Source organism: Corythoichthys intestinalis, chromosome 13 (assembly GCF_030265065.1).
Source record: "Corythoichthys intestinalis isolate RoL2023-P3 chromosome 13, ASM3026506v1, whole genome shotgun sequence".
In the NCBI taxonomy this organism is placed as follows: domain Eukaryota; kingdom Metazoa; phylum Chordata; class Actinopteri; order Syngnathiformes; family Syngnathidae; genus Corythoichthys; species Corythoichthys intestinalis.
In genome coordinates, this window is record NC_080407.1 from 25839298 (window position 1) to 25911386 (window position 72089).

The 72089-nt window shown below is 40.2% G+C and overlaps 2 protein-coding genes across 7 annotated transcripts; both read right to left on the bottom strand.

Annotated features, from left to right (window-relative positions):
* Positions 1–1320: 1320 nt before the first annotated feature.
* Positions 1321–32712, bottom strand: LOC130928540 (gastrula zinc finger protein XlCGF57.1-like). 3 transcript variants are annotated; one of them, XR_009066698.1, is made up of 5 exons: positions 32307–32712; positions 28008–28076; positions 21364–21474; positions 3504–17184; positions 1321–3182 (listed from the first exon to the last, which is right to left on the bottom strand). XR_009066698.1 is itself a non-coding variant. In XM_057855230.1 (4 exons), the coding sequence occupies exons 1-4, from the start codon at positions 32440–32442 to the stop codon at positions 15779–15781; spliced, it is 1722 nt and encodes a 573-aa protein (XP_057711213.1). In that variant the 5' UTR covers positions 32443–32712; the 3' UTR covers positions 1321–15778. The 3 variants fall into 3 exon arrangements, 2 of the variants coding, with proteins under 2 accessions (XP_057711213.1, XP_057711214.1); XM_057855230.1 differs by having other exon boundaries at positions 1321–17184; XM_057855231.1 differs by lacking the exon at positions 28008–28076 and having other exon boundaries at positions 1321–17184.
* A 21542-nt stretch (positions 32713–54254) lies between these two features.
* LOC130928553 (gastrula zinc finger protein XlCGF57.1-like) lies at positions 54255–66785 on the bottom strand. Of its 4 annotated transcripts, XM_057855251.1 has the most exons (4): positions 66398–66785; positions 58569–58691; positions 56652–56753; positions 54255–56143 (listed from the first exon to the last, which is right to left on the bottom strand). In XM_057855251.1, exons 1-4 carry the CDS (start codon positions 66522–66524, stop codon positions 56124–56126), a joined length of 372 nt encoding a protein of 123 aa, XP_057711234.1. In that variant the 5' UTR covers positions 66525–66785; the 3' UTR covers positions 54255–56123. The 4 variants fall into 4 exon arrangements, 3 of the variants coding, with proteins under 3 accessions (XP_057711234.1, XP_057711233.1, XP_057711232.1); XR_009066699.1 differs by lacking the exon at positions 54255–56143 and having other exon boundaries at positions 56580–56753; positions 57147–58691; XM_057855250.1 differs by lacking the exon at positions 54255–56143 and having other exon boundaries at positions 56580–56753.
* Positions 66786–72089: the final 5304 nt, after the last annotated feature.

A 72089-nucleotide genomic window follows, 5' to 3' on the forward strand; every position in this document is an offset into this window, starting at 1 on the left:
TCCAAAAACCTATTTGATAATATTATTCAGGAAAAAATGGCAGAATAGACAAGCCTAGATAATTTGGATTGGAAGATTATGTAAATATGATATGGATGAAACAGTTCACACATGGTTTATTTGTGTGTGCGTGTTTTTCAGAACTGAAACACCCTTCACTGACAGCTACAACTTCTTCTGTGGGACCGTCGTCCATTAAAAGATTAGAGTTGACCAGGATCTGCTGCGAATGGACAAGCTTGTGGAAATATGGCTTTATTGGGACCATGGAAAAAGTGCTTAGAAAATGGATTTCATTCCACTACGCTGGATCTATGCGTTCAATGCATTTTTTCTAAGCCAATACCCTTCTAACTTAGTCACCAGCCAGAAATGTATCTTGATGTGAATACACAAAAATACAGATCTAGTGTTGCTGTTTTTGCTTGTTTTAAGTGTTATATTAATTCTGGCAACACAAAATCTTTATCAAATGTCATAAACACATCTACCAAACATTTGAAACAAGTATTGGTGCCTTAGTATACACGTAGGTGAATTCATGTAAATGAAATCAAACGAAAGGAAATCAAAAGCAGATGTAGCTAATTTCTTGAAGGAAACACTTCAACATTAATGATTTGCACCCAGGACAATGAAATATATATTGAATTAAGCTAAAGGCTTATGTATCATATATTAAAAATATCACAACCTACTATGCAATGAAATATATAAAATAAAAAAATGCACACCATGATCATAAATGGCTGAAAATCAACCGAATTGCTACCACACCCTCCTAAATGTGAATCACGGCAAAAATGAAATAAGACAAAAAATTATAGGGTGATCAAAAAATAATGTGCCAAAATCATAAGGTGATACTTAAAAAATTAAAGATATCACAAAAGAAGTGATGGACACGTGTTGAAGATAACTTCCAAGTTTTATTTCATGTTTCACAAGTGCTCAAATGTAAGCACACCCAGCAGCATGGACAAAATCAAGCCACGATGAGAATTCCTCTCAAACTTGTGCATGTCGCAGTTATTGTCTTGATTGCAACTGTTGTTCGATATTTCACATCATCAGTACTTGCTGGATGTGTTGGTATGTTAAAGACAAAGTTCATTATCCATCTTTATGGCACATATCGTATGTTATACACAGTGTTGTTAATCTTACTGAAAAAAAGTAATTAATTATAGTTACAAATTACTTCTCCCAAAAAGTAATTGCGTTAGTAACTCAATTACCTGAATGTAAGAGTAATTAGTTACTTGGCAAAGTAATTGGTGATAATTACTTTTTTTTTTTCCCCTCAAAAAAAAAAAAAAAAAAAAAAAAAAAAAACATTGGCCACACTATGTGAAGTTTTTTGTGAAGGTTTTTGGTACAATTGGCCCGAGCCCAATTCTTTACCCTAATTTACTCTTTACCCTGGATCAACTGTTAAAAGTTGTTAGAATTGCTCCCATTATTGCATTAGTTCCCTTCTCTCTACTTTCGACATATGAAAGTTTTAAAACTGTTTCATCATTTAAAGATAGATTCAAGTCAAGATTTTGCCGATTTAGAAGTATTTTATATAAAAAGTTACTTAGGTTCGCTAGGAAGGTTCTCTACAACAGAGCAGTCCTAAAAAGTCTACTGCTTCAAGATGGCGGCTGTCTACTAACGCATTTAGTGCCATGTCTGTCATTTTGCATCTAGTTATATCTATATACAGTACATGTGGTATCTACCATGTCTACCATATCTACCATAACACGCGGGCGTAGTTTGTAGGCTATCGGCTACAACATGTATTTTTGGAGCTACCTAGCATCGCGTCTGCTCGGCGTCACAACTTTCTTCCCTCTCCCCACTCCTGCTCTGCTCTGTCGTCTCGGTGAGTCCGTCTCCCTCAGACTTTTCGACCAATATAGTAACGCATAGTAACGCATGCCTTTCCGTCCTCAGTAACGGTAACGGCGTTGCCAAGATGAGAAAAGTAATTAATTAGATTACCCACTACTGAAAAAAATAACGCCGTTAGTAACGCCGTTATATTGTAACGCCGTTATTAACAACACTGGTTATACACTAAGTGTATGTTCCACCACTTCCAGCAAATATTGATGACATGAAAGATCGAATAACAGACTATATCAACGCGGGAGGGAGGAATTCTCATGTCAACTTGGATGTTGTCCATGCTGCTGGTGATGGCCATATTTGAATACTATGAAAACATGAAATTGAACATAGTTACTTCCTACATCTGTCCAAGGTAGAGTTTTTTTTTTAATGTTTTTTGTTTTTGACTTGGCATTATGATTTTGGCACAGCCTTTTTTAATCACACTGTATATACACAAAAGGTTGGAATCATTCAAGTATGGTACTGTTGGTACACAACATTTATTTAAACATGGAAGTGTCTCATACTATAAAAATACACATACAAATATTGAAAAACGAATTTAAAAAAAATATATATAGAAATAAAAAATAGTAAAACTGTACATGACAACATTACTCCTGAAAATCGCTTTCATCAAAGTCATCAGCCCATCCAAGTGTCTTCTGTTTCTTTGGAAACATTCTCGCATGCTTGGCACCGATATAAATCAGTACAAGAAAGTTTTGCAGACATATAGGAACATCTTCCCGTGACACAATTGGTTGCCTTTCAACTACAGTTGACTACTTGCAAAACAGTATCAGGGGCATGATTTTTAGTCATCCATGTCACTGCCAACTGCCCATCCTCAATGTCCCACCCATTCCCAATGGGTGAAGGGGCACACATTTTACCTGTCAGACAACGTTTCATAATTGCTGTTTGATAGTTTGCTGTCCTGCAATGTTGGTACAGAGCATCAGTTTTGGGGGGAATAGAATGTTCTGGCAAGATTGACGAGGCCATACAGAAAGATCTGCATTTGGCATATAACTGGCCAAACAGGTGGCACACGTATTTCCACAATGTGTTAAATGTTTGTAGGTCAAGTTTAAAACTGCTGCCCAGCTTTGCAAACCCAGTCAGGTACTCTTTTTTTATGACGTGCAAAAGAATTTTTTTTTTGCCTTTGCCATGAAAGGCACAAGCAGAGTCACAACCTGTGAATGTATGGATGCCAATGAGTGCTAAACACACACTAGTGCCAGGAGCTGCAGAGACCTCAGAGACGTCAGTCCTCGTTCTGTTGCCTCCTCCTGTGAAAAAATGCAATTTACACTGTAGATCTATCTGCAGACTTACAGCAATCACTGCCACGTCAGTATCAGGGCTTTTATTGACTACAGCTTGATGTTCTTGAGCCAAAAGGTTTATTTAACCATTGTCACCCATAACAGGTATGCAATAAAAAGTTCTACTGGATTCACTTTCTATACACTGTACATACATTTTATAACAAAGTGGTATTGATATCTGGGATAAAAAATGGTATCGTTACAACACTAGTTTAAATAAGATTTTTGTGAGCATAGGTTAATAACAATTAACCTTGTAGCAAAGGCGTGCGTGTGGCTTACCTGTAGTGAATGTCGTTAAAAATCCCAGTCGACGCATTTTCAGCAATATCCTTCGACGGAGCCTGGGGAGAAAGCCATTGTCTGACGCAACCACGCGGCTCTGCATGTTTTTTCCAAATTCCTGCCCTTTTTCGCCCTTGGACAGTTGAGAGATGCATATAGCATAGTTTCGATGCCTTTTGACTAAATTTCGAATGCGGTTTTCTTATCTTTTGTTCATCTTCGCTCGTGTCGTAGTTTGACATGGTCGCCGCCATGTTGTTTGTTTTCCAAACCCATAGCAACAATCCTCGTCTCCTATTGGTGCACGTGACCTAAAATGGCTTCACACACTGACGATATGACTCCGCCGTATCAATATCACTGCGCCACGGGGGAAAAAAAGACCGACACAAAAACGCTAATTACTAAAAAATGACTGGAAACCGTGAGTACAACTTTTTTTTGGTACTAATTAGCAACGTATGTAAATTACAATGCAGCGGTCATGTAGATCCATTTCAGTGGAACGAACAAACACAATTTTTGCTCAGCCAATACAGCCTAAGAAGACCACGCCGGGTGACACTCCTTTCAGCTAAGAACAGGAAACTGAGGCTACAATTTGCACAAGCTCATCAGAATTGGACAATAGAAGATTGGAAAAACGTTGCCTGGTCTGATGAGTCTCGATTTCTGCTGTGACATTCGGATGGTAGGGTCAGAATTTGGCGTCAACAACATCAAAGCATGGATCCATCCTGCCTTGTAACAACGGTTCAGGCTGGTGGTGGTGTAATGGTGTGGGGAATATTTTCTTGGCACTCTTTGGGCCCCTTGGTACCAATTGAGCATCGTTGGAACGCCACAGCCTACCTGAGTATTGTTGCTGACCATGTCCCTTCCTTTATGGCCACAATGTACCCAACTTCTGATGGCTACTTTCAGCAGGATAATGCGCCATGTCATAAAGCTGGAATCATCTCAGACTGGTTTCTTGAACATGACAATGAGTTCACTGTACTCAGATGGCCTCCACAGTCACCAGATCTCAATCCAATAGAGCATCTTTGGGATGTGGTGGAACGGGAGATTCACATCATGGATGTGCAGCCGACAAATCTGCACCAACTGTGTGATGCCATCATGTCAATATGGACCAAACTCTCCTAGGAATGCTTCCAGCACCTTGTTGAATCTATGCCACGAAGAATTGAGGCAGTTCTAAAGGCAAAAGGGGGTCCAACCCGTTACTAGCATGGTGTACCTAATAAAGTGGATGGTGAGTGTATATATATATACATATATATATATATATATACATATATATTTGAAACAACTTTAGTAAGGGGGAAGTGTAAATAAATTATAGAATTAAGATTTGTTATCAATGAAAAAATTAAAAGTGTTCGTTGGCTGTCACTAAGTAGCATTTGCGATCGCTACACAAAGCTAACTAAATTACCCCCAAGAACAGTCAGAGACGTAGGACAACCAGAGGATATATAAGAAAGACAGGGCTGATGGTAAAGGATAGCTTGTTGAAACAGGAGAATGTCATTGTCAGTCGCGTCAATAAAAAAGCTAAGGCCATGCTTAGGTCGGCTTGTTTTTTTTCCGTCTTTTTCAGCCTTCGACACTCAAGCCATCTCTTTACCGGAACATTTTTGTGTTCTTCCACATCTTTGCCAGTGAAACTGGCACCAGGCAGAGAATTGGTAGGTTTAGCTCCGTAAACATCTCCTTCGTACACGATTTCCATTCATTTCCTATTAGGGACAAACGGCGGCTTGTCCCTACTTAGCAACAGTAGCTAATTTGATGAATATTAATGAGCGGAAGTGACGTGTTGCTTGCGGTACGCCATTCTGAAGTATGTTGGATTAACTCCAGAAATCGTTATTTATATGACGAACATGACATGCTTTTATTTTGAAATGTTCACCAGAAGTACATTCGCTAAACAGCTAACTTCAGCTTTACACTCCGCAAAAAAAGCACTTTTTGTCATTGCATGTTGTGTCAGTAATATAATTTACTTTTTTTTATTTTTTTATTTTTTTGTTTGCAAATGCTGTTAACCAGTGATTTTTCATGTTTGAAATGTCACTTTTTAACTGCAAGTTTGCTTTCACGAGACGACTGCCAATGTTTTATAGCTGGCTAAAGTAGGTTGCCTTTTTTCCCCCCATTTACCTCAGTGTAGCAGTGCTAACGTTAGAGTGTTTAATATAGAGGTGTTTTCTTATTTTGTATGTCTGAACTTTAATTCTACAGCGTGTTGATAAGAGAAAGGAGTCGCATATGCCATCAGCACGCACGCACCAATGTATGCACGCATGCGCGCAGCGATAAAACGCAGCCGTGAAAATTACCGCCCTCATTTTATTTGCCGTGCGATAAATGGACTCCTTGCATATCGCGACAGGCTTAGCAACTTCAATAAAACATGTCGTTAGTTAGTTGGCTCAACTTACAAACTGGGTGACGGTGCTTTAGGTGTTTATTCACGGCCGACGTGCAGCCAAGCTCGGCACTTAAGAGACAGGACACAAGAGTGTACCCTCCTTTGTTTCTTTGAAATAAGTCAATGAAATAACACACTGGTGCGCTTTTTTGGCTTTCAGGGTATCCCCTACAGATTGTGGTGCACCGCCACACCAAAATAAAAGCCGCCACGCCTGGCAAATGAGATGTATTTTATTTATTTATTTATTTATTTTTTTTTTTAAGGCCGTTTCAAACGAGCGGCCTATTCATTGTGTATTATAATGTTCGTAACTATGCGGGGCTCCCTTAAGAGACGACCGAACTGGGGAGCTGTGACGCAAGAGGAACGAGTGGCAAAAGAAGAACGAGCAAGACAGCGAGAGAGAGATAGCGGTCGCATGTCGTGGCTGTGTCGTGGCCGCTGTTATTTTGTTATTGTTTTTCTTTATTATTGTTCCCACAATAAAGTTGGTAAGCCAATACAGACTTCTCTCCTTCTTCCTCATATCTGGGGCATTACAATAGTTTGGATCGGACTTTTCGGCGAAAGTGAGCGGAGGACGGCCGTCTTGGAAGGAAAGCAAAGTTTGACTGAATTTGCACGGTGAGGCGGGACCCAAAATAAAGCCTTGCTCTATTTTCAGAGCGCCGGTCACAGTAAAATGATACATATTCACGGTACAAGAAAGTCGTTTCTGTGTCCATCGATTGGTAAGAAAAAGCTATTTGTATGAGTGACGCGTGGGCACACCCGTCAGGGGGGACATTTCACGCGGAGTGGCTATTTTTGGCACAACACCGGCGCACCAACTTTGACAACGAGGGGCAGGTGTACTTATCTTTACTATCAGACGGGTTCGGCTGACGGATATACGCAATTACGGCTGACGAAACTTTGATAAATGCGCTTTTTTTTTTTTTTCAAATTTCGCGAGCTCTGGGAGCTCCTTGCTAAGTTAATAGTACCTCGATGTGTTTTTGTGTGGAAATTTAGTTCACGAACAACGAAAAAAAACTATTCACCTTCTCACCAAATCTAGTAAAACTCTTTACACAGCTATTAGAATAGACCCCACTCACCAACGTCACACGATGACATGTCGCTGTATTGTGCCGCCATATTGTCCGTCATTGTGTGTCCGTATTCTCAATGGTCTCAATTTATCGTGAAATTTATAGTGCAATTCATGGAAGCCCCGGTGCTTTCAGACGCTGTAAACTCATTGGATGTGTTGCATAAAAGGCGTTATGTGGAAAAGCTTCGGTCGATCCATTCGCCAGATCCATATTTGATGCCTAAATCGATATTTTTCGACCCGCTGTCTTCGCCGTCTCTGCCTGACATCTGCTACCCTGATATTAGGGCTGGGCGATATGGCCTTAAGCACGTATCACGAAAAATTGAGCAGATTTACCTCGATAACGATAAATGACGATAAATTCACCCAAGCAGACTGTATATAATTTGAAAATCTGAATCAATGCATGAAATACAGATTAACCGTTTCTTGTTGATTTATTTACCAGCTTTCAATTTAATATATTTAACAATTGCACATGCAGTCTAAACATTAAGTATACAAAAATTTATTGTAAACAATTTGAATTCAAGTATGAACATTTAAAACAGCTTGTATGGCTTGAACAATGTACATTGCCAAAACCAATATGCCTGTGCAAACATGTCATTGTAACACAAATTACTTACAGCTTGAACAGTACACTTCAAAAAGACAAGTTACTGTTAATGGCTGCTGTGACATAATTACTCAACACAAGTGTTTACTGCAAGGTTTCAGGTTTTTTTTTTCCCAGTGCATTTTGTAATACATACACACACACATATTAAAGCTGCATTGATCTAATGACAGAATTAAGCACATACAGAAAAATAGCTGGGGCCATTAAACAGTTACAATTTTCACTGTTAGATTGTACTTTATGCTGAATGCTTTACCATCACAAAAGCTATCAGAGAAATCACACACAGACAAGAGATACACAATAACGTGATAAACTAATGCTGCATTCCAGAGAAGTGGGAAGTCGGATTTATCCCACTCGGATGGTATCAGTTCCGATCTCAAAGCGTTCCAAGCAAATGCAAACAACAAAGATGGCTGATCGCGACGAGGTGTTTTTTATTTTGGCCATCCAAATACATTTTGACCTCCAGCGAACCTGCCTTCCTATAAGCGATCAAATATTAGAGGAAAAACGATGGCTGCGTTATAGCCCACACTGTAAACTGCCTTTTTTTAGTTACATCCTTTGCTGATCGTCAATATAAAAACATAGCACAACAAAGATAATTCACTGTATGAGAAAAAAATACATGGCGTCTCAAATAAACTTGATTTACTTCATTATTGTGTTATCATTCAATACGTTTTTATGAGCGCCAATTTGTCCAGTGACGTCAGATTTAAACAACTTGGAAGTCCGGGTAGTTATTTTTTCTCCGACTTCGCGACTTGGACCTACCAGTTCGAGTGGCGTTCCAATGATATTTTCCAACTCGGAGGTCGGAAAAGTCCAACATCCCACTTTTCTGGAACGCAGCATAATTGCTAGATGCAGTCAGAGACCAATCCACTCATTAAGTTCAGCTGTTTCAACTAGTTTAGAGCCGCTATCCGACTCCATCACGTTCATTTGTAGCATTAACCGCTAGTGTTAGCCACTAGCGTTAGCCTGTGGCTTGGCTACCAGTAGAACGCATTGAAAGCACCCTCTTTGGAAATCGTGAGAACAAGGGAGGACAACGGATGAAAGTCCGTCTGGGTGCCGCCAAGAGTCTAATGTCGGGTGAAAGTTTGGCGAACCTCCCTTAAGCAACACTCCATCACGTTTGCTTGTAGCGTTAGCCGCTAGCGTTAGCATACCGGGGGTCGTTTTGTTTGGCTTCCTGATAACCACGTGATTCCATACGTAAGCACACTGTCTGCTTTCTTAAAGGGGAATGAACATAGCTGAACAACACAGAGTCAAAGCGGGATGAAAAGACTATATTTTTTTGTTTTATTAAATTACCGAATTTACCGTCATGGTCAAAATGACGTCGGTCATCGTAAAGAATTTCGGTACCGGTAAATTTTCGGTTTACCGCCCTGCTCTACCTGATATCTACAAGTATCTTGTCCACAGAAACTCAGCCTATTCTCACGCAACTTTGAAAAACTTTAAGAGCAGCACTCTAAGCAATATTACCCCGTGTGACCCTTTACTTCCAATGTTCTAAAATGGCGACAATCAATAAAAAAAAAAAAAGTTGACTGCGATGGCCAACGCTTCAAGGATCGGTGGATATTGGACTATTTCTTCAATAAAATACGCAACAACTGTGTCTGCCTCATTTGCAAAGAGACAGTCGCTGTTTTCAAAGAGTTCGATGTGACGCGATATTACCAAACAAGACACGCTGACATGTACGACATTACAGGAAAGATACACAGCGATAAATGAAAGCAACTTGAAGCTAGTTTAATTTCACAGCAGCAGTATTTCACAAGAGCCCGAGTGTCGAAAGAACGCGACAAAGGCGAGATTGTTGAAATTATGAATTAAAAAAATAATAATAAAGCAAATGTGACACACAGAAGGGCTTGCTAAAATTTGTTGAAATATATTGTTCTACGTAAATCAGCCAAGGTAGCCCCCCACATTTTTACCACACCAAATCTGGCCCTCTTTGCAAAAAGTTTGGACACCCCTGTTTAACTGATGATCCGTAGACGAGGCCAGCTTCTTTCACTTGTTACCAGCTAAATATTATTCAAAAAATAATGCTGGTGGAAGAAATAAGCATCTTGAATTTGAAACTGTATGTTGTCGGCGATTAGCCTCGCAATGATCTAAATTGTGGTTGTCAGCCCATAACCCTCTAAATATATATTAAATGCATCTTACCAGATATAAAATGACTACTACATAATCTGTGGTGATCATTTGGTGCCCAGTTTTCTCGTCGAATTGCAGCAGTCCATCTCGCTCTCCTCTCCGGGTCTCGGAATACGGTAGAACTTCAAGTCTCTCCGTCTATCTTCTGTTACTGCAACAGACTGCCACACACGCCTTCACCATTTTGATTATTAATTTTAACGAGCAGAAAAACACGCCATAATAGGAGTAATTCACGTAGCGGTAATGCGTAAACACGACGAGCTGATGGACAATATGGCGGATCAAGTCAGGGGGGCGGAGTTGTGACGTCATGCGATTGGGGTCTATTGGCTCACCCACGAACCCAACCCAGAGGTTGTGAGTTCGATTCTCCACCCTGATGAACTCGCCTAAGTATCCTTGAGCAAGATACTGAACCCCACATTGCTCCTGGTGCTGTGTCACCCAGTGTTGTTAATAACGGCGTTACAATATAACGGCGTTACTAACGGCGTTATTTTTTTCTGTAGTGGGTAATCTAATTAATTACTTTTCTCATCTTGGCAACGCCGTTACCGTTACTGAGGACGGAAAGGCATGCGTTACTATGCGTTACTATATTGGTCGAAAAGTCTGAGGGAGACGGACTCACCGAGTCGACAGAGCAGAGCAGGAGTGTGGAGGAGGCAAGAAAGTTGTGACGCCGAGCAAACGCGATGCTAGGTAGCTCCAATAATACATGTTGTAGCCGATAACCTGCAAACTACGCCCGCATGTTATGGTAGATATGGTAGACATGGTAGATATCACATGTACTGTATATAGATATAACTAGATGCAAAATGACAGACATGGCACTAAATGCGTTAGTAGACAGCCGCCATCTTGAAGCAGTAGACTTTTTAGGACGGCTCTGTTGTAGAGAACCTTCCTAGCGAACCTAAGTAACTTTTTATATAAAATACTTCTAAATCGGCAAAATCTTGACTTGAATCTATCTTTAAATGATGAAACAGTTTTAAAACTTTCATATGTCGAAAGTAGAGAGAAGGGTACTAATGCAATAATGGGAGCAATTCTAACAACTTTTAACAGTTGATTCAGGGTAAAGAGTAAATTAGGGTAAAGAATTGGGCTCGGGCCAATTGTACCAAAAACCTTCACAAAAAACTTCACATAGTGTGGCCAATGTTTTTTTTTTTTTTTTTTTTTTAATTGAGGAAAAATGAAAAAAAAAAGTAATTATCACCAATTACTTTGCCAAGTAACTAATTACTCTTACATTCAGGTAATTGAGTTACTAACGCAATTACTTTTTGGGAGAAGTAATTTGTAACTATAATTAATTACTTTTTTTCAGTAAGATTAACAACACTGGTGTCACCAGTAGGTAGATGGCAATGTAGTGTAAAGCGCTTTGAGTGCCTTGAAAGGTAGGAAAGCGCTATACAAGTATAACACCATTTACCATTCTTCCTAATCGCTTCCCCCTGCGCCACAGCTCCCCAGTACTATCGTCTCTTAAGGGGGCCTCGATAGTTACGGACATTACAATATACAATTGTTGCCGCTGCCACTGAACTCTTCACATTCGGCTGCCGCTAGTTTGGGACGGCCTTAAAAAAAATTAAATAATTTTTAAAAATGTCATCTGCCAGGAGTGGCGGGGCACCACAACTTCTTGTATATCGGGGAATCCCTGAACACTTTGCACAGAATACTACGGAACTGTACTGCCTGTGATGTGTTCCCAGAGAGTGTTCAAAATTATTCAACCCCCCAAGTGGATAAGTGTTTTCTCAAGTTTTACGTTCATTTTTCATCTTGTTTATAATCACATCAAATAATGAAATGTCAACTACACAAATACAGCTGAAATAACAAAAATATTACTGGGACTATTCCAATTAATGGTCTTTCTGTGATTACCTCATTGACAAAATTATTCAACCCCCCGAAGTCCACCACTTTTAAGAACAAAAGGTTTCCATCAGGTGTTGTCAAACAGCTGATGTGAATGGAACCCTAAGGAGCAGCAATTAAGCAGATTTAAAAGGACTGCGACACATAGCTCTTCTTGGCAGTTAATGACATATTTACAACATGATGAAGTCCAAGGAATGGCCAAAAAAGTTCAGAGAGGAGGTCATTTCACTTCATAGGCAAGGATATTGATATAAAAAGACAGCAAAAGGATTAAAATTTCAAGATACAATTGGGAGCCTTGTCTGCAAGTTTAAAGCTAAATGCACAGTGGAAACGCTGCCTGGGCGTGGTAGAAAGAGGTTACTGTCTGCAACTAGTGATGCACGATAATGCATTTTTCAGCCGATACCGATAACCGATAATTTCCTCCTCGTTCCAACCGATAACCGATAATGTCAAGCCGATAATTTTATTAAAAATTTATGTAAAATTTTAAAGTTTACCCAAGAGAAAATATTGCTGTGCAAAAATAATATTGCTCTTTTTTTTCAACATCAAATGTGAACAAGTAGTAGTAGTAGTAAATTCCAACATCTAAAATAAAGATAGATTGTCTGACATTGTGTAATGGTAAACTTTTGGCAACAATTACTTACAGAGTAAATACATAAATTGCACAAAAATGGCTTTAAAAGTATGCCATTCCTAAAGTATAACATTACTACACAGCAAAAATACAGCTCCTTAAGACGAGTTAAAGTCCCTTGTTTTCAGTGTAAATCTATTGGAAATAAGTTAAATTAACTGCCAGCACTTCAAGTATATTTCACTCAGATTTCTTGAAGAAAAATGGCCAGCTGAAAATAAGATTAACAGCCTTATTTTAAGCAATAAATTATTATACATAATCCTAAAAAAAAAAAAAAAAAAAACCTTGTCAGAAATGTTCTTTATTCAAGAATATGTATGGTTCAAAACATGATTTGAAAGCAATTTTTTCTTGATTTAGGTGAAAAACCTTATTTTTTTTAGATGTTTGGGCTTAATAAGAACAAATTGCAATATTTAGTTCAAGTAAGTGGAATAATCTGGCGCATTCAACTAGTCTTCAACACTCAAACAAGATGGGGAAAATTATTTGACTAGATTTAAGAAGAATGATCTGATTAAGACGTCATAAATTTAAAGCGTACTGAATGCATTACTGACTGGATGACTTCTTTGTGTCGTTTGGTGCATGTTACAATTTAACTAACCACTGTGCCGTCATGATAAATATGGTTTGTTGACATCACCTGTGTAAATGTCCGTGGTAAAACTGATGTGATCGGCATGTCTTTCACGAAGAATCGTGGTCGTATAAACTGCATTATTTTTTTCATCCAGGGGTTTGGCTATCGGGTCATTTCGGGAATTTCCTCCCGCCTGTGCCCTTCAGTCCGCCCGGCTGCCAAATTAGCACCCGCGCCAGGCCTCTGTCTCGAATCGGAGTGGCGGCGGCAGCTAAGTTCGTACCGGATATCCGCCCGCCCCGGCCGGCTCGCTGTGGCGCATTCGGTGCATGGCTCTGCTCTCATGCTCTACCCGTCTAGGGCGAGGCGGCGGCCTGCCGGACCAGCGGGCTCCGTCGGAAGAGAGCTACTTGTCAACTATCGATCTCGTGAGGTGTTTAGCCATAGATGGGAGTTTACCACTCGCTTTGGGCTGCATTCCCAAACACCCCGACTCCGGGAGGACCGCAGCGACTCTGTATTGTCACAAGCCCCGTAGCTTCCTTTATAGTTTATTTGTTAACAATAGCTTTAGCATTCGTGCTAGCAGCAGCCTCATATTCGTTCCAAAAATCATTGTGATGCAGTTTTAAATGGCTGCTGGGTTAGTGCTAGTGGTGTTCAATGAGGACGCTTTCTTTAGGCCTTGAGGAACTGTTTTTGTAGATGGCGAGAGCCACACTGGAAAAGCAACGCACGCTAGTGAGAGCGCCTCAACACTGATGTGTAACACCACCTCCTCTATGACGCCGTACTCCTAAACCCCTCCTCCCACAGGGGCTTCAGAGAGGGGAGGGGTTGAGCAGGCGGCAGTGAAGAAGTGGAGAAAACTGCTTGGTTGCGCACATTTGGAGGCTAAATCAAGTATATAATTACCGGATTGCATTATCGGTTGATTTTTTTATTATCTGTATTATCTGTGTGACATCATAATTGCCATTATCGGCCGATAATTATCGGTAGCCGATATTATCGTGTGTCTTTATCTGCAACTGCTGTGCAATACCTGAAGCGAAAGGTGGCGAAAATCCTCAGGTGACAGCTAAGGAATTATGACAGGACATGTGATGTATGTATGTATGTAGTTGGGCTTGTTTTGGCCAATATCCAATGGGAATGGGAGCCTTTTGAAACCCCAAAAAGGTGCATACGCCTCTCCCTCATACAGCAAGATTTTTCTGCAGCCATTTGGCTGGCGTAGTGCAAAAAATGAACGTATTAATCCGGAAAATCAGCTGAATCCTTAGTCCTCATACACAACAGTACCGCTGTATAGTGAAGAGGATGCCTTCATCCGTACACGTCACAGCACCCTCCTCCTCAATGCAAGACTGAAGCCGGAAGTCACTCATTTTCATGGCGCGGGCTTCAAAAAACTAAATAAATATAGCGATCGCTTCAACACACATCCAAGCGGTCCATATCATTCAGGAGCATAAAATACCGCGTGTATTATGATATAAACATGCTTTTTCGTGTCACATGCACTTTAAGTCTTCCGACTGAATAATACATTTTCCACAAACTGAGCAGGAAAAATGTTTTTCTACATTGTGGATTCTTGTGTGTATTTTCAAGCTATTTTTTTGAGTGAATCTTTGACCACAAACTGTATAGACCCCACTCACATCTACGCGCCATTGTCCGTAGGCTCGTCGTGTTTACACATTACGCTATGTAAATTCCTCCTATTATGGCGTTTTTTTCTGCTCGTTAACATTAATAATCAAAATGGTGAAGGCATGTGTTGCGGTTGGTTGCAGTAACAGAGAAGATAGACGGAGATACTTGAAGTTCTACTGTATTCCGAGAGACCCGAATAGGAGAGCGAGATGGACTGCTGCAATTCGACGATAAAACTGGGCACCAAACGATCACCACAGATTATGTAGTAGTCATTTTATATCTGGTAAGATGCATTTAATATATATTTAGAGGGTTTTGGGCTGACAACCACAATTAAGATCATTGCGAGGCTAATCGCCGACAACATACGGTTTCAAATTCAAGATGCTTATTTCTTCCACCATCATTATTTTTTGAATAATATTTAGCTGGTAGCAAGTGAAAGAAGCTGGCCTCTATTACGGATCATCAGTTAAACAGGGGTGTCCAAACTTTTTGCAAAGGAGGACAGATTTGGTGTGGTAAAAATGTAGGGGGGCTACCTTGGCTGATTTACGTAGAACAATATATTCAAACAAATATATTGCAAATGAGGCAGACACAGTTGTTGCGTATTTCATTGAAGAAATAGTCCAATATCCACCTATCCTTGAAGCGTCGGCCATCGCAGTCAACTTTTTTTATATTATCGCCATTTTAGAAAATTGGAAGTAAAGGGTCACACGTGGTAATGTTGCTTAGAGTGCTGCTCTTAAAGTTTTTCAAACTTTCGTGAGAATAAGCTGATTTTGTGTGGACAAGATAGTTGTAGATATCAGGGTAGCAGATGTCATGCAGAGACGGCGAAGACAGCGGGTCGAAAAATATCGATTCGGCATCAAATATGGATCTGGCGAATGGATAGACTGAAGCTTTTCCACATAACGCCTTTAATGCAATGCATCCAATGAGTTTACAGCATCTGAAAGCACCGGAGCTTCCATGAATTGCACTTTAAATTGCACGACAAATTGAAACCATTGAGAATACGGATAAACAATGACGGACAATATGGCGGCCGGATACAGCGACATGCCATTGTGTGACATTGGTGAGTAGGGTCTATGGGAAAAAAGGTTTTTCACCAGTGTGGCTTCTTGTGTGTTGTTTTAAGGTTTGCTTCTGAGCAAATCTTTGATCACAAACTGAGCAGGAAAAAGGTTTTTCGCCAGTGTGGGTTCTTTTGTGTTTTTTTAAGGTTTCTATACGAGCAAATCCTTGACCACAAACTGAGCAGGAAAAAGGTTTTTCGCCAGTGTGTGTTTTTGTATGTTCTTTTAAGTGTTGCTGCTGAGTGAATCTTTGCCCACATACTGAGCAGGAAAAAGGTTTTTCTCCAGTGTGAATTCTTGTGTGTATTTTCAAGGTAACTTTTTTTGTGAATCTTTGACCACAAACTGAGCAGGAAAAAGGTTTTTCGCCAGTGTGGGTTCTTGCATGTGTTGTTATGTGTTGTTTTAGACGGAATCTTTGACCACAAACTGAGCACGAAAAAGGTTTTTCGCCAGTGTGGGTTTGTGTGTGTTGTTTTAAAAGTTGCTTTCGAGCAAATCTTTGATCACAAACCGGACAGGGAAAAGGTTTTTCTCCGGTGTGGATTCTTGTGTGTATTTTCAAGCTATTTTTTTGAGTGAATCTTTGACCACAAACTGAGCAGGAAAAAGTATTTTCGCCAGTGTGTGTTCCTGTATGTTGTTTTAAGAGTTGCTTCCGAGCAAATCTTTGATCACATATGGAGCAAGAAAAAGGTTTTTCGCCAGTGTGGGTTCTTGTGTGTTGTTTTAAGTGTTGCTTCCAACCAAATCTTTGATCACAAATCGAACAGGAAAAAGGTTTTTCGCCAGTGTGGGTTCTTGTGTGTCGTTTTAAGTGTTGCTTCCAAGCGAATCGTTGATCACAAACTGAGCAGGAAAAAGGTTTTTCGCCAGTGTGGGTTCTTGTGTGTATTGTTAAGTCTCCCGAATGAACAAAACTCTTTCCACAAACTGAGCAGACATAAGGTTTTTCACCGGTATGGATCCTCATATGTCTTCGACAACTTTGCTTAGTAGCAAGGGTTTTCCCACACTGAGAGCATTTGCAGATTTTGTCGTCACCGTGAGATGTCTTATGACCATCATCATTGTAAGGTGAGTGTGATGTGGCGCCATTTCTGTCTGATGAAGCAATGTCAATGTCTGCTTGCAATCCTTCTGTTGAGCTGTTGCTACTCCCCTTGCTTGGAGGCTTCGCCCCTCTGCCGGCCTCACTCGGACCATCTTCACTCTTCAAGGGCTCACTAGTCAACCTGGTGATATGCTCCTCCTCTACCTCCTCTTTACCATATGGCAGCTCTCCCTCCTCCTTTTTGATTGGGAGTTGCCTCTGTTGACAGGGCTCTGGCTCCTCCTCCTCTTTGATTTGGGGGAACTCAACATACTCGTTAACGCCAGGAGATTCTGTCTCAGCACCAATATATTTTCTGAAACCTGCAAGAAACAAGAAAACCACCGATATATTTATTGACATCTGTGTCATCGGCCAGTCTTTTCTTTGTGCAAAACTTGGGGAAGATGAGTACAGTGACTTTAAATTCCGCGCCGAAAATTATCGGCCAAAAATAGCTAAAAATGCAATTTTGGTGTAAATGTTTTGAAGACCAAAAGTTTACCATTGAATCGTGTGAAGAGCCTTAGTCCCATTGTGATGATATCATTAAAACACGGCGAGAAGCAACATAATAACTGACTCCGTCTTGCAAAAACGCCTGGCTCACAGCCAACATGTCCGCGGTTTGGAAGTACTTTCAGGTATCAAACAGTGTTGTTTTCGTCAACGATTTTTTTTCATGGCTATGACGTCCCGAGGACGAGCTAAAACATCTTTGATTACTTTAACGTGACGAAAAAATTGCAAATTTACGTCTGACGAGACGACAACGTGAAACTGTGCCATCGTACCCGTCATATGTTAACAATGCGTGACATTTGATAGTTGTGCACGTAGTTTTTATTTCTTATCACGCAACACGCCCCTTAAACTGTATTTGCATTGTCTAATAATACATAGCATAAAGACGTGTCGCTGTTCCCCATAGGTTTGAAAATGACAACAAATCTTAATTGACCAACTTTGTACTTTGGATTATCAGAACAGTCTGTAACGGAGCCCATTTTTTCCCCATTGATTGATAGTTAACTCGTTCACTTGCATTGACGGTAATAGACGTCCAAACGTTTGACTCTTTTCATCCCTCTGCTGTGAAGTTTTCAGTTTGTAAGTTGGTGGCGAAAATTAACATTCTTTGCCAGCTCTCCCACTTTTAATGAATTTAATGACTAGCATCGTCAATGGCAGCCGATGAGTTTATATAAAACACTCAACAGGCCAGTTACAGACTCTTAACATTAGTCTTTTTCATGGATGCACAAACAACAACAAGAAATACATTGAACGCCTGCACTAACTTTTAATTTGTTGGTGCTATCGTTAGCTAGTTGTATTTCCGGTTGACACCATGTAGGGGCATGATGAACAAAGCTGGGGCTGGAGGCGGTGGCTCGCCTCAAAGCGGACCGACAGCTCGATCCCCAGATCCAACTATGAGCTTTTTAACCACAGCAACTTTAAGATACGCTATTGAAGCTTGAATTACCGAGGACACCGGGATAAAGTCCGTTTGGATGCCGCCGAGGGTCTCCGTGATGTTGGGTGAAAGTTTGGAAAAGCTCCCTTAACTCTGCTGTCTTATAACACATTCCTTGTATGCTCAACTTTCAATAATATTTTTCTAATTATTTTATTAATTGTGATTTATTGACCTGCTTCACACATCGTTTTCAATAAATCAAGAAATGGATGCATGTTGTCCAAATGTTTTATTCCGGTCATTATCTGCAATAAAAAATAATGACATACTATTTTTGCTTATATGTATGTACATACCCTAACTACGTACTACCAAACTAACTACCTTAACTACTTATCTGAGTTATATTGTATTTCTGTTTCTTTGTGCATGCTTGAAATAAAAAGCTTCATCATCATCAAAACGAAATTTCGATTCTTGGTGAGAGCATATTGATAACCTTTTGGGCTGCAAAGTATCACAATATATCACCTTTTTGATATATTTTCACAAGAGGTGGGAATCTTTGGGCACCTCCCGATTCGATGACGATTCAGAGGGTACAATTCGATTGTAAATCAATTATTCATGCACAACGCCCTGCTTTTAATGTTTCGTACATTAGTTACAAAAATAGTACAAAAATCCTCCCAGGCTTACATAAACTATTAGTTCAGTATGAAGTTAACAGTTAAAAACAGTAAATAAAATACTCAGTTCCCCATTCTGTATCGGCAGCTTTAAACAACATATAATTTATTGTTGTGAATTAACCGTTACAGTTATTAAAATTGCTCCCATTATTCCATAATTTCCCTTCTGTCTACTTTCAACATGTCAAAGTTTTAAAACTGTTTCATCATTTAAAGATAGATTCAAGACTCTGCCAATTTAAGAGTATTTTAGATAAAAAGTTAATTAGGTTTGCTACAACAGAGCCTTCCTGAGAAGTCTACTGCTTTAAGATGGCAGGATGTTTACCAACGCCGGGGAGTCTGTCATTTCGCATCTTCTTCTACATACATCTGATATCTACTGTAGCATTATGTGGGCGAAGTTTGTAGCAACTAGGCGTTGTTTGTAGTGTCTTTTGGCAGTTTTTTATCTCGTGGCATGAGTTGTGATGGATGTTTACTCTGGGTCCGTTCCTCATTTCGTCCTAAAGACAGCGCTGACTGTTTTTTAGACCTGCTTAACTTAGCCTATTTAAATAATCGGAATATGGATGTTTGTAAGTCGTTCTCGAATATTTAGCGGCCTAATCGCGAATAATCAAAGAATATAAAATTTCACAAACCTTTAATTATCACACCCGTATGAGTAAATGTTCCACTTGATTTGGTGTGGTTGGAGTGACCAGATGTCTGCCGTCAGTGTGTCTGACACAGCGTTACGTTCTTGTTTGTGCTACTCAGGGTCTGTTCTATACTTGTAGTTGCGCGTAATACGTAGGGATGGAATCTCTGGCATGAAGCCGATTCGATATGTATCTAGATACACAGGTTACGATTCGATTAAAATGACGATACATTTTTAAGGCCGAGCGATTCGATACGATTCAATACAGTTTAAGAACGATACGGTTCGATACAGAGTGAAAACGATACGATAGTAAACATTTGTTGTGTGTGTTCGTACAGTATTTTAAACATATAAAAAAGATCATATTTCTAATAGCAAAATTGAACAACAAAATTTCATACCAATGTTATCTTTTATTTTTTTAGGGAAAAAAAATGAAACTTACTATATGACCGTCATTTTGTTGATGGGATTGATAATAAAATAAAACTCCAGTGACAGACGACAATAAAGTGCAGTAATTTAATTACTATATTTGGTGTTTTGAAAACAATAGGTAAGTAATTTAAGTGCAAACTTTCAACGTAAACATCTTACAAGCAAAAAATATTAATTATATGCAGCAGCTCTGGAAAAAAAGAATTAAACCTGCTAGTGTTATCATTAAAAAAAAAAAAAAAAATTATGCTTCGCCACTGGTATAACTGGGGGAATAAAAACATGACATTTTAGGCAGACAGGTCTATAATTATTACTTTAACCTTTTACACAGCAAAGTCATTCACTTATGACTGTGCTTCCACATTTTCTATTCCTCATCACTGTCTAGCTTTTTTGAAGGGCAGATTTTTCTTGAGGAAGATCAACTGATCCACATGTTCATGTTTAAATAGACTGCGTTTCGTGGAAACCATATGCCGCCATTTCCACCATTGTAGTGTTTTTTTTTTTTTCAGGGTTAAAAACTCACAATCTTTGTACCTCTTCACACTTCACATTAGCTCTGTCCCATGCGAACAGATCTGGCTGCCTTCGTCACTTCAAAGTCCGACTTTAGTTTTCCTGGGTGCGTTGAAAATCAATCGCTGCACGTCGCTGGCGTGGTGCACAAACTGTCCATTGTTTTAGCATGTTGCTTCGTTGCCATTACTAGTTTCGTTTGGGGCTGTGAAGAAAACGCTACGGAGCGTGAGTTACAGTATTTTTTTTAGCTCTCGCGTTGTTATGGCACGCCCGTGACGATCGGTTAATGACAGCGACGAGCATGTGAAGTAAAAGCAAAATTATTATCATATTAAGCAATGCATTGAACTAGGCATTAGAAGCCGATTCTTGTGCTCGCGATAGCCGAATTCTATCTCTACTATCGGTTCATTGAATATTTAATGGCTAATTACTGTCGAATGGTAACTTTATTATCGATACACCTGTATCTCTTACCTGTAAAACCGGATATCCGGTCGTATCGGTTTATCGTTGTCAAGCTTAGTAATATGTATATCTACATCATGTAATTACTTCAAACAAAGCAAATTTGTTTTCATAGAAAGAATTCTTTATCTGCAAACAATAGTCACATCGATGCCGTGGCGCAAAACTTACGTCGGTTCATGAGTCCATTGCACAGCTGCAGGATGCAAATCCACTATATTCGACTGAAAGACCTTTTTTGTAGTTATGAGAAGGTACCATATTTGATTTCTGCCTCATCTTAAGAAAAAAAAATGCCTGGAATGACCTTGAATGAGAACGGACTCTTCCTCCTTGATGTATGGCGATTCTTCCTCCTCCCCCTTGATGCATGCAGACTCCTGGTGCTCAACACGAGGGGCTTGGCTAACATATAGATCTGCAAGACCACAAACAAATCTTATTTCTTCATTTGCAAACTTGTGTCCCCAAAGTTGTTTTCTCTTGGAGAAAATTCCTCCTTGCCCATTTTTTGGTTTATTCGTGTTTTGTTGTCATCCAATCCAACACAAATGAATTCAAAGTGCTTGACACCACATTAACCCTTAGATGCATGACCCGGTGAGGTTTTCTTGAAATATCTTCGGAATGAAAAATTGTTATCAATTCATATTCCAGGTATTCCTCAAAAAACATGTTTTTGATATAATGCCATTCAAATTTTTGATGATTTTTTTTTTTATACATTTGAAGAAATTGTCATTTTTGTATTACTACCCTAAGCTTCCACAGGTGGGTCAAAAATGACCCACATGCATTTTCTATGGAATCCAATGGGAATCTTTCATTTTTATCAACTTTGGCTGTCAGGAATCAATTTACCGTGGACCACAAAGACTAGTTATGTAAAAAGTGACTTCCTTTAAGAAGATTATTTTACACAGCAAGAGCTGATACGTGTACTGTAAGTATTATGTCCATATAGTATTTTGTCTGTGTCTTTCATGACTCTTTTCATTATTATTCACCAACAAAGTAATCTACCTCATAACTAGCTAGCTAACTTAGGCGAGGTTCATACCGCAGGTCCTAATGCACAGTTCCGATTTTTTGTCAAATCTGTTTTTTTTGGCGTATCCATTCAGACTGCCTTTGTCCATTGAGCTTGTTCAAGGATCACACATGCGCTCTAATTCGCAGTCCGAAATGCGCTGAGCCAACTGGCCCGCATGCGCAAGAGCATTGGAGCAGAGAGAAAACAGAGCATTGTCAGGCTTATCCTCAACCCGTTTCATTTTTTATGACTGTTGTCAAGTCTGCTCCTTCCTCAAAAGCCGCTATCAAGCTAGGCGCTAACGCTAATGCACAGCTGCACCGCTACCGTAGCACCCGGTCCCTCTCGCCCTTTGCTGATGTTAACTGCTGCATGAATTCCAATTTGGGGGACTTGACAGTTTGGACCCCAGCCACATTCTGGAAAAATGTGGCCCGGATGGGATTTTAACCACATACAAAATTGACCTTGATCGAATTTGAAATGGTCCCCTTTTATGCGACTTTTTCCGTTCAGTCCAGTCGGAAAAACACGAAAAAATCGGATTTGAACCTATTCTAGGTTAGCTAACATTACTGTATATATAGTATAGTGTGCGTGTGTATTTATTTAAACAGCTACATATTGATCTATTGAAAACACTACTGTTATATTTCCTTATCCAAAATGTCATAGCTGCTAGATTTACAGCTAAAATGGTCCTACAGATATTGGATGATGGAGAGGCAGTGACAGGGTTGGACTCAAGTGTCCAAAATTTCTAATGATGAGGACCCAGACTATTGTTCAGCTGGCAGTGACAGTTGTCCACCTGGAAAGCCAACTGAACAGGATTAACCTGACTCATAAGATTCCACTTATGTGTCCTCTGAAGAAGAAAGTGTCCAAATCATGGCCAACAGAATGAGTTGGTAGGGCCCCCCCCCCCTCAAAAAAAATGTTAATTGAATCATAAAGATATTTGAAGCACGAAATCATTCTTGTGTGGCCCTAAATATAATACTAATTAATATACAAGTGATTATTGTACACCAAAATGGCATAAAAACACATTTGTTCTAATATGGGTCATTTTTGACCCACTTATGGAAGAGTGTAGGGTTCAGTAACTTGTGCATGTAAGGGTTAAAATCAGAAAGACAACATAAACAGTCTCATAAAATACATTAAAAAGGAATAAAGCATAAAAGAGCCCAGGCCATATATTGCTTATGTGCGTAGAGCAGCAAATGAATGGGTTTTACGTTCTGAAATGAATGCCTAAAACATTGCAAAACTTCAGATTCGACACGGTTTCCATTTTGAATTTAATCCACAGAAAGTGAAAATAAATCTGAACAGGGCTCACAACTCTAACCCACTGAGCCAAGCCTGCAACAACTAATTGATGATTAAATCTGTTGCAGGGTTATAGCACCATTTTAAAAGTCAAATTGAATGCTTTTTAAGACCTTCAAAATATAAGACCAAAACATGTTGCGACAATTTATGAAAAAGAAAAGAACTCATTTTATTACACTGTAAACACTGAGGTGCTGGCATTTTTTTCCTCCCATGTGCGACTCGACGGCTTTGTATGGCGATCCAGATGTGCAAAAATTAAATACTTGATTAAGATATAATTAAAATGCTTCTATTTCAATATTTATTTTTTAAATTTCAATATATATGTACTTATTTACATTCTTATTCATATATTTCACATTTTATTGATTTCCATTTTGTTTATTTCAGCATTTATTTATTCCAACATGCATATTTATTTATTTTTCTATTTATTTCATTCTTGCACTCTTGTTCCCCCATACTGCATAAAATAAAATTATTTTTTATTTTACCTTCACCAAATGGCAGTGATTGCTGTGACGAGCTCTCTCGGGATTTATTAGACTTAGCAGAACACGATGACGCTGAAAATTCGGACCCTGAGCATTAGAGGTGTGCAAAATTTCCGATTCTTAGATTATTCGCGATTCGGCCATGGAAGATTTGAGAACGATTCACGAACATCCAAATTCCGATTATTGAAATATGCCAAGTAAAAGTACAACACACTGTGTTCATGTGGAACGGAGCGAGAGTAGCTAAACATCATGCTTCTCATTACCCGGCCCCTCGGGTAATGCCAATGCTCAACTCACAGCTCTAGCTCAACTCATGCCACGAGATAAAAAAACATAACAACATACCTGACTGCTGCCGAAAAGCTGCTACAAAGTACATCCACATAATGTTACGGTAGATATCATTTATATAGGACTAGATGCAATGTAGATTCGGTAGCGTTAGCAGCACACCTACAAAAAGCTAGATACGGACGTTAGTAAACAGCCGCCATCTTAAAGCAGTACACTTCCCTGCAAGGCTGTTGTAGCGAACCTTCCAAGCAAACCTAATTAACTTTTTATCTAAAATACTCCTAAATCGGTAAAATATTGACTTGAATCTATCCTTAAAATAGTTTTAAAACTTTCACATGTGAAAGTAGACAAAAGGGAAATTATGGAATAACGGGAGCAATTTTAACAACTTTACGGTTGATTCACAACATTAAATTAATTGAATGTAGTTTAAAGCTGCTGATACAGAATGGGGACTGGAGTTTTTTATTTACTGTTATTTTTGTATATTTGTTTACTGCTATATGTTAACTTGATACTGAAATAGTAGTTTGGTTTAGCCTGAGAGTATTTCTGAACAATTTTGGAACTAATGTACAAAACATTTAAAAAAAAAAAAAAAAAAAAAAAAGGAGGGGGGTGCATCAATAATCGTTTTATAATCGAATCGGAGCCTCTGAATTGTAATCGAATCGTTAGGTGCCCAAAGATTCCGAGCTCTACTGAGCATCATTTACAAACTTGTTCAAACCTGATAAACTCAAACCTCGTCCATCGAGATTGATGAGCCAATGACAGATAAAATTATTTCATTCAGTTACAAGGGGAACGAGAGTGCAAGAATGAAATAAATGTTCAAATGAATGAAAAATATTGAAATACAAATTGAAATAAATGAATAAATGTTAAAACAAATGACTAATCCGACTAGTGATTTGTGTATGTCGTCCTCTAGTGGTTGCCCACCATTACAGGGGTGTTTGCACAGCTATAGACCCCAATCACGTGACGTCACAACTCCGCCCCCCTGACTGGTGCCGCCATATTGTCCGTCAACTCATCGTGTTTACATATTACCGCTACGTACATTCCTCCTATTACTGCGTGTTTTTCTGCTTGTTTAAGGAATCACCGCCTAGTAAACGAACCCAAAAACCTCCCTGACAATTGTTAACATTGATTAATCAAAATGGTGAAGGCATGTGTGGCGGTTGGTTGCAGTAACAGAGAAGATAAACGGTCATTTTAGTAGTTGCTGTGTGCCCATTGTTAAAAGGGCAAATCTGGAAAGCAGCACGGTTTGTTTATCTCGGTCCATGATGCGTTTGTGTCGACAGCCGTTAGACAGCGGCGAAAACATGATGATATGATGCCAACACGATTGCAGACATCATCAGACAGAGACTACGAAGCTCGTCGCCTCGGTCGCGCAGCAAGAAAGTGAGCGCAACAACAGGTGTTTTGCCGAAAAATAGCCACCCAGCGTGAAATGTCCCCCCTGACGGGACCGTACCGTGAATATGTTTTATTTTACTCTGCTTGAACTAATAAATGTCATACCTGTGTGATTGTCATTGGGATATGTTCGTGAAAACCTGTAGACTAATACATTTCTGTTCAAAGATGGTTATGTGGCCCAGTCAACGATTTGTTACTCTAATACACTATTAATAGTTTGTGTAATTTAATTATTTAAAACTGATCTTACGATCGTAAATCCATTACTGTAATGCGTCCATAAAAACATTTGATGTTTTCACATCAATAAAGCGTTATAAATAAGCGCTCCCATCAGGGGGGACATTTCACGCGGGGCAGCTATTTTTCGGCACACACCGGCCCGTTGTCGAACCGCCGATCAAGTTTCATTTGACAATCGTGACAAAGGTGACGCTCAGCTGCCCAAATGTCGGTTTATATTCGGGCCGGTGCCGATTTTGGGTAACCGACTCATCATCGTGACATAAACTGGGGTATGATTGGTGTGAATCACGTGATCGCTGTATTGTGCCGCCATATTGTCCGTCATTGTGTGTCGTATTGTTAGTGATCGTAGTTTGTAAAGGTGGATTCGCTTGCAAATTAGGGAAGCCCCGGTGCTTTCAGACGCTGTAAACTCATTGGATGAGTTGCATAAAAGCCGTTATTTGGAAAAGCTTCGGTCGATCCAGTCGCCAGATCCATATTTGATGCCCAAACCGATGTTTTCTCCCGTCCGGTCCCGTCCCGTGAGTCAGAGCTCGTCCTGAGACCACAAAATTTCCAATAAAACTCCAGTTTATGTCACGATGAGGAGTCGGGTACCCAAAATCGGCACCGGCCCGAATATAAACCGACATTTGGTCAGCTGAGCATCGCCGTTGTCACGATTGTAAAATGAAATTTGATCGACAACGGGCCGGTGTGTGCTGAAAAATAGCTGCCCCGCGTGAAATGTCCCCCCTGACGGGAGCGCTTATTTATAACGCTTTATTGACGTGAAAACATCAAATGTTTTCATGGACGCGTTACAGTAATGGATTTACGACTGTAAGATCAGTTTGGAATCAATAAATTACACAAAATATTAGTAATGTATTTTAGTAACAAATCGTGGACTGGACATAACCATCTTTGAACAGAAATGTATTAGTCTACAGGTTTTCACGACCATATCCCAATGACAATCACACATGTATGACATTTATTAGTTCAAGCAGAGTAAAATAGTACATATTCACGGTACAAGAAAGTAGTTTCCGTGTGGGCGCTCCCGTTAGGGGGGACATTTCACGCAGGGCGGCTATTTTTCGGCACAACACCTGTTGTTGCGCTCACCTTCTTACTGTGCGACCCTGGCGACGAGCTTTGTACTCTCCGTCTGATGATGTCTGCGACCGTGTTGGCATCATATTGATGTTTTCACCGCTCTCTGACGGTTGTCAACACAAACGCATCATGGACCGAGAGATAAACAAACCGTGCTGCTTTCGAGATTTGCCCTTTTAACAATGGGCACACAGCAACTTCTAAAATGACCGTGTATCTTCTCTGTTACTGCAACCAACCGCCACACATGCCTTCACCATTTTGATTAATCAATGTTAACGATTGTCAGGAAGGTTTTTGGGTTCGTTTACTAGGCGGTGATTCCTTAGACAAGCAGAAAAACACGCAGTAATAGGAGGAATGTACGTAGCGATAATATGTAAACACGATGAGCTGACGGTCAAGAGACCCCAATCACAAACGTCACACAATGACGTGTCGCTGTATTGTGCCGCCATATTGTCCGTCATTGTGTGTCCGTATTCTCAATGGTCTCAATTTATCGTGCAATTTACAGTGCAATTCATGGAAGCCCCGGTGCTTTCAGACGCTGTAAACTCATTGGATGTGTTGCATAAAAGGCGCTATGTGGAAAAGCTTTGGTCGATCCATTCGCCAGATCCATATTTGATGCCTAAATCGATATTTTTCGACCCGCTGTCTTCGCCGTCTCTGCCTGACATCTGCTACCCTGATATCTACAACTATCTTGTCCACAGAAACTCAGCCTATTCTCACGAAAGTTTTTAAAAAATTTAAGAGCAGCACTCTAAGCCAGGGGTCCCCAACCTTTTTTGCACCACAGACCGGTGTTATTTGGGTCTTTTTTTCACGGACTGGTGTTCTGACAAATTTTGCAACCCATCAAAAATTGCAACGATGCGGTTCTGCGCATGCGCGTAACGTTAAACATAGCCGCAAAATGCGCAAATGCAGCGATTCCAAAGTAAACACTACAAACTTTCTTGAAAGAAAGGAATATTAACTTACATTTGATCATGGAAGGACTTGTAGAAAAGTCCTCCTCAGATTCATCCTGCCATGTAACAGGCATGCAAACTGGTTAGGGGTGAAAAAGGTGACAAAGTAACATGGACACACGGCATGCGCAGAAAAGTGCATTTCATAGTGCAACCAGAGACATCTCGAATTAAAAACAGTACATAATAATTTAACATATACAAGTCAATCTCTCATCCTGAAATCAAAACATATAAGACGCATTAAGTATCAAATGAAACAAAATCTAAATTATAAAATATACAGTATGTCCCATTTGCATTAAGCAGAGAACAGCTGTACAGCATAAAATATAAATGTACAGGTACAGTATAAATTCCATTCACTTAACTATTATGTGTAAGATAGATAGATAGATAGATACAGTGGGGAGAACAAGTATTTGATACACTGCCAATGGGTTTTCCCATTGGCAGTGTATCAAATACTTGTTCTCCCCACTGTAGAATAAAAAAAAAATACAAGTCTTCAAAAGCATTAACTGTAGTGATCATAACTTTATTTACATTCAACCAAAGCAATTAGTCCCATGGTCCTTAACTTCGATTGATAGGGCATCATACTGGATAAACAGACGTACACCTGTAGGCTGTTTTATGAACGGGGGTGTGTACGAAGAACGCGGGAATGGGGGTACTTTCAAATGCAACCTGTAGCGGAGCTCTCAGGTTTGATAAACTCTCGATGGCTAAACGAATGAAACGACCTCCACAACAAGGCAAAACTCTTCCCTTTATGTAATTATCGGAAAGTATAGAGGGGCCTTAAATAACTCGTTGTCAAAAATAACTGGTGACCATTCAGAACTTTACTGACAAAGCCCTGAACATGACTTGTATGGAAGGCACTAGTTCATCACTCTAGTTACCTCATTGCTCATGATTTTTGTTTTTTATCGTTGACAAGCGCTTTACAAAGGGGCCTTAAATAACTTGTCACAACGCCAACTGGCGACAATTCAGATTCCAACTGACGTTCGCTAACTTTACTTACAAAGCCCTGTGTGAAAGGCGCTAGTTAGCCCCTCCGCAGTTAGCGCTACCTCGAGTAACCGCGTTCTACGAGGCGGTGAAATATCGAGGACTATCTGAAGTCAGTTATCAAGAAATTAAGCGAATACTTGTGTTATAGACACCATTACAAGCGCAGGAATTGATCGAACAACACGACTGAATGATTTATGAAGACTATTATAGGCCGTCACTCAAACTTTTAGCTTTAAGAAGTTAACCATTTTTGACATTAATCCCTTACCTTGCCGCAATTTCCAACGGGTCCGGGCGAGAAGCTGGGATGGGGAGGGGTTCCGCCTCCTCATTGCTGATTGGTGCTAACTGTGCTCACTATTGTCAGTCATTTGTTGTCACGAGAAGAGAGTGGCGGTGATAGGTCTAGGTCATCGGACTAGAGTGTAGTTTTGAGCATGGACTACAGTTTTGAAGTTAAGTTTCCCTCGCTCGTTGACAGACGCCCCTGACCCCCCCCGCCCCATTTTTTTTCTCCTCGGATCTACGTGATTCAGAAGAATGACCCATTTTGATTTCAAAACGGCGAAATTTCGCCGAAAGGTGGCAAGTTTGCATGCCTGATGTAAGCTTCACACAACAGCTGCACACCGCTCTCACCATTAACGACTTGGCCTTGTCGTTAAACATTAATTAAGAAGCCCGCTTCACAAAGATACGATGTTGAAAATTGTAGCAAGGTTTTCAACGCTCTCGTCACTATGTCAGGATATTCCAGAATGACTTTAATCCAGAACCTCAGTAGAGTTGTTGTTTCAAACGTACGTATAATAAGGTTACGTTTAATAAGGTCGCCGTCATTTGCGATCTCTCTGTTTATTCACAAACGGGTCACGAATCCACTCCTTCGCAGTTCGTGGGTCTTCGAGGTTGTAAGCTCGTCAGGTGCCCTTTTCGCCGTAAAAATATTTCCAAAGACGTCTGTTTTCCTATTATCTTCACTCGTGTGGGGGCTAATTATTTCCGGGAACAAATGTGCTGCGCCGCGGCCTTGTAATACGCTATTATCGAGGACAAGCGTACATAGATATATTATTTACACAAACAAGATGTACTGCTAGCAGTCCAATCAATGGACTTCTATGACAACATTGTAATCTATCCCGTAGTATTATATCTAGAGTAGACAGAGATATTGGTGTGTTAAGCAGGGGCACAGGGTTAATTCGGCCAGAATGCGGTCGTTATGAAATCATTTTTTCTTTGCGGCCCGGCAGATGGGGACCCCTGCTCTAAGCAACATTACCCCGCGTGACTCTTTACTTCCAATTTTCTAAAATGGCCACAATCAATTAAAAAAAAAAAAAAAGTTGACTGTGATGGCCGACGCTTCAAGGATAGGTGGATATTGGACTATTTCTTCAATAAAATACGCAACAACTGTGTCTGCCTCATGTTCAAAGAGACTGTTTTCAAAGAATTCAATGTGACGTGATATTACCAAACAAGACACGCTGACATGTATGACAAGACAGGGAAGATACGCAGCGAGAAATTAAAGCAACTTGAAGCTAGTTTAATTTCACAGCAGCAGTATTTTGCAAGAGCCTGAGGGTCGAAAGAGAATGCCACAAAGGCGAGATTGTTGAAATTATGAATTTAAAGAAATTATTAATATAACCAATGTGACACACTAAAGGGCTTGCTAAAATTTGTTTAAATATATTGTTCTACGTAAATCAACCAAGGTAGCCCCCCCCACATTTTTACCACACCAAATCTGGCCCCCTTTGCAAAAAATTTGGACACCCTGTTTAACTGATGATCCATAGACGAGGCCAGCTTCTTTCACTTGGTACCAGCTAAATATTATTCAAAAAAAATAATGATGGTGGAAGAAATAAACATCTTGAATTTGAAACTGTATGTTGTCGGCGATTAGCCTCGCAATGATCTTAATTATGGTTGTCAGCCCAAAACCCTCTAAATATATATTAAAGGCATCTTACCAGATATAAAATGACTACTACATAGTCTGTGGTGATTGTTTGGTGCCCAGTTTTCTAGTCGAATTGCAGCAGTCCATCTCGCTCTCCTATTCGGGTCTCTCGGAATACGGTAGAACTTCAAGTCTCTCCGTCTATCTTCTCTGTTACTGCAACCAACCGCCACACACGCCTTCACCATTTTGATTATTAATGTTAACGAGCAGAAAAACACAGAATGTACGTCACGGTAATGTGTAAACACGACCAGCTGACGGACAATATGGCGGCTCAAGTCAGTGGGGCGGAGTTGTGACGTCATGTGATTGGGGTCTATATGGCGGCACCAGTCAGGGGGGCGGAGTTGTGACGTCATATGATTGGGGTCTATAATAATAACCAACACAGCAGGACAGTATCAACTCTGCTTTTAATCTCGGCGCATCAGTACCCCCCTGTTCAATACAAAACGCTCCTACCACAACAAAACAAGTAGGAACTAATATTCAAATAGGAACTAAAACAATACAACATAAAATATAGAATATAAATGAATACTACATCACATTTGGAAAACATAAATACATAATAAAATAAATAATAGCCCATATAAATAAAAGAAATTGAAATGAGCTAAAACACCTCTAATAAATTAATACGAATGATACACAAATCCTGCTACACAATTAAATTAATTAATTTCTGTGTGGTGCTTTAACTTGAGAAAAAAACATCGATAAAGCTAAGAAAAATGTTCATAAGAAAAAAAAATGATTGAGGCATTTAATTTGTAAAATACATGTTAAAATCTTTGTCAAAAAGAAAGCTGGCCAATACGCGGGGTTTGAAAGGCAAAGTGTTGCTGTTTTATTACCTTTAAATACCCGCTATTCTCGCGCGATCTTGCAATCCTCGCGTGAACCGATCGAGCCGCTCCACAGATGAGGCTGGAACGAGGCTGTCGGCAACATCGTCTTCCTTCGTCACAGATTCTAACGGATCGCAGATTTCGGTACAACACCGGGGTGACATTTTTTTTCTTTCTTTTAAAAAAAAAATTTTTTTTTTATACCATTAACAGCGATAAGTGATGTCATGGGAAACGGGGGGATCAATATACATACTGTATAGATACACCCCCCCCCCCCCCCACACACACACACACAGAAAAGTTAACCATCAGTTAACTATGTAAAATGCTATTAAAAATTCGAATGCCTTGACAGCACTTCTTTTATCATGAAAAATGAATTCTCATCACCGATATCGGTCTTCCGTCATGTACAATATACAATACGTATCATCGAACGTGAACCAACCTTCTGGTCTGTGAAGAACAACCTTTGCGTGCATTATTTCACACACAGTCGAGGGTTGCTGATGTGGGGGATCCTCTTTTACTCCACAAAGTTCCTCCTGGAACTTTACTGCAGCCGGTGTCCTTCTCGCTGACATTTTCCTGACTTGATTTCTGAACGATTGACAACGTGCCTTGCAGCTTTGTTAGCAATTGGTCAGCTAGGCTAGGCTAGGCTAGGGTAAAAATAGATCGCAAAATATCATTGAGTGGTAAGACTTGAAAACTGATGTTTGAGTCCGTAATGTGGCTAAAGCTAAACACGTCGTCGAGACTTCGGTTTAGTTAAGTGACTGAAACCGAGGAAAACCAAGCCACAGACAAAGACACATACGTTCCACAACAAAGAAACATACGTCTCACATAGGCCAGTCTTATCTTTTGCATTTCCGACCAGGATTGCATGATGGGAAAGAGAGTCTCCAGCCCTATCACACCGTAAAACCCGTCTAGTTCGGAAAAAAACAAAACAAAAACAAAAACAGCCCAAATTACAACTTTCCTTTCAGGATAAAAATGTTTCTCTTATACAAGTCAATCTGTATTTTGACATTATTCGGGGAAAAAAAATCAACAGTGGGATTGTGCCGTTGTCATTTCGCCTATAAGGATCCTGGGAAGTGTAGTTCTTCAAAGAAATCATTCATTGCGGTCAGCACCGCCCTCTGGCGGTCAGCAGGGATGAAATCGAACGATTGTATTATTTTCATTCACATTATCGGTCTATTTATCCACGATTAAACATCTAAATTACATGTTGGTCAACACAAAACACTGTAGAAGTACAACTTAGGCAATACTACAATAAGGGTCACTTAATTAACATTAGCTAATGCATTTTTACAGAGTAATGTTTAAGTAACATCATAATGATTATGAGCTCTTATAATCCCTTATCTAACATGAGTTAATATCGTAGCGGATGACATACCTGTCAACCCGAGGCCGTTGGCAGTCTTACAAATAGTGACGTATGCTCTTACAAAATGGTGACTAATCATACATGTTTTATATTGAGTGCAATATAGGAGAAAAATAAAACTCCATTATTAAAATAATATGAATTTATTGGTAACATTGTCAAATGGATGGGTGAAAGAAATCCAACAAACTACATTTATGCGTTTTTCATACACTTGTATAAGCTTAAGTAAAATTACAGTGCATAACAATATTTTGGTAAACGCAATTAAAACGGTCCATTGATAAAATTAACTTACCGATGCAAGGGAACATTTCTTTTGCTCCTGCAATAGACCCTACTCACATGACGTCACAACCACGCCTCCGCGCCATATTGTCCGTCTACTTGTCGTGTTGACACATTGCCGCTACGCAGGGGTCGCGTTAACCGAATATTTTCCGTCGTTGACTGATTTTTTAAAACGGTGACGGAAAAAACTGAAATCCATCCGTCATTTTGACCGGTTGCAATTCACACCCCAGACCACAGGGTGGCGAGTGATCTTATTAATTAGCTATTGTCTCTCTTGATGCATGACGTCGTTGGCCTTACTCTGAAAAATGTCAAGGCAACTGAGTGTCCGAAGTTTCTTCAAAAAGCCCCAAAACGACGATGGTGTTGATAAAAGAGGTGAAAAAACAGGGACTGCACAAGCGGGAACGCAATTCAAGTCCATGCGCACCAGGAGGAAAGTGTGAGACTACGTTCAGGCCACAGCAGGTGAACTGTTAATTTCATTGTTCCATATGCTACATATGGTAGGCTACCTAACTACTGGGGCCACAGTTAGCTGTTTTTGTCACTGCGGCGAAAAAGTTACATATTCATCTGCTTGATGTGTGATGGCACGGTGTGGATTCTCTGTTAAGCTTGTTCGGACAGAATATTAATTTTAAATGAATGAAAACTAAATACTATTGAATACGTTGAAGCGGTATGCAATGTTAAGAGTCTTGTTAGCTGTAGGCGCACTATCCTAGACCCCTCACTATCCACTCGCGGGGGCCTGCGCTTGTCAGTGACGTTCCTTATTCTCGCTATATGATTATACAACTTTAACATTTGTTAATAATACGCTCTGTGTGTAGTATCATCCATCGCTTTTCCTTTTTAAATGGGCACTTATAAGCGAACGCAAGAAGTAACAAGGGGAACATTTTTAAACGGGCATTTCATGGGAGAGCATTTCGACTCTTCGGCCAATCATATAGCGAGAGCGAGTGGATAGTGAGGGGACCGCGCGCGGCTCTTAAGTGTCTCTGTCACGTGACTGTCGTAGCCGGTAACGCGCTCGGCCAAATGGACACACAAGTACGGAAGGTGAATTATACCAAACAAAGGGTCACCACAATGTCATTATCATCATTTTAAAAATTTAATTGACGGGTAAAAATAGATTATGACCGGATTTTTATGACCCTGTCAGTCAAAATGACAGACAACGAAAAAGTCTAGCGCAACCTCTGCCGCTACGTAAATTCCTCCTATTATGGCGTGTTTTTCTGCTCGTTAACATTAATAATCAAAATGGTGAAGGCATGTGTGGCGGTTGGTTGCAATAACAAAGAAGATAGATGGAGAGACTTGAAGTTCTACCGTATTCCGAGAGACCCGCAGAGGAGAGCGAGATGGACTGCTTCAATTTGACGAGAAAACTGGGCTCCAAACGATTACCACGGATTAGAGCAGGGCGGTAAACCGAAAATTTACCGTTACCGAAATTCTTCACGATGACCGACGTAATTTTGACCATGTCGGTAAATTCGGTAATTTAATAAAAGAAGAAAATATAGTCTTTTCATCCCGCTTTGACTCTGTGTTGTTCGGCTATGTTCATTCCCCTTTAAGAAACCAGACAGTGTGCTTACATTGGGAGTCACATGGTTTTCAGGAAGCCAATCAAACAGAAGCCCGGTAGGCTAACGCTAGCTGCTAACGCTAGCTGCTAACGCTACAAGTAAACGGGATGAAGTCGGGCTTAAGTTAGCTTCGCCAAACTTTCACCCGACATTAAGTAAACTCTTGACAGGTTCCAGATAGGGATGGAAAAACCGAGGCTTTCTGAAACAATGAACCACTTTTAAGACAATTGCTCTAAATTGAATCACTGTTTGACACACTGCAAGAGCCCCATCTACTGGATAAACAGTGCACGTTTCTTTTTAAAAGTAAAGTTGACAAATTGCCTCAGCATTACATATCTTCAATAGAATTACCGGTAAGTGGATGTCGTCTATTTCAACCAGGAGATCGTGTCGTCATTAAGTGTGATTCACACAATTAAAGTTGACCTTTTTAAGCCTGTGTCATTGCTTTTGTCTGTGAAGATGTGTTCAAAGCAGTATTTGTAATACACGACAATGCTAGTCTTGTAAGTGGCTCGTCCTAGATGACAGGGAGTAACTATGTATTGTTTATTTTTTGTAAAAAATTGCAGTACAGTAAGCACAGTGCTTGGGAACAGGAATATTATTTATTGCATACTGTAAGGATTTCCAAAATCATAAGATGTAAATAATTGAGCTGAATAAAAGAAAGGAAAGGTTTGTGAAACATTTTATTTTTTAATTAAGTATAATTTCTGGGGGGCGGGTGGATGTGTCGTATTTGTATCTATTCTAAATATCTAAACGTATGCCACTATCTAGTGTATAACAATGCGGAATGAATTTAATGAAATTCAAGAGATGATATTTTTCAAGTCATACAAGCTGTTATAAATGTTCACACAAGAATTCTTATTGTTTACAAGATTTTTTTAATACTTAATGTTTAGACTGCATGTGCAATTGTTAAATTGAAAGCTGGTAAATAAATTTAACGAGAAACTGTTAATTTGTATTCCATGCATTGATTCAAATTTTCAAATTATATAACAGTTTGCTTGGGCGAATTTATCGTCATTTATCGTTATCGAGGTAAATCTGCTCAATTTATCGTGATACGTACTTAAGGCCATATCGCCCAGCCCTACCACGGATTATGTAGTAGTCATTTTATATCTGGTAAGATGCATTTAATATATATTTAGAGGGTTTTGGGCTGACAACCACAATTAAGATCATTGCGAGGCTAATCGCCGACAACATACAGTACAGTTTCAAATTCAAGATGCTTATTTCTTCCACCATCATTACCTTTTGAATAATATTTAGCTGGTACCAAGTGAAAGAAGCTGGCCTCGTCTACGGATCATCAGTTAAACAGGTGTGTCCAAACTTTTTGCAAAGGGGGCCAGATTTGGTGTGGTAAAAATGCGGGGGGCTACCTTGGCTGATTTACATAGAACAATATATTCAAACAAATGTTGGCAAGCCCCTCTGTGTGTCACATTTGCTTTATTTTATTTTTTAAAATTAATCATAATTTCAACAGTCTCGGCTTTGTGGCGTTCTCATTCGACACTCGGGCTCTTGCGAAATACTGCTGCTGTGAAATTAAACTAGCTTCAACTACAATAAACTGGTCTGGAGTGACAACATCGACGCTCTCTACAGGAAGGGTCAAAGCAGACTCTTCCTACTTAGGAGGCTGAGGTCTTTTGGCGTTCAGGGGGCACTCCTCAGGAACTTTTATGACTCGGTGGTTGCATCGGTCATATTCCAGGGAGTGGTCTCCTGGGCAGGCGGCATCTCGGCCCGGGACAAAAAGAGGCTGGACAAATTGGTGAGGATGGCTGGCTCTGTTCTGGGCTGCTCCCTGGACTCTGTGGACTCAGTGGGGGACAGGAGGATGATGGCAAAGCTGTCATCAATGCTGCACAACCCGTCCCACCCCCTCCGGGGCACCCTTACAGCACTCCACAGCTCCTTTACTAATAGACTTATACACCCTCGCTGTGCAAAGGAGAGATTCCGCCGCTCCTTCCTGCCTGCCGCTATCAGGCTGTTTAATAAGAACACTAGATAGTCTCTCCTAACTGCCGGTCATTGGTCCCATTGTGCCATTCAGCACTTTTGATTATACTGTGCAATATCTAACATTCCACTACTGTATCTTTTTATTGCTTCCAATTCTTTACTTTATATTATGCACTGCTGCACTGCCACCTATTTTTTTTTTTTTTCCCCTCTGTACTATGTACAGACTATTAATGTGTTTTCGAATGTTGACTGCTAATGTTATACATTAACGGTCACATCATGCTGTCCTTTGAGCTACCTATATTTGTGCTGCTGTAACACCGAGAATTTCCCCATGGTGGGATCAATAAAGGTCTTCTTATTCTTCTTATTCAAGTTGCTATAATTTCTCACCTGTAATGTTGTCGTACATGTCAGCGTGTCTTGTTTGGTAATATCATTATCGCGTCACATCGAACTCTTTGAAAACAGCGACTGTCTCTTTGCAAATGAGGCAGACTCAGTTGTTGCGTGTTTTAATGAAGAAATAGTCCAATATCCACCTATCCTCGAAGCGTCGGCCATCGCAGTCAACTTTTTTTTAAATTGTCGCCATTTTAGAAAATTGGAAGTAAAGGGACACACGGGGCAATGTTGCTTTGAGTGCTGCTCTTAAAGCAGTACTTCTCAAATAGTGGGGCGCGCCCCCCTGGGGGGGCGCAGAGCGATGCCAGGGGGGGCGCATGTGACCTTTTTTTTTTTTTTTTTTCTACCGTACTGGAATAAAGTGTACTTGCGCATCCACTCAGTGGGTGGCAGTGGCGCTCTCATTTTCAGAGTGCGTGCAGTATTTTTGAACTAAGGAAGAGCACTCATCACACAGAAAACAAATATGAAGAGCAGTGCGCCGCCGCCATTTTCGAAAGCCGTTTTCCGACCGGACTCACTCACGCAGCGACCCTCTGTCTTGTCCGGTTCTCACGCCGCCGCCCAATAAGTGCCATTTTCGGCTTGGGATCGTCATGACGACCGCCCTCACCTACGGTTCTACTTCGGCCGCCGAGAATGCGCTTTGTTCGTGCCGTTTGCCTTTTAGCTTTGACTTTTAATACTGTGGGTGATGAGGAAAGACTGTTTACTGTGTCTAAAAATAATTATAGCGGACCGACAGAAGCCAAATCAATTAAGACGCCACTTAAAGACATTCGACCCCAATCTCATTGATAAGCCGCTTGATTGTTTTTCAGCGAAAACGTGCCGAATATTGCCAACAATCGTCCTGCTTTGTCAGTGTTATATCAGTAAACCAGTGAGCATTGTTAGCATACTCATTGCAAAATGACTCCACACCATTGCAAAGGAGGTAATACTGAGTGTGAGCAGCAAAAATAAAAACTGTCCTTCTGTCCAAGGACACTCTTTTTTTCCTTTATTCATTTTTGTTTTTTCGGTCAAATTTTTTGGCATATTGTCCTCATGAGTGAATGGTTCTAATCAATTTGAATTTGTTATTATTTACTGATTTTATTACATTTTATTTTTCAGTATCAAATGGTCAAAAATGTACCTTGAGTGTATTTTTACAGTTTGAATGTGACTTTTTTTTAATTCGGGCAAATTGATGCACGTCAAGTCTTCTCTGTTACAAACAAAACAATGTTAATAAAGTTATACTTTATTATAAGTTGATCTATGTTACTTTTTTTCTTTATTAGAAAAAAGGGACACAATATTAGGCAGATGCGTATTTATGATAGTAATTTTATAGACAAATAATACTATTTACAGTGGCGGCAGAGAGTTTGGGGGGGCGCGAAACATTTACTTCTTGCTTGGGGGGGCGTCGCAGAAAATAATTGAGAAGCACTGTTTTAAAGTTTTTCAAACTTTCGTGAGAATAGGCTGATTTTGTGTGGACAAGATAGTTGTAGATATCAGGGTAGCAGATGTCAGGCAGAGAGGGCGAAGACAGCGGGTCCAAAAATATCGATTTAGGCATCAAATATGGATCTGGCGAATGGATAGACTGAAGCTTTTCCACATAACGCCTTTCATGCAACGCATCCTATGAGTTTACAGCGTCTGAAAGCACAGGGGCTTCCATGAATTGCACTATAAATTGCACGACAAATTGAAACCATTGAGAATACAGATAAACAAAGACGGACAATATGGCGGCCGGATACAGCGACACGTCATTCTGTGACGTTGGTGAGTAGGGTCTATAGACCCCAATCACGTGACGTCACAACTCCCGCCCCCTGACTGGTGCCGCCATATTGTCCGTCAGTTCATTGTGTTTACATATTACCGCTACGTACATTCCTCCTATTACTGCGTGTTTTTCTGCTTGTCTAAGGAATCACCGCCTAGTAAACAAACCCAAAAACCTTCCTGACAATCGTTAACATTGATTAATCAAAATGGTGAAGGCATGTGTGGTGGTTGGTTGCAGTTACAGAGAAGATAAACGGTCATTTTAGTAGTTGCTGTGTGCCCATTGTTAAAAGGGCAAATCTCTAAAGTAGCACGGTTTGTTTGTCTCTGTCCAAGATGCGTTTGTGTCGACAGCTGTTTGACAGCGGCGAAAACATCAATATGATTCTAACACGATCGCAGACATCATCAGACGGAGACTATGAAGCTCGTCGCCACGGTCGCGCAGCAAGAAGGTGAGCGCAACAACAGTTGTTGTGCCGAAAAATAGCCGCCCTGCCTGAAATGTCCCCCCTGACGGGAGCGCCCACACGTAAACGACTTTCTTGTACCATGAATTTGTATTATTTTACTCTGCTTGAAATGTCATACCTGTGTGATTGTCACTGGGATACGGTTGTGAAAACCTGTAGACTAATACATTTCTGTTCAAAGATGGTTATGTGGCCCAGTCCACGATTTGTTACTAAAATACATAACTAATATTTTGTGTAATTTAATTATTCTAAACTGATCTTACAGTCATAAATCCATTACTGTAATGCGTCCATGAAAACATTTGATGTTTTTACGGCAATAAAGCGTTATGAATAAGCGCTCCCGGCAGGGGGAACATTTCACGCGGGGCAGCTATTTTTCGGCACACACCGGCCCGTTGTCGATCTAATTTCATTTGACAATCGTGACAACGGCGACGCTCAGCTGGCCAAAGTTTGTGACATAAACTGGAGTATGATTGGAAATTTTGTGGTCTCAGGACGAGTTCTGACGCACAAAACGGGAGGAAACATCGGTTTGGGCATCAAATATGGATCTGGCGACTGGATTGACCGAAGCTTTTCCAAATAACAGCTTTTATGCAACTCATCCAATGAGTTTACAGCGTCTGAAAGCACCGGGGCTTCCATAATTTGCAAGTGAATCCACCTTTACAAACTACGGTCGTTGACAATACGACACACAATGACGGACAGTATGGCGGCACAATACAGCGATCACGTGATTGTGTGACGTTGGTGATTGGGGTCTATACTGTGGTCCTTTTGTTAGGAATTGGAACTAAAATCATACAACATAAAATATAGAATATAAATGAATACTACATTACACTTGTAAAACATAAATACATAATAAAACAAATAATAGCTCATATAAAATAAATTGAAATGAGTTAAAACACCGGTAATTAAATAATAAGAATAATAAAAAAATCCTGCTTACACCATTACATTTATTAATTTCTGCGTGGCGCTTTAACTTGAGAAAACCCATCAATAAAGCTTCAATAAAATGTTCATAAGAAAAAAAAATGATGCATTAAGGTATTTCATTTGTAAAAAAAAAAAAAAAAAAGTTTGCTTTTGGGGTGTCCACTACCTTTTGACAGAATTCACCTAGGGAACTTATGTGGGGCATGTTGTTTTCCGGGGTGAAACTATATTTTGCCGTGCACATTTCCGGCAACAGATATTTGGGCTCTTGTAGAAGAGCTTTATGAGCCATTGTCTCAATGGCGGGCTGCAAGCTGTATTTTGGAGGGAGAAAGAGGGAACCCATCCTTGTAAAAAGGTCAAGCAAGTCGTCATCATCACTTTCCTCCATTGCGCCCTGAAGGCATCATCAATTTCCTCCATTGTGCCCTGAGGGCACTTCTCAACAGCTGATCTCTCTATGGGAGGAAGGTAGTTAAGAAATGATGACATTCGAGCAACTACATCAACTGAGTCAATGCCATGGATGCAAGCTAAGATGAAAGCCTTTGAGAGCCTCACGGGAATGACACCATGCTCTAACAATCCTTTGACCCAGATCCGCCCAACTGCTTGCCATTCAGCCTCACAGAAATCTGGCCTCTACCTTGGAACTCGCTCCGTTTCCGCTTCACAGTGTTCAAGAAACTCTTCCCAAAATGCAGTGTAAACCTCTCTTGACACTCCGGCATCATCAACAGAGCTTTCATTGACTAAATTAAATGTTAGATTGAACTTCATTATGCCAATGTCCATAAACACAGACAATAGATCATCAACGACCTTAATCCTACAAATGGATGCATGTCGTGTGCGCTCTGGATTTCCTTGGTTGTCGGGTGAGGTTGACAAGAGACAGATGGCTGTCTAAATCTGAGGGCAAATCTTGCAATGAAAGATTCCTCCCTCTCTCCTGTAAGAATAAAACATTCAGGCCAAACTTTGTTTAACCAATTAAGCAGATGTAAAATGTTTACCACATTAGTGTGAAGCCCTATAGAATATACCCCTACATTTAAAAAAATAACTAAATTTTGAAGTGTGAATTTCAGAGTACAGGTGTTGGTCAAAATATTAGAATATCATGAAAAATGTCATGTCACTGATTCCATTCAAAAACAAACTTGTGTATTATATTCATTTATTACACAGAGTGATGTGTATCAAGTCATTACTTATTTTATTTTGACTATAACTTTCAAATAATAAAAACTACAAATTGGGTATCTCAGAATATTAGAATATTGTGAAAAGGTTTAATATGAAAGACACTTACTGAACTTAAAACACCTGCAAATACCTTTAAATGGTCTCGCAGTCTAGTTCTGCAGGCTATGTAACCATGGAGAAGATTCAGGCATGGCTGTTGTCCATTAGACAACTATTGACCCCTTGCACAAGAAGGACAAGACACAAAATGTCATTGACAGAAAGGCTGCCTGTTCATAGAGCTCTGTGTCCAGGGACATCAACAGACAAGCTTGTTTTCTGCCGGTAATCTCTTAAAAAAGAACATGCCGAGTAAACACTGCTACTATGGAACTTGTAGAAAAGACTCTAGACAATACGACCGTGTGAAGGATTTTTTTCCCATATGTTTCCGGAAGCCAAAAAAATGTGAACAATGGATCAACTTGTGAGGACCTCCAAAAGACCAGTTTAATGCCAGCAAGGTGAAGCCATTCACCTTCATATGAATAAAACATTCTTTGGGGGCCATGGTCCTACAGATAACAATGCTGTCAGAGCCTGCTCCGAAAAGGTAAGCCATTTGGATATTTTTACCCTTTTTTTCGCGTGGCGCTTTGCAGTGCTGCTTCTGTCTGACAATGACGGCGCTGAAAAAAATTAAAATGGTGGTGCCACTGTTGTCACCTCTTCTTTTGTAAAGAAACAACTTTAGTAAGGGGAAAACATAAATAAATTGAATGAAGATTTGTTATTAATGAAAAAATTAAAAGTGTTCGTCTGCTATCACTGAGTAGCATTTGCAATCGCCATACAAAACTAACAATTTAAATTACCTCCAAGAATGGTTAGAGACGGAAGACAACCAGAAGATATAATATATAAGAAAGACAGGGCATATAAAGGAAAACTTGTTGAAACAGGAGAATGTCATTGTCAGTGGCGTAAGGCTACGTGTGGATCAGGTCGGCTCCTTTTCCGGTCTTATTAGGCCCTCGACACTCAAGCCATCTCTAACTGAACATTTGTATGTTCTTCCAGATTTTTACCAGTGAATTTGGCACCAGGGACATCATTTTCTGACAGAATAGGTACCTTTAGCTCAGTAAACATCTCGTTCGTACACTATTTACATGCATCTAGCACGACGGACAAACGCAAGTTTGACCCCCCTAGCAACAGTTGCGAACGTCATGAATATTAATGAGCAACGGTGACGTGTTACCTGCGGTACGCTATTTCATGGGCAACTGAGCGTGTGCCAACCAGATGGCAGCGTGCATGTGCAGATAGATGTCGATATGGTAACCTCCTTGAGTAGCTCCGCTACTGCGCATGAGCCACTCACATCCTGTCGGTACTCATATCGGGTTGCAACACGACTAATTAAACATGATGAGCGACACATCGGCACAAAACAAAAATGATCAATATTTGTTTTGTTTTTTTGTTGGCTGTCATCAGTGGCATTGTTAGGGGCGTTTTAAGGAGGCTTCAGCCACTCCTATGATATAATTGAGTTTCATGATGAGGACATGCTGCCTAGTGGATGGGCGCTGCATTGGCAGAATTGACATGACATCACACCAAGCGAGACAAGCGTGGATCAGACCTTAACGCTGCGACGCCGAACAGACCGAGTGCCACACGATCGCTTACAACGCTCTCCACACACTGTTAAAGGCAAGTAGTTCGTCTGCCCCGCTCTGTGCAGCCCGGGACGTGCGTGAAATGTTTTAACTGCCAAGGCCAGTTCGCTCATCTCCCCTTACTCGCAGTATCCCCCCCACTCACCGGAATCAGAGGAACGCCCCTAATACCACACCTTGGACGGATCTTTTGGGGAAACCCTCCCACGCCGCTGTCACTGACCGTATTGACGTCACGGGATGTCCCCCTCGCCCTCCTGCTGATTGACTATTGCACGTGACATAACCATACCTGTCAACCCGAGGCCGTTGCCAATCTTACAAATATACCCCTTTCCCACTGGCCAAAAAACCCATGTCAACCCACTAACAATCGGCTTTTGGTGGCAGTGGGAAAGGTGCAGCGACCCGCCTCGACCCCTGTCAATCAACCTGCCAAGCGACCCACGTTAAAATCACCTCGGCTCTGATCGTCATGCAGTGTGAAAGCAAAACCCCGGGTCAACAGTCAACACCCTAATCTACGTGGTGACGTAGGCTCTTACGTGATGCGTCATAACAATGCGCCAGTCGCCTCCCCATTTCACACGCCCCACAAACGTAGTTACGTCGATGCTAACAACAAAGCTAGGAGAAGAAGAATGAGTCTGTAGCGCATCACATTGAACAACATGTCCCAGCATTGGAAAGATGATGAGACCTGCCAGCTCCTTTCCATCCATGGAGAAGAGGAGATTCAGCGACAGATGTCTGGGACCGTGCGAGACACAGCAATTTATAAAAATATTGCTGGTAAATTAAAAGCTCAAGGCTACGACCGGACGCCAAGGCAGATCATCAACAAACTGAAAGCATTGAAAAAAAACACATCTCTCCGTAAAGGACAACAATAACTGGAGTGGAATGGGTCGTCGTGACTTGCCATTTGACGAGCTGTGGAACAGCATTTACAGCACCTCTGCTTTGGCTAACCCCGTGAGGCTATCTGGCTCCATCTTAGCGTCCGCTGTACCTGAACCATCCGCCCCACCGTCCCTATCCAGCTCGTCCACCGCTTTGTCAAGCACTGTAGAAGACGAGGACCACGACGTGGCGAGGGAAAACGGAGAGGACAGAGATGGCACCGAAAGCCAAGCTGAAGCTAGGACCGAGGAAGAAAGACCCGAGGACTCCAGCCAGCCCGAAAGAGGTGAGTGGTGAATTTTTCTTTCTCGATATGGATTTATTTCTTCATTAGATAACTGTCCCACCGATCATCAGGTTTTTTTGCGTGTCTGTGCGTGTTTGTCCCTGTGTGGGCCTCCACCTCATGTTGTAATTCCCTGAAATTTTGTTCACAGGGACCAACCGTCCTCCGAGAAAGAAAAGGACAAGACTTGACCAGACATCCACCATCTTAGCTGCTACTCTGAAGGAATTCAGAGAAATGGACAAAGAAGCAGATGTACGGGAGGATGCTCGGTTTCAATTATTTTTGGAGCAGGACAGAAAGTTATTCGAGAGCCTGGAAAGACAACACAAGGAGGCTAGGGCACATCAGAGGATTCTGTTTGAAATGCTGCTTTCCAGGACTGCACCAGCACCACAGATTCAACCACGGCAGCCTATGTACGAAACACATGGCAGTTATGAATCATTCTACCAGGCTGGGCCTTCTTACACGAGTACCCCAGCAAAGCTAGGTCCGCCCTACAGAGACCTTTGAGCCTATATGCTACTTGTATTGTGTGTGTTTAAAACATTTGACTTTTATACTGTGTGTGACATTTAAACAATCTGTATATAAATATTTAAGCTTTGTGTGAACAAAAAGCTGTGTCTCCCTCTGTATATCAACCAACAGAACACAACATAACCAAAATTTGGTGGTTCTTTGTATTATTTTGCGTATCTACTAATAATTTAGCACCACAGCTGCAGCATGAAAATGGCATTTATTTCTCAAACCCATCAAGACAGTTTTCTCACAACATGATCATGACCACACAATACTAATTTTCCAACAGAGCACCCATATTTGCGACAACCGCACTGCGAATGTGCTGGGCAGTGTTCTCTCTTTCCCTCTGTGGCATTGCAATGTGTGGTTGGAGGAAATTCTCCTGTGGCGCCGGGTTCCACTCTGGCAAAAAGTTGTCTTTCTGTATTTCACATACATTATGCAGAAAAAAACAAGCAGCTACAACATTGGACATTTCAGCGAGGTCATTGTCATTTCTCTTCATAAGACATCTCCAGCGCCCTTTCAACCGACCAAAGGCATTTTCGACAACCATCTTTGCAGAGCTCAGGGTGTAGGTGTAATGCGCTTCTTCTCTTGAGAGTTGATGATGTTGTGTGAATCCTTTCATCAACCACTTTTTAAGTGGGTAAGCAGCATCACCAATTAGATGCACAAGAATCTCCACCCCATCCACGACCTTGGATTTCTGTAAAGACATAAAACAGTGTTGAAATGGTCTGCTTCAATGTGATTAATTCAATCATTTTCCATTACTTCATGTTGCATTTCTAAAGCCAAATATCCGAAACACGATTGTCTCAAACGGCGGTGAAGACAAAGCTGTGACAAAGGCATTGAAGATTTAAAATTTTTAAGTCCAATGTCACAACGTTAAATGGAAAAAGCAGCAACAGTCAAATAACTTTCATCTAATCATCTTCTTTATAAATTGATTGATTCGGGAGTAGTCTGAGCAACAACATCAGTGATAATATGTACACACACACACATACCTCTCTGGGGAAAAGATATCTATTTTGGCGCTCCTCAGCAGTGACGTAGAGCTCTGAATTGGCGAACACCCTGGCATCATCGGTACGTCCGATTCTGAGAAGTGATCAGCAATAGTTGCAGGCAAATCGTGTTCGGCAACCAATTGGCAGAATAAAATCTTTGCTTTCGTCACAGCATAGCTTTTCATTCTGCAGATTGCATCTTTATGACCAGAGTTGTTAATCTTACTTTAAAAAAAGGAATTAATTATAGTTACAAATTATTTCTCCCAAAAAGTAATTGAGTTGGTAACTCAGTTACCTGAATGTAAGAGTAATTAGTTACTTGGCAAAGTAACTGGTTTTACCTTTCATGTTTTTTTTTTTTTTTTAATTTAAAAAAACAACAACAAAAACATAGTAACCTTTGCTATGTTTGGAAGTCATTTAATGTTGTCAATCAACCATTAAAGTTGTTGAAATTGCTCCCGTTTCTGCATTTCCTTCTGTCTACTTTCGACATGTGAACGTTTTAAAACAGTTTCAAGTCAAGATTTTGCCAATTTAGGAGTATTTTCGATAAAAAGTTACTTAGCTTTGCTAAGAAGGTTCACTACAACAGAGCCAAGTGTATCATTTCACATCTAGTTCATATACATGTGATATCTAGCATAGCATCATGTGGGCGTAGTTTGTGGGCTGTCGGCTCCAGTCAGGTATTATTGGAGCCACCTAGCCTAGCATCCACAACTCCCTCTTACCCACTCCCGCTCTTCTCTCTCCGTCTCTGACTTTTCTCGCGTCATTCAACCGACGTAGTAACGCATAGTAATGCACATTGTCTCATTGCCGAAACGGTGACAAAATCCGAACGGAGAAAAAAAAACGTAATGCACGGAAAACGTACAGATTTTGAATGTACGGCGTACACATTTAAAAATCAGTGCTCACTTGTACAAATTACGCAGAAACCGTACAACTTGACAGGTATGCGTTATGCTCTTAGTCAACATGCCCCCGCTGCCACGACTGATGTTTTCGCCCGCTTTGTTACCCGGTTATTTGCTTCGAACTAAAAGTTAGCCGGCGGCCCCATAGCAAAGCAAAATTGACGATGAGATCTCGTTCATGTCTCATTTACATCTCCGAGAAGTGAATCAGTATCATTCGAGCAACGATTGAGACCAGAGTGGTTTTCTCAGTTTTCTCAAATTTGTCTCGTGAGAAATAAGTCTCACAGTGAGCATTGCGTGAGAAGGTTTTGAGAAATACTTCCAGTGGCACGATTTCTCAATAATTTCTTACAGCTGTCTCCTTTCAAGATCTCACCAAGAGACAACTATGAGCTCTTGTGTGGATCTCAAACGCGTCTCAATTTGATCTCCCTTACTTGTACTCAGGATCTCAGTCATCTCTCAGTGAAAGATATGGATGAGCAAAGTATTTTATTTCTTAAACTTGTCTCAAAGCTGCCTCCTTTCCTGATCATGCCAAGCAGCCCTTAATAGACATATGCCAGTTACAAATATTTCTCAATTTGAACTCCTTCCAGTCTGTAATTTCTGATTTCAAGTTCTTGAGATTCTTTCATTGTAAAAGCGTAGTATCTGCTCTAACATGTGCAATCACACCTGAATTCATCTCGTGCAAAATTCCGAGAAAATAACATCCTATAGCAAAGCAAAATTGAAGATGAGATCTTGTTCATGTCTCATTTACATCTCTGGGAAATGAATCAGCAATAATCGAGACAGAGTGGTTTTCTCAGTTTTCCAACTTTGTCTCACGAGAAATAAGTCTCATAGTGAGCATTACATGAGAAAGTCTTGAGAATAGTTCTACTGGCACGATTTTTCAATGAAGTCTCACAGTTGTCTCCTTTCAAGATCTCACCAAGAGACAACTATGAGTACTTGTGTCGATCTCAAATGCGTCTCAATTTTATCCCTTACTTCGAGTCACTATATCAATAATGTCTCAGTAAAAGATACGGATGAGCAAAGTATTATATTTCTTCAACTTAGCTCAAAGCTGCCTCTTTTACTGATCTCGCGGATCAACCTTATATTGTGCCTAGGGATGGGAATCGAAATCCGATTCCAATCCGGAACCGGTTCCGAGTGTTTCGAGGCCTCGACATCACAATGAAAAAGCCTTAACGATCCCTTTAACGATTCCTAAAGACGCGTATTGCGTCGTGACGTGTGTTGTTGTCCAGACGCATCAAACTGGCATGGCGCCAAGAACCACTCGCTCCAAAGTTTGACTACACTTCACCAGGAAAGAGTGTGAAAATGAAAGGTTACGACGGGTAAGCACAAGCATTGCAGCCATAAACATAACAATGACAGCACGTAGGTTCAAACGCTCGAAAGTGTGTCTTCACTTCACGAGGAAAAATTACAACAAAGCGACTAGCAGTCATTGCAAGGTGGAGATAACTGCATCGGGAGGGAATACGACTGCGCCGTCCTCACAGAGAGGCTAAGGCTCAGTCCTGGCTATACAGCTAGCTAAACTCCCAAATGACGATGCAGAAGACGTTGGTATAATTTGCTGACTTTATTCAACCATCACTTGAAGAGTGAAACTAAGAATAGAAATAAAACAAATCAATTTCGTCCCCAATAACAAACAGGTTTGTATCAAAGTAAATCAGCGATGATTAGCTGCTAATAACAGTAATAACAAATGGTTAGCATTCGTTCGCTAGCATTAGCACATCGTTCAAACCACTACACAACTGGATTTAAGTGTCCGATCGCGAGTGGAAACACAACAACAGCAACACAAAAGATGATACATACAGGCGTTGACTCTGTAGATATTAACATTAACAAAGAACGTAGGCTCGTAGAAGTGTTTCCCTCTCTCACTAACTCGCTCACTCACTTGGATGCGGCATTTCTTCTTTGGGTGTAAGCGCGTTCTTCTTCGCGTGAGGAAGCGCAAGGGCGCCCCCGCTTGAGCGTGTAAGCGCCACAAAAACTAAAAGGCATGCAATTCAATGTAATGGTAAAATAACACACGTTCACCCAGTAGTCCCCAAACTGCGGCCCGCGGCCCAAATACGGCCCGCCTCCACATTTGGTCCGGCCATTTTGAATTTTATTTTTTTTCTCAATCGTGTTATTTATTTCCTGGCCTTTTCCTTGAAGAATTCAGAGAGGGTTATTTGGTTATTATCTATTTAATTAATAGTGTTTTTATTATTAATTATTATTATTATTATAAAGAATCCAGAAAGGGTTATTTGATTGTGGCTTTCTGAAAAACAATATTTTTTTTCACTTTTATGCACTTCTGCAATCGTCACACTTTTTCTGTTACAAACTGACCCCGGCCCCTCATCAGAGAAGGGAAAAGTTATGTGGCCCTCACAGGAAAAAGTTTGGGGACCCCTGCTTTAACACATATTGCCAAAGGCAGAACAAAAATCTATCTGCCAATATATACCAATATTTTTTATTTCTATTAGATAAATGTTTCAGTAAAATGTTACACATTCTTGTGTATTTGCCACTTATTGCCACAGTTAACATTGAGGCTTTGGGCCTCTTTTGATCTCGTTGTGAGTTTGTAAGGTTGTGACATCTGATTAAACAAACTCGATGCCAATCAAAACGTTTGTTCTTCTTTTTCCCCAAATTAGAATCGATAAGAGAATCGATAAAGAATCGAATCATTAAGCAATATCGATAATGGAATCGGAATCGTAAAAATCCTATAAATTCCCATATTTCTTAATTTGATCTTTTAGTCTACAATTGCTCATTTTGGCCTTTCAAGATTCTTCCATTGTAAGAAAGAGTAGTGTCTGCTCTGACATGTCCAATCACATCTTAATTCATCTCATGCCAAAATCTGAGAAAATATTATAATTGGTCAAATAAATAACATCTGGTTCATTTGGTTCATCTTGTTCAATGTAAAAATTAAGAGATGTGACCAAAAATTTGGCGCCGAAAACTATCAGCCTCTACAAATGCATTATCGGTTTTTTATTTCGAAGACTGAAAGTTTACCACAAAATAGTGTGAAGAACCTTAGTCCTCTTTTTGATGACATCATCAAAACAGGCAACATGCTGGCTGACATAGTCTTGCTAAAACTACTGGCTAACAGGCAACATGTCTGCGATTTGGAAGGGTTTTTTTGGAATATGAAAGAAATATAAACTATTAAATGAACAAAACTATAATAAATTTTCTTCTTTGCTGATACACGCTATTTCTAAAGTTGCTTTCCATTTATGTGCCACGTCACATCGACCACAGTGCATCTGAGCCCGTGTGTGGCTCAGTGGTAGAGAAGTCGTTCCCCAAACCAGAGGTTGTGAGTTCAACTCTCTGTCCTGATGAATTCATCTAAGTATCCTTGAGCAAGACACTGAACCCCACGTTGTTGCGTCACCAGCAGGTAGATGAAGATTATAGTGTCAAAGTGCTTTGAGTGCCCGAACGGTGCTGTACAAGTCTAACTCCATTTTTAATTAAGAGAATTTCTCTTCTCAAATATTGCTCAAACCTGGCTTTCTCAAATCAACCTCCTTTGTCTCAATGATGTCTTTGCTCAATTTGACTCATCACTTGCTCCTAAGGGTACCCTTAGGAGCACAAACTCAGAAACAAATAAGCAGAGAATGAGATAAATTTGAGATGATCAAATTCGTCTCACGAGACGAGATTAAGCAACAGATGAGTAGAAAATTTTTGCTATGGGGCTACATGGAAGCTAATCAGCGTCACCTAGCAAAATGGGCCCAAAGAAGGCACTGACTGTCGAAGAGGGCGGCAATATGAAGGAATCTCTTGACTTCCTATCAGAGGAGATTTCTGTGATTAAGCTACAGCAAAAATCCATCCTGAGCCTGGTGGAGGAGGTGAAGGGAATCCGAATCCAGAATGCCGAGAAAGACCGGCGTCTGGCGCAGTTGGAGATTCGGGTGGCGGAATTGGAGGAGCACACAAGAATCAACGGTGTGATCGTAACTGGGCTCCGGATCAACCCGTGGTACGCGCCCGGGCTGTGACCAATAACGTCGGGGAGCCCAGCGAGCAGGATGTCGGCTCTGTTGAGCAACAGGTGGCTGTATTTTTCAGGTCAAGGGATTGAGGTGGATCGGACTGACATCGAGGCCTGCCAGCGACAAACGAGGTGTTAACATCAGGTTTATCACTTTTAAAACAAGGATGGAAGCTGAAGGGAACCAACGTATTCATGAACGAGCATCTAATTAAGCAAAACGCTGATATCGCTAGAAAAGCACGACTAATGAAAAACAAGGGAAAATTCAGCACATGTGGACATCAAACTGTAAAATACTCATCAAACTAAATGGGAAACCAGAAGAGGTAAGAACATTTGTCGTCAGGAGCATGGAGGGGGTCAGGGTCAGGTATGAATGAGCAAAATGGACTGTGAGGTATGAAGCAACACACCATCATGACACACCCATCACCATCTAGAGAAAACAGGAATACTGGACTGTCTCAGGAAATTAGAATACACAATATTCTAATTTTTTGAGACAGTCCTGTGTATATATACAGGACTGTCTCAGGAAATTAGAATACACAATATTCTAATTTCCTGACTGTCTCAGGAAATTATATATTATATTATATATTATATATATATTATATTATTATATTATATATTATATATACAGGACTGTCTCAGGAAATTAGAATACACAATATTCTAATTTCCTGACTGTCTCAGGAAATTAGAATATTGTGTATTCTAATTTCCTGAGACAGTCCTGTATATAAACACAGGACTGTCTCAAAAAATTAGAATATTGTGTATTCTAATTTCCTGAGACAGTCCAGTATATTCCAAAGGATTGCTGATCATGGGAATGTAGAGCTCAGTTCATTTCAACATACCGAACATAAATCACTGGATCCAGAGTATGATGTAGATCCAGACTATAATCTATTTTTTAATACCAATATTAACTTCTGCTATTACACGGAGGAACAGTACAACTCTGTCATTAAAATGAACAATAAATTACCAATAATACAGAAGTATGTATGCAAACTTCAGTAATATGAGAGAATATCTAAATCAATTTATAAAATCATTCAAAATAATTGCCATATCTGAAACATGGCTCAAAACAGATAAAGGAATGGATTTTGAACTGGATGGTTATGAATTTAACTGTTTAAACTGAAAGAATAAGAGTGGAGGAAGTGTGGCCTTTATGTGGATAAAAATTTGAATTTCAAAGTTGTAGAAAGTTTGACAACTGTGGTTGATAACCTGTTGGAATGTACAGTATAACCATTGAATTAGATTATGAAAAAAGCAAAAATGTCATCATCAGCTGTATATATGCAGTAGAGCACCAGACTTTAGTATTGAAACATTCAGGGACTGGATAGGAGAAATGTTTTCAAAAGCCATTCAAAAAGTTGTGTTCATTTGTGGGGATTTCAATATTTATTTGCTCAATCTGAACAAGTACCAATCAGTTGATGAATTTATCAACACTTGTGGTGCAACGGCTCATGATTGGTCCGAGATCCGTTCAGATCAACGTCATCGGTTCGGCACAGATGTGACCTGCGGATTGATTTCTGAGAAAAAAAATTGTTCTCCGGCCGCACACACTTGTGAAGGGCAGAGAAAGAGGGGAGCAGAGTGCAAAGTGCAGACATGGCAAGCGGAGGAAAGCCCCGCTACACTTAAATCCCCTGTATGGGCGTATTTATGTTTCCCTGTCAAGTATGATGACAAAGGAAAAAGGTCAGTGGACAAAACCGCAACAGTCTATACGCATTGTGGCATAAGAAAGCCATATGGCAGCGGAAACACATCCAGTATGTTCACGCATTTGAACCGACATCACCCGGGTGTTTTACTGACCGAAGATAAAACAAAAGCTGGCAAACAACCGCTCATCACTGAGGCATTTAAGCAGCCTCTTCCTGGACAATCCGACCGGGCTAAAGCCATCACTAAAGCTATCGGTGTGTTTATAGCTGCAGACATGAGACCATATTCAGTTGTGCAAAACGAGGGCTTTAAATACATGTTGAAAGTGCTTGAGCCACGCTACGACATTCCATCGCGCACACACTTCAGTGAAAAGATTGTGCCAAATCTCTACGAGGGAGAAAAGAAAAACGTTGTAAATGAACTATCCCGGCCGTCAATTGTTGCGCTCACGACGGACGGGTGGACGTCCAGGGGAACGGAGAGTTATGTGACGATAACCGCCCACTTTATCCCACCAGAGTGGGAGATGAAAAGTCCAGTGCTGCAGACACACCCCCTCTACGAGAGTCACACAGGCACTCATCTTGCGCAGGTACTGACACAAGCACTGTAAGAATGGAAGATAAGGAGGCCCAGTACTAATATCTCAGAAACAACTGATAATGCAAAAAATCAAATAAATGCAGTGAATGAGGCAGGACTGGGTCCACAAATAGGGTGCTTTGCACATGTAGTTTCAATTTCAGTTTTCAATAAACAAACAAAAATTATATTTACTTGAGGTTTTTTTTTTTGCTTTTTGCTGATCCGAAAAATGATCCGATCCGTGACTCTTGATCCGAGGAACGATCCGATCCGTGAGTTTTGTGTTCCGTTGCACCCCTAATCAACACAGTATGAGTTTCTATCCAAAAATCACCAGACTGAGTCGAATCACAACCCACAGTGCTACTTTAATAGATAATATATTCTCTAATGACATTGAAAGTAATACAGTAAGCGGACTGTTAATTAACATTAGTGATCACCTACCAGTTTTTAGTTTATAATGGCACCCAGCGAAGAAAGTTGCCAGAGCAGAATGTCAAGTACAGGCGCGTGAGGAACTTATTTAAAAGGTTTTATTGGCACAAAATTGCTTGAACTTGAAAATACACTTTATAGAGAATTCATAAAACAAAGAACTGCAAAGGCAGAAAAAAATACATACAAAACTAATATCATCAGGTTACGTAGGAAAGAATACAATCGTAAAATATTGTATCACAACAAAAAAAATATTAAAGGAAGATGGGATATATTTAATGGAATTATTAAAAATGGGGCAAAGCAGCAGAGCTATCCTCTATACTTTGTGGAAAATGATGTGAAGAAGGATAATATAGATGACATCGTCAGCAGCTTCAGTGATTTCTTTGTAAATGTTGGACCAAATCTGGCAAAAAAAAAAAATCCAGGTGCAAGTTTATCTGAGGAGTGGAATGAAAACCTCATTGAAAGGAATCCCAGCCCAATGTTGATTACAGCAGGGGTGGAAGAAGAAATAATTGATACTGAAAATACATGTAAATGCAAAACATCCACTGACTCAAATGTCATTGACATGACAGTTGTGAAAAAGGTCACTGAGGGGATTTCAAACCCACTAACATACATCTGTAACTTATCATTTTCAACAGGTAAATTTCCAAACATAAAGAAAATAGCTCAAGTAGTGCCATTATACAAGACTGGAGATATACACCACTTCACAAATTACAGGCCTGTTTCTCCACTTCCACAATTTTCCAAAATTCTTGAAAATTATTCAACAACAGATCAGATAAATTCATAAGTAAATATGACTTTCCGACAGTCAAGATGGATTTAGGACAAACAGTTCAGTTCGGTTGAGGAGATCAGTAACGCTCAAATTACACTGTTGTTACACTGTTCTTAGATCTTAAGAAACCATTTGAACCTATTAATCATGACATTTTGATCAATAAACTTGAAGAGTATGGGATCAGGGGGGTGGCACTACACTGGTAGAAGAGAGAAACTATTCATCATCATACTTGGACACTGCTTGTGGCGTCCCCCAGGGTTCAGTATTAGGTCGAAAACTGTTTATTCTTTATACAAATGATATTCGCAAAGTTTCAAGAATAATAAAATTAGTTTTATTTGCAGATGCCACAAGTATCTTTTGCTCTCTTGGGGGTGCATGAGCTCCTAGGGAGAGTTTCTGATGAAATTTGTAAGCTAAAAGCATGGTTTGATAGAATTTTTCATTACTTAGGTAAAACCACATTCATGTTATTGAGCAGACACAATAAATAGAATCAAGTACAGATACATATAGATGGGGTGAATACTGAAAGGGGTCCATGAAAACAAGTTTCTTTGGGTAGTTATTGATGAGAAGATTAACTGGAAAGCTCATATAAAACATACGAAGTAAAGTATCAAGACGCATATAAATGTATTATATATGTCCTGAATAATGCCAAACACAGTCTTGACAATAAATCACTCCACATTCTTTACTGTTCTCTAATGCTGCCATATTTACACTACTGTGCAGAGGTCTGGAGTAACACTTATAAATGTACAGTACAATAAAATCACTATCCATTTAGCAAAAATGAGCCATAAGAATAGTACATAATGCTGGTGATAGGGATCATACTAATATATTAGTTTTAAAATCCTGAACATTAAAAGTCACAGAGTTGGTTCATTTTCAAAGAGGCCAGTTCATGTATCAGGCTATAGACCCCAATAACCAACGTCACACAATCACGTGATCGCTGTATTGTGCCGCCATATTGTCCATCATTGCGTGTCGTATTGTCAATGGTAGTAGTAAAGGTGGATTCACTTGCAAATTATGGAAGCCCCGGTGCTTTCAGACGCTGGAAACTCATTAGATGAGTTGCATAAAAGCCGTTATTTGGAAAAGCTTCGGTCGATCCAGTCGACAGATCCATATTTAATGGCCAAACCGATGTTTCCTCCCGTTCAGTGCGTCAGAGCTCGTCCTGAGACCACAAAATTTCCATACTCCAGTTTATGTCACTTTGGTCAGCTGAGCGTCACCGTTGTCACGATTGTAAAATGAAACTTGATCGACAACGGGCCGGTGTGTGCCGAAAAATAGCTGCCCCGCGTGAAATGTCCCCCCTGACGGGAGCGCTTAATTATAACGCTATATTGACGCGAAAACATCACGTTTTCATGGACGCATTACAGTAATGGATTTACGACTGTAAGATCAGTTTTAAATAATTACACAAAATATTAGTACTGTATTTTAGTAACAAATCGTGGACTGGGCCACATAACCATCTTTGAACAGAAATGTATTAGTCTACAGGTTTTCACGGCCATATCCCAATGACAATCACACAGGTATGACATTTATTAGTTCGAGTAAAATAATACATATTCATGGTACAAGAAAGTCGTTTCCGTGTGGGCGCTCCCGTCAGGGGGGACATTTCACGCAGGGCGGCTATTTCTCGGCACAACACCTGTTGTTGCGCTCACCTTCTTGCTGCGCGACCGCGGCGACGAGCTTCGTAGTTTCTTTGCTGATGATGTCTGCAATCGTGTTGGCATCATATTGATGTTTTCGCCGCTGTCTGACAGCTGTCGACACAAACGCATCATGGACCGAGATAAACAAACGGTGATTCCTTAGACAAGCAGAAAAACACTCAGTAATAGGAATGTACGTAGCGGTAATACGTAAACACGATGAGCTGACGGATAATATGGCGGAACCAGTCGGGGGGGGGGGGGGGGGGGGGGTTGTGACGTCACGTGAGTGGGGTCTATAGACCCTACTCACGTGACGTCACAACCACGCCTCCGCGCCATATTGTCCGTCAACTCGTCGTGTAAAAGCATTACCGCTACGTAAATTCCTCCTATTATGGCGTGTTTTTCTGCTCGTTAACATTAATAATCAAAATGGTGAAGGCGTGTGTGGCGGTTGGTTGCAATAACAGAGAAGATAGACGGAGAGACTTGAAGTTCTACCGTATTCCGAGAGACCCAGAGAGGAGAGCGAGATGGACTGCTGCAATTCGACGAGAAAACTGGGCTCCAAACGATTACCACGATTATGTAGTAGTCATTTTATATCTGGTAAGATGCATTAAATATATATTTAGAGGGGTTTGGGCTGACAACCCAGAATACAGAATACAATCGTCCTGTGTGCACAATCTCATGAAGGCAGCGTGGATGACAGGCAGAAGCTTCACTGGCCACTGCTTCTCACACCAACACACACGTGACTCTTAATCCGATCCTTGTGTTCAAATCCTTGACCACAAACTGAGCAGGAAAAAGGTTTTTCTCCGGTGTGGGTTCTTGTGTGTCCTTTTAAGGTACTCTTATGACTGAATCCTTGACCACAAACTGAGCAGACAAAAGGTTTTTCTCCGGTGTGGGTTCTTGTGTGTCCTTTTAAGGTACTCTTATGACTGAATCCTTGACCACAAACTGAGCAGACAAAAGGTTTTTCTCCAGTGTGGGTTCTTGTGTGTCCTTTTAAATTGGTCTTTTGGCTAAATTTTTGGCCACAAACTGAGCAGGAAAAAGGTTTTTCACCAGTGTGGGTTATTTTGTGGCTGTTTAAGTTGCGCTTGACACTGAATTTTTTACCACAAACTGAGCAGGAAAAAGGTTTTTCGCCAGTGTGGGTTCTCATGTGAATTGTTAAGTTTCTCTTGACAGTGAAACCGTGACCACAAACTGAGCAGGAAAAAGGTTTTTCTCCGGTGTGGGTTCTTGTGTGTGAGTTTAATGTTTCTTTCTGAGCAAATCTTTTACCACAAACTGAGCAGGAAAAAGGTTTTTCACCAGTGTGGGTTCTAGTGTGACTTATTAAGACGTCCTTGCGACTGAATTTTTGACCACAATCTAAGCATGCAAAAGGTTTTTCACCAGTGTGGGTTCTAGTGTGACTTATTAAGACACCCTTGCGACTGAATTTTTGACCACAATCTAAGCATGAAAAAGGTTTTTCTCCAGTGTGAGTTCTTGAGTGTGTTTTTAAGTATTGCTTTGAAGTGAATCCTTGACCACAAACTGAGCAGGAAAAAGGTTTTTCTCCAGTGTGGGTTCTTGAGTGTCTTTTTAAGGTACTCTTCTGAGTGAATTTTTGACCACAAACTAAGCAGACAAAAGGTTTTTCACCAGTGTGGCTCCTCATATGCATAAGACAAGTATAGTTATTAGCAAAGGTTTTCCCACACTGAGAGCATTTGCAGAGTTTGGCATCACGGTGAGATTTCTTCTGACAATGATCTTTGTAAGGTGAGTGTGACGTGGCACAGTTTCTATCTGATGGCGCGATGAAAATGTGTGCTTGCGATCCATCTGTTGAGCTGCTGCTTGGAGGCCCCATCCCTCTGCTGGTCTCACTCGGATCATCCTCACTACTCAAGGGCTCACCAGTCGACATGGTGATATCGTCCTCCTCTTTAACGTATGGCAGCTCTACCTCCTCCTTTTTTATTGGAAGTTGTACTTCACTCTTTAGCAGTTGAGCGTCAGGACCAAGATATTTGCTGAAACCTGCAAGACACAAGAAGACAAATGATATACTTTAAAGACCGTCTATGCATCTGGTAGGCCGTGAGTGTAGATTGGCTGAGAGTGTATATAGGTGCGCGTACCAGATGCATTCTGGGCAATCATTCCCATGACAACGATGCACCGATTGGCTGTTAGTTATCGTGCATTAACACGACCTGATCCTTCAGGTGCAAGCAGTGGCAATTTCATTTATTTATTTTTAATATTTATTTTATTCATTGTTTAAAAAAAAAAATTGCAGGTGCAATTTTAATAATGACTTGAGGATTCTTTTCACCAAATACTTTACCTGTACTTGAGTACATTTTTTAGATGACTACTTTTACTTTTGTCGTATTATTTCGAACGCTACTTAACTCGTTTTTAATCTACCTTCCTCTGCTGAAAAGGAAGTGACTTAATGTGCCTTAATGTACGCAGGCTCCTGGCTATAAGCTTTGAGTAGCTTCTTAAGGAGACCGGACTCACACATGAGCCTAGCTCAGCATTAGGAGATGATGTACACTTTGTGAATATGAATGTGTGTGTGAATAAATTCAAATTAATAGTATTACATTACCACAACAATAATAGTCCTTCTGTTAACGGACCCATTTCAAGGAGTAGGGAAATTCTAATATCCATGTAAAGAGTTACTAGTTTCAGTGAGAAGGTGAATATTTTTTTGTTGTTATCTGTGAACTACATTTCCACATAAACGATACATTTCCACATAAACGAACATCAAGGTACCATTTAGCTTAGCAAGGAGAGGTAAGAGTCATTTTTCGAGTGTCCTGGAGTATGCGAAACATGGGAAGAAAAGCGGATTTATCAAGGTTTGGTCAGCCATGATTGGGTATCTGTCCGCCGAAACAGCCTGCTAGCACAGATATAAGCCGGCCCTTCTGCTATTGGATGCGTTGTTGACATTAGCGCGGCGGCGCTTTGAAAATAGAGCAAAGCTCTATTATGGGCCCCGAAACTAGCTGCTCTGTCAAAGACGGCCGTCTACCGCTCACTCTCGCTGACGGAAAGAGAGGAGCAGGTATTGGCTTATCTACTTAATGGTGGCAACAATAATAAAGAAAAACAATAACAAAATAACAGCGAGCTGCCGCGATATGCGATTCCTATCTCGCCCATTCTCCCAACTCGCTTGCCCCTACGTCACACCTCCCTAGTCTTAAAGGGGGCGCGCTTTGTTATGGACTAGGTATGTGCCGGTTAACGATTTCATGCGATGTGAAAACGTCGCGGTTCCAAAACTCCTAAAATTTTCAGTCATACCGTTGTACGGTATTCGCCATTTTTCATGTGCCAAAAATGCAGCCAAATTGGCTTGGTGCGACAGCGCTCACCCTTTCCCCTGTTGCTGTGTGTGAAAGTGACGCTATTCTGCTAAACAGCCAGCGAACCCAAAAACTAACACTCCAAACATAAGGCGTACTTTTCTTCAATTTATTGAGCTCTCAAATCGTTGTAAGTGAAATATACTAAATGAATACATTGAAAACAATTGTATTTTCCCACGTATGAGTTGGTTCAACAGGTTAGCATCATGAAAAAGTTTGCCAAAAACAAAACACACATTTTCCTTTCAAATTCAATATACAAACAAAAACTTTACAAAGACGAATGTTAGCCTAGGCTTAGCTGGGAGAGCAACTACATCGAGGTTTTAAGTCTCACAGCTGCCGAGTGAGAAAAAAGCTTGAATGAAGGGGAGAAAAAGCATAGCGTCAAAGATAGCTAATTGGGAAAGATGATCTTGCCTTAAGCACAAATCCACGTTCGCTGGACGAGGAGAGGTCTCACTCCCAATGTTTTTTTTTCCGATGAAACCTTTCCACAACAATATTTACATTTTAACTAACTAATACGTTTTCATAACTTATGAATTCTTTATGTTCTTTTTAACACAACAACATGACATCATGTAGAGTTGACACAGAGGCTGAAAATGGCGAAACTTCACTTGAGCGCCCCCCCCCCAAAAAAAGTCATGCAGTATATATATTTTTAATTTTATTTAGTAGTGTTTTTACTTTTTTATAGCAATTATTTTGTTCTTGCTCTAATCTTGAGCAACTTGAGCTGTGGCTGTGGGTATAGTCAATAAGTTCTGTTTATTTTTATTTTATTTAAAATGTTTTTTTTTGTTAAATTATGTATTTAACATTATATTCATGTTCCAATTTGTAAATATGTTCTGAAAAATTAAAAACTTCCTGTTCAATGGAATACAGTTTTTTTTTAACCCATACATCTCAAAATAACACATTTTGGAGCTATAATTGCAATACTGTGATATCGCAGTATTTTTGTTCATGGTTATTGTACCGGCACATGTCTATTACGGACATTACCATTATAAATTATAATTATTATAAATAATTATAAATAAACCAATCTATTGTGATAAAACAACAAAATTGTAATAACTGCATTAACCATGAAAGTGAAGTCTAACTGTAACTGTAGTCTTGAAACAAATCTGATAAAGGAAAAACATTGCAATAAAAAATTGCAATCTGGTTAAACTTGAGAGAAGCCGAGATCTGTCATGACAGAACATCGCTCCAATGATATCTGGCGCCATCTAGTGTCGTGAATGGGGAGAGTAGCTTAGATCTGTCATGACAGAACATCGCTTCAATATCTCGTGCCATCTAGTGTCGTGAAAGGGTAAATGTCTAGATCGCGAATATAAGACGACCCCCTCTTTTTCATTATTATTCAATGCAAAAAAACACCGTCTTATATCCGGGCCAATACGGTATGTTCCGGTACACCGTAAAACTAGGGCTGTCCCAAACGACTAATTTTGAACCGATTACTCAGCCGACTATTTTTACGATTACGTAATTGACTAAACTAATAACCCCCCCCCTTTTTTTAATTAATTTAGTAATGAAATTTTTGATGACGCTTATTAATTCACAAAAATATTTTGGAACACTTAAATTCTTTATTAAAGTACAAATAAACATGTAAATAACAACAACAATAGATCACAAATAAACAATGAGGTCAAACGCTGATAGCATTAACTACTGCGAAAGAATGGAATGTAAACAGATTCAGAACAATGACTTCGCCTTTCCAACATGATTCAAAACAATTCTTAAAAAATATCGAGCATTATTAATATAGGATACTACTACAGTGGCCTCTACATACGAAGTTAATTCGTTCCGAGACCTTGTTTGTAAGTTGAAATGGTCGTATGTCGAGCAGGAATTTCCCATAAGAATACATTATAATTCCATTAATTCGTTCCACAGCACAAAAACCTACACTAAATCTTAAAATATACACTCTTAAAATATACACATACATTGAATCATAGAGGCTAATGCCATGACTTTCACTCACAACACAGTAATTGTTTGTTCCCAAATATTTGTAAATCACACATATTACATTTTGGGCATATTTGTAACAAAAATGGCTGTAATTTCAAACCGTGAAAAATACTACTAGTTACTTGAATTAAAGTAATATCGGGGTCAGGCTGATTTGCCTTACATACACACACTCACACAAACATACATCCAAAAATGATTCATAACATACATACAGTATAGGCCAAAAGTTGGGCCACAACCGAAAGTCCCAAACCCTTAGCAATAAATTCCATCAATTTACCCTGAATAGGCATACCTGTGAAGTGAAAAACCATTCTAGGTGACTCCTTCTTGAACCTCATCAATAGAATGTTAAGAGTGTGCAAAAAAAACTCATCAGAGCAAAGGTTGTCCACTTTGAAGATACTAGAATATTATACGTTTTTAATTATTTCATTTTTCATTATTATTTTTTGCAAAGTACATATTCCCACACGTCTTCATTCATAGTTTTGGTAACTTCAGTGAGAATTTACAATGTAAATAGTCATGAAAATACAGAAAACGCACCAATGAGAAGTTGCGTCCAAACTTTTGGCCTGTTCTGTACATGTTAGTGTAGAGGTGGGTGTGTGTGTGGGGGTATGCTATATATAATAATCATCTTGGCTTTCTCTATTTTCTAATCATTACTCTCCTACTCCTACTTTTATGTAGAGGTCTCTCTCCCCCGTCACCCTCTTTGCTCCTCTGCTCTGACTGCTACAGGTCAATAAAGGTGGTGGAGTGATTAGTATTGCTATTATTAGTGGAGGAGTGCGAAATTTCCGATTCTTAGAGTATTCGCAATTCGGCCGTGGAAGATTGGAGAACGATTCACAAATATCCAAATTCCGATTATTGAAATATGTCAAGTAAAACGGAACTAAAACACAGTCGGCGTGGTCTTCGGGACGCAATAAGGAACGGACCGAGAGTAAACAGCATGCTTGTCGTTACCCGGGCAATGACAATGCTCAACTCACGGCTCTGGCGCAACTCATGCCGGTAGATAAAAAAAAAACAAAACAAAAAAACAGTAATACCTGACTAGTGCCGACAGCCGTTACAAACTGCGTCCACATAATGATATGGTAGATATCACATGTAGAAAGAGCTATATGCGAAATGACAGACTCTGCGGCATTAGCAGCACGTGTATACAAAACTAGATGCGAAATGACAGACTCGCCAGCATTCGAAATCAGCCGCCATCTTAAAGCAGTAGACTTTCCTGGAAGGCTGTTGTAGTGAACCTTCCGAGCTAACCTAATTAACTTTTTATCTAAAATACTCCTAAATTAGGCTCGAGCGTTTACGTCACAGAATGGGGGATCACGTGAGATTTGACAACAACGCAGCCATATTGGAAGCAGGTCTGGCTCGCGGGACATTAAACTTAAACTTGCCAGTTCGATACAGAGACAAACTCGTTATTAAGGCGAAGGACAGATATGTAATCAAACTTAATGATGTGAACAATGTTGACCCTTACGAGCAAGCCGAAGACAAATTGAGTAAAGATGTCGACAGGCTTCCACCATTACGCGAAGTGGACATTCTGCTGTATTTAGTGTAAATTACTACACTCATCAGCGATTCCGAAATTACAAAACGCTACAAAGCTACAAACAATTTTGCTGCAAATTATTTGCCATACTCTCACATCAACATATTACAGCTTTTTCATTTAGAAACAACAGGAATTATGTCTTATGAAGCATTTCTGAACACAATGCACATTTATGCAAGCTAGTTGTATGGCTGTAGCTATAGTTGACAACCGGCCGACTTAGGACATGAAGTTACTGAAATTTGCGTAGACAAATGGAATTAACTTACCGGAGTAGAAGTGCATAGAGCTAGAGCTGAAACGAATACTCGAGCAACTCGAGTTTAAAAACTGATCCGAGTAATTTTATTCACCGCGAGTAATCGTTTATTTTGACAGCTCTAAGCATCACGTTTTGCTCGGACTACTTTTAATGCAGGACAACGCGCTGATGTCACGTGCGTAGAGGAAGAAGCAAAAAAAAAAAAACTTACTGCAACCGACAGCCGCTACAAACGACGCCGACGTTGCTAAATACGAGCCCGCACGATGCTACGTTGGTAGGTAGCGTCTGATGATTCTCATAGAGATCACATGTATGTTGAACTAGATGCGAAATGACAGACTCGGCCGTGTCTGGGCAGCGTTAGTAAACAGCCGCCATCTTAAAGCAGTAGAGCGCTAAGCGCTAATAAATAAAGATTAACGTTACTGTCACTAGCTCAAGTAACGTTAGCCCTGCGGAGGGCTAGGTTTCTATTAATTATGACCACTGTCGATGCGTGGCTAACGTGTCTTACATACAGGCTTTAACATAACAGCATTGTGGAGTGATAAGGGTGTAAAATAAAAACTCAATAATGCTAACTATCAATTTTAGCTCAGTAGTCATTGCTGGATAAAACACCAAGTACCACTGGTCCCTAATGTGCTCCAATACAGCCTGTATCATACATTTATTTTGAACACTGGAAAAACTCAAAATCCTATCAGGACTTACAGTTTAGACTAACTTAAAACTTAACTAGAACTTAAAAATGGCTTGACACAAATAAAACACGTGGGGAAAAAATCTTTTAAGTGATGTATGTTATCAAGCGTAACGGCATTTTTAGGTGTGTGTATATATATATATATATATATATATATATATATATATATATATATATATATATATATATATATATATATATATATATATATACATACATATATATATTTTTAATAAGATCTAAAAGTTTTTTGAGTGAAAGCAGTGAATTAGTCTTTTTTTTTTTAAATTCTAGTTACATCTGAGATGCAATTGTTGGCTGTTTTCAACAATATACATAGAAAATAAAGACATTGATTGACTGAAAATGGTTCAAGATTAGATGAAATGTCGTTTTCTCATGTATATTTATAATTGCCCTCCGATTTAGGTGTCATAAAATATCGTTCAGAAGGTGCGACAGTAAAGGTGAAGTCGACAGTTTTGACCATTATGGAGTAATTTTGCCATGTCGTCCTGTATAAGTGGATTTTTATTATTTCATATTCCATTTAGCACAAGACTGTTATTTGTCATGACCATGCCATTTATGTAGCAATTGGGGAAAATACTTGGATAAAAAGAATACCCTGTAAAAATATTGAAGCGACAGAAACAATGACATTTTGCAGTTCTCTTCGTCGCGTTTTCCTCGTTGTGAATAGTTCCCCCTCGACGGGCTGACTGGTCCTTCTTAAGACATTTATTTAGCTATTGGGGAAAATACTTGGATAAAAAGAATATCCTGTAAAAATATTGGAGTAGAGAGACTGAAACAATGACATTTTGCGGCTCTCTTCGTCGCGTTTTCCTCGTTCTGAATAATTCCCCCTCAATGGGCTGAATAGTAAAACCGATGAGCCCAGTCCCCCGCTGACGTCATCCACCTGTTGGGGATACTCGTGCCCTATAACGGTAGGCGTGGCTAACCGGCAGATTAAAAAACGAATTTCTCGTCATCTGCGCTTTGCTAAATTGTTGTATATAGTCGAATCGTCTCAAAATATGATTCTAATTCACATAATAATGCTATTTAAGACTTTTTTTCTCCTGTTGTATGCTCTTTAAGACCAACATAAGCGAATTTTTGTTTGAGGTACTGTTTTTTTTAATGCATTCATAATTTAGTTTATAGGTATATTTAGCCGTTTTTTGTGGGAGTATATGTCTGAACCATTTGTTAAGAGCATTGTAAAAAAAAAAAAAAATTTTAATAAAAATAAAAAGTTAGCATTTTATAGCATTTAAGCTAGCTGATTTTTGCTATGTAAGTTAGTCAATTGTTCTTTTGTTGTACATAGATCCAAGAGTGCACACTTAAAACTCTGCTAGGACTTTCACAGTAAATTTCAAGCTAACTAGCAGCGTTATTTTAGAGCTGGGATGACCGCAAAACAACAAAGGTAAAAGACGTGCGCAGAGACCGACTGCGGTGGGGCTTATATGATTATTGATTTAAATTAATATTCTGACATCTTTATAGTGAATATGTTAGCATTTTTTGTAATGTTATTTTTTAGGAGAATTAGGTTGGCTTAAGAATATTTTAGCCCCCCTAAAACACCCCTTAAGACGCCACTGGGATCAATAAATGATTTTCTTTATGATTCAAAACGATAGAAGTCCAATGCAATAAACAGGGAGGCCTGGCCTTGAATGCTCATCTTTCATTTCAGAATCAACACCATGAGGACGGAAAAACAATGAATAGTATTTCCCGAATCGGTGAACCAACCTGCTAGTCTGCGAAGAACAACTTTTACTTGCATTTTGCAAGCAGTCGAGAGTTGATGTCGTCGCTGAGCTCTTGCGCCACAAGGTTCCGCCTCGAACTTTGCGGCTGGCGTCCTTCTTGCACGCATTTTGCACACTTAAGGAGGCTCCAACTTGATGTTCAAGCGTCGAACCACGTTGTTGTTTGTTCGCAAGCTAAGCTAAGCTAAGCTAACTAGGCTGCCTGCGAAGCTTCAATGATGATGGACGGACCAAATCTTTCGAATTGGTTTCAGTCAATTAGTTCTGGACCTCCTGCCTCGCGAACTTTGTGGGTTAACTTCGCACAAAAAGCAACTTGTTGCTGGGCACGTTCTTCTTAGCACGGGAAACTGAGCGCGTGTGGCGACCAGATGGCGGCGCGCATGTGCAGATAGATGTCGACGTGGCTCGTTCCGTGAGTAGCTCCGCTACTGCGCATGCGCCACTCACATCCAGTCGGTAATCACATTGGGTTGCGAGACGCCTACTTAAACATGATGAGCGACAAATCGGCACAATACAAAAATGATCAATATTTGTTTTGTTTAAACGTTGAAGGCATTAGCTGCCTTTGACTGAGCGAGACGTGAAGCTTCCTTTGAAACATCACAGTATAGACCCTACTCACGTGACGTCACAGCCACGCCCCAGCGCCATTTTGTCCGTATACTCGTCATGTTAATGCATTAGCGCTTCGTAAATTCCTCCTATTATGGCGTGTTTTTCTGCTCGTTAACATTAATAATCAAAATGGTGAAGTCGTGTGTGGCGGTCGGTTGCAAAAACAGAGAAGATACACGGAGAGACTTGAGATTGATGGAGCCCTAGCTCCATTGACAAATGACATGAAATACATTAGACTTGACAGTGGATGTTAGCAAGAACAAAAGATTTTGAATTGAAAATTTCGTAACTCACTTTCCGAGCACAAGATTCCTGCCGAATTTTCGTGTACGAGGACCTGTTTCACCCAACCAGCAACGTAGCATTTATAAGCCTCTAAGCTCTTAAAGTTTTTCAAACTTTCGTTAGAATAGGCTGATTTTGTGTGGACAAGATAGTTGTAAATAACAGGGTCAGGCAAAGACGGCGAAGACAGCGGGTCGAAAAACATCGATTTAGGCATCAAATATGGATCTGGCGAATGGATAAACTGAAGCTTTTCCACATAACGCCTTTTATGCAACGCATCCAATGAGTTTACGGCGTCAGATAACACCGGGACTTCCATGAATTACTCTATAACTTGCTCGACTAATTGAAAACAATGAGAATAGGTCTAAAAAATAGGTACAATATGGCGGCCGGAAACAGCGACACGCCCATTTTGTGACGTAGGTGAGTAGGGTCTATAGACCCTACCCACGTGACGTCACAACTCCGCTCTCCTGACTGGTGCCACCCAATTGTCCGTCAACACATCGTGTTTACCTGTTACGGCTACGTACATTCCTCCTATTTACGGCGTGTTTTTCTGCTCGTTAACATTAATAATCAAAATGGTGAAGGCGTGTGTGGCGGTGGGTTGCAATAACAGAGAAGATAGACGGAGAGACTTGAAGTTCTACCGGATTCCGAGAGACCCGGAGAGGAGAGAGCGAGATGGGCTGCTGCAATTCGACGAGAAAACTGGGCTCCAAACGATTACCACAGATTATGTAGTAGTCATTTTATATCTGGTAAGATGCATTTAATATATATTTAGAGGGTTTTGGGCTGACAACCACAATTAAGATCATTGCTAGGCTAATCGCCGACAACATACTGTACACGTATGTATGTAGTGAGAGTGCTATCGCTAAACCATATAAACATTAAAAGCCCTAGCTCCATTGACAAATGACATGAAATACATTAGACTTGACAGTGGATGTTAGCAAGAACAAAAGATTTTGAATTGAAAATTTTGTAACTCACCTTTCCAAGCACAAGATAGATTCCTGCCGAATTTTCGTGGACGAGGACCTGTTTCACCCAACCAGCAACGAAGTATTTATAAGCCTCCAAGCTCTTAAAGTTTTTCAAACTTTCGTGAGAATAGGCTGATTTTGTGTGGACAAGATAGTTGTACATATCAGGGTAGCTAGCAGACGTCAGGCAAATACGGCGGAGACAGGGGGTCGAAAAACATCGATTTAGGCATCAAATATGGATCTGGCGAATGGATAAACTGAAGCTTTTCCACATAACGCCTTTTATGCAATGCATCCAATGAGTTTACGGCGTCAGATAACACCGGGGCTTCCATGAATTGCTCTATAACTTGCACGACTAATTGAAAACAATGAGAATAGGTCTAAAAAATACGGACAATATGGCGGCCGGATACAGCGACACGTCATTTTGTGACGTAGGTGAGTAGGGTCTATAGACCCCAATCAACAACGTGACACAATCACGTGATCGCTGTATTGTGCCGCCATATTGTCCGTCATTGTGTGTCCGTATTGTCATTGATCGTAGTTTCTAAAGGTGGATTCACTTGCAAATTATGGAAGCCCCGGTGCTTTCAGACGCTTTAAACTCATTGAATGAGTTGCATAAAAGCCGTTATTTGGAAAACTTCGGTCGATCCAGTCGCCAGATCCATATTTGATGCCCAAACTGATGTTTCCTCCCGTCCGGTCCCGTCCAGTGCGTCAGAGCTCGTCCTGAGACCACCAAATCTCCAATCATACTCCAGTTTATGTCACGATGAGGAGTCGGGTACCCAAAATCGGCACCGGACCGAATATAAATCGACATTTGGTCAGCTGAGCGTCACCGTTGTCATGATTGTAAAATGAAACTTGATCGCCAACGGGCCGGTGTTTGCCGAAAAATAGCTGCCCCGCGTGAAATGTCCACCCTGACGGGAGCGCTTAATTATAGCGCTATATTGATGTGAAAACATCAAATGTTTTCATGGACACATTACAGTAATGGATTTACGACTGTAACGATTGTCAGGAAGGTTTTTGGGTTCGTTTACTAGGCGGTGATTCCTTAGACAAGCAGAAAAACACGCAGTAAGAGACCCCAATCACATGACGTCACAACTCCGCCCCCTGACTTGAGCTGCCATATTGTCCGTCAGCTCGTCGTGTTTACACATTACCGCTACGTACATTCCTCTTATTACGGCGTGTTTTTCTGCTCGTTAACATTAATAATCAGAATGGTGAAGGCGTGTGTGGCGGTTGGTTGCAGTAACAGGGAAGATAGACGGAGAGACTTGAAGTTCTACCGTATTCCGAGAGACCCAAAGAGGAGAGCGAGATGGACTGCTGCAATTCGACTAGAATACTGGGCACCAAACGATCACCACATACTATGTAGTAGTCATTTTATATCTGGTAAGATGCATTTAATATATTTTATATTTAATATATTTAGAGAGTTTTGGCCTGACAACCAAAATTAAGATCTTTGCGAGGCTAATCGCCGACAACATATAGTTTCAAATTCAAGATGTTTATTTCTTCCACCATCATTATTTTTTGAATAATATTTAGCTGGTACCAAGTGAAAGAAGCTGGCCTCGTCTACGGATCATCTGTTAAACAGGGGTGTCCAAACTTTTTGCAAAGGGGGCCAGATTTGGTGTGGTAAAAATTTAGGGGGGGGGGGGGGGTACCTTGGCTGATTTACGTAGAACAATATTTTTAAACAAATTTTATCAAGCCCTTCTGTGTGTCACATTTGCTTTATTTATTTATTTATTTTTAATTCATAATTTCAACAATCGCGCCTTTGTGGCGTTCTCTTTCGACCCTAGGGCTCTTGCAAAATACTGCTGGTGTGAAATTAAACTAGCTTCAAGTTGCTTTAATTTCTCGCTGCATATTTTCTAGAGATGCACGATAATATCAGTCACCGATAGTTATCGGCCGATAATGTCAATTATGACATCACACAGATAATCCAGATAAAACGAAATTCAACCGATAATGCAGTCCGATAATTAAATACTTGATTTAGCCTCCAAATGTGCGCAATCAAAAGTTTTGTCCAATTCTGCTAGTTTTAAGGAGCTTTTTTTGCAGTGTGGTAATGTGATATATGTTAGGAATGGCTAACTTTTAAAGGCATTTTTGGGCAACTTGGGTGTTTACTCTCTAAGTAATTGTTGCCAAAAGCTTACCATTACACAATGTCATTGCTATTGTTTAGATGTTGGAATTTACTACTTGTTCACATTTAATGTGGAAAAAAATAGCACTAAATTACATTTTTGCACAGTAACATTTGATCTTTGTATACTTTAAAATTTTACATACATATTTGAATAGAATTATCGGCGTGACATTATCGGTTATCGGGTGGAAGGGGCAGGAAATTATCGGTTATAGATATCGGTTGAAAACTATTATCGTGCATCACTAGTATTTTCCCTGTAATATTGTCCTTAGTGTTGCACCAATACCATTTTTTGGCCCCGATACCGATACCTGGCTGTGCAGTATCGGCCGATACGATACCATACCGATACCACCCCGTTTATATATATATATATATTTTTTTTTTCTTAATTTTTTTTTTTTTTTCTAAAGAGCTACATAATTGGATGTGAAATCATTGCTATCAAGGCTTTGTCAGGCTGTTGCTTACCTTTGCAAAATAGGAAAAAGTACACTAAACCCTAGTAGACAATAGTTGAATTTTTTAAACCTCTCAAAGTCCAAACAGTGTAACTTTCATGAAATTATTGTCACATTCTGCTGCTGGTTAGATTGTGTTTTGTTGCTGGCACTTGAATCCAATGCAGGCTCATCAACGCAGCATTCAAGCACGGGTGATCTCAGAGAAGGCTGCCGAGATATTTGCCTCGCTGATTGCTATTTGACATCTGGCTCAATAATCTCGCTACATTTGCTTGTTATGCCCCTGCATTGGGTTTTTCTGTTAGTGTGCTGCTCTCGTTTGTAACCGCTGCCTATCGTCCTAGTTTGTCCGTCGACCTGCTGTCACGGACTCCTTTTGTTATTTCTACTATCCCGCGATCGCGTGTTATTTTTTGTTTGCAATCATTAAACCCTTTTAATTATCCCCCGCTTGTTGTCTGCTTCGAGGTTCAACCTTGTTTCCGCATTTGCGGACGCTAACAATTATAAGTAATAATAATTGACCACAGCATCCCGTCTCTCCTTTTTTTCGGGAGTAGGGAGTCCCTTATTTCTATTTCTGAAAGGTGGCAACAATACTTTGGAAACGCTTCTCAAATTACTGCGGCATTTCTTTCAGTAAAAGACAATAAAAGTAAAGTAGACGAAGTTAACTGACCAGAGATTGTTGCTCCGGTCCAGCGGCCTTCTTCCTCTGGATAGCAGTCCTGCTCTTGCAGGCTCAAACTCGTTATGTTTGTTCACGTTTCGTCTTCAAATGTTTTATCAAGTTCGAGGTATTGAAACTGGCCGATTTAACTCCACATCTCCAAACTTTCAGGCCGCAAATCTTGCATGCAGCCATTGATTTTAATCGATGGGATTTCTATTTGGAAATATTTCCCGACCGCCCGCCGCCATATTTCCTGGTTTGTTTTTCGTCCATATGAAAAAGCCCCCTTTTGATTGGTCAGGAGTGGCTATTGGCCCACTCTCATTGGTCTGGAGCAGGCCAATAGCGATAGCTGCTTGGTGTTCACGTGTCATCACACAACACAGAGACAGAGTGTAGTGAGGGCCAGGAGGAGA

What these genes read in the sequence shown, in the direction of transcription:
- LOC130928553 (XM_057855249.1), bottom strand. Translation starts at nt 66,524, where the DNA reads ATGCGTGCAAGAAGGACGCCAGCCGCAAAGTTCGAGGCGGAACCTTGT. An exon ending in TGTTCTTCGCAGACTAGCAG is followed by an intron (nt 58,692 to 66,397) that starts GTTGGTTCACCG and finishes TGTGTCTTGCAG; the next exon opens with GTTTCAGCAAATATCTTGGT.
- LOC130928540 (XM_057855230.1), bottom strand. Translation starts at nt 32,442, where the DNA reads ATGTCAGCGAGAAGGACACCGGCTGCAGTAAAGTTCCAGGAGGAACTT. An exon ending in TGTTCTTCACAGACCAGAAG is followed by an intron (nt 28,077 to 32,306) that starts GTTGGTTCACGT and finishes ACCCCTAACCAG; the next exon opens with TTTGCATGCCTGTTACATGG. An exon ending in AGAGTCCGTTCTCATTCAAG is followed by an intron (nt 17,185 to 21,363) that starts GTCATTCCAGGC and finishes TGTTTCTTGCAG; the next exon opens with GTTTCAGAAAATATATTGGT.